This window comes from Melozone crissalis, unplaced genomic scaffold (genome assembly GCF_028551555.1).
Source record: "Melozone crissalis strain CALT ecotype California unplaced genomic scaffold, PUWL_Pcris_2 ptg000013l_1, whole genome shotgun sequence".
Taxonomy (NCBI): domain Eukaryota; kingdom Metazoa; phylum Chordata; class Aves; order Passeriformes; family Passerellidae; genus Melozone; species Melozone crissalis.
Window position 1 is genome coordinate 31395683 of NW_026535791.1, and position 72089 is coordinate 31467771.

At 37.0% G+C, this 72089-nt stretch overlaps 1 protein-coding gene and 1 long non-coding RNA gene across 5 annotated transcripts; one reads left to right on the plus strand and one right to left on the minus strand.

The window, feature by feature from the left end:
- Positions 1–5930: 5930 nt before the first annotated feature.
- On the minus strand, positions 5931–58077 carry LOC128934220 (uncharacterized). Its single transcript, XR_008482832.1, has 4 exons — positions 55918–58077; positions 9285–9391; positions 7490–7534; positions 5931–6017 (listed from the first exon to the last, which is right to left on the minus strand). It is a non-coding gene; the product is annotated as an uncharacterized LOC128934220 (long non-coding RNA).
- A 4634-nt stretch (positions 58078–62711) lies between these two features.
- Positions 62712–69974, plus strand: SLITRK5 (SLIT and NTRK like family member 5). Of its 4 annotated transcripts, none has more exons than XM_054271939.1 (3): positions 62712–62838; positions 64199–64404; positions 65393–69974. In XM_054271939.1, exon 3 carries the CDS (start codon positions 65401–65403, stop codon positions 68272–68274), a length of 2874 nt encoding a protein of 957 aa, XP_054127914.1. In that variant the 5' UTR covers positions 62712–62838; positions 64199–64404; positions 65393–65400; the 3' UTR covers positions 68275–69974. The 4 variants fall into 4 exon arrangements, with proteins under 4 accessions (XP_054127914.1, XP_054127916.1, XP_054127915.1 ...); XM_054271941.1 differs by having other exon boundaries at positions 64291–64404; XM_054271940.1 differs by having other exon boundaries at positions 64310–64404.
- Positions 69975–72089: the final 2115 nt, after the last annotated feature.

Consider the following 72089-nt stretch of genomic DNA (forward strand, 5'->3'; position numbering starts at 1 on the left):
CATTTTCTTGGATAACTAAGTAAGATGAGAAAACTCTTCAAAGAAGAAACTTTTCCAGAAGATCATTTTGAGCTGGACATGGAGAGACAGATCTGTACTTTGTTACTGAAGAGAAGCATGATCCTGCAGATGCATGAGCAGTTACACTGAAATCACTCCTAGAAAAGCTGAAGTGCAGGGAGGAAATCAGAGAACCCTTTGCACACAGTGCGCAGTTACCAAGTTTTAAAGAGTGGGCAGAAATAGCAGTTTAGGAGAAAGGATAAGACTGACCTGTGTTTTTTCAGGAATTCAGTCTTAAAAGAGAAGTTTTCTGTAGCAAAGTGTGGTAAACTAAAAAGTTATTGTGAAATGTTAGCAATTCTTAGGCTAGGTGTGTGGTGATAATAAATTTTTGTGTCTTGCTGTAGTGGCTTCCTTAGAGTAGCAGAATTTTATCCTGAAGTTACTAAGAAATCAAAAGAGACGTTTTTCCAAAACTGTTCTGTTTACTGATGCAAATTTTCTACTGTACTTTTTCTGTAGTAAGATATACAAGGGAATCACATACATAACAGTAATTTATTTTCTTCAAAAGCTTGCTTACCTGTTATCTTTCCTGTGTCACAAGGCTCTTTCTTACTGAACTTATTAACAGTTCTATTTATTCAAAGGATGGGACACTATGTGCATGGATAAAGATTTTAAACATGGGTCCAGATTAACATGTAATGATTCTCTTTTCATTACCACACATGATTCAGAGTGCATGATGCACTGGAGTAGGAAGCACAAAATCCATAAGCTAAAATTGTTTTATTTTATCTTCTCAAGCCTTGCTGCTCATGGTCAGTAGGAATAGACAGGGGCATGAATATTTTTATTCAGTGCTGGCATGGCATCAAAATATGTTCAGAAAGATACTGAGGCTGCCTGCACCTTTTCCTTAGCACCCTCTGAAGTTTTAGATGTCACAGAAAAGTTATGGATTCATTGCCTTTTACTGCCAAGTATAGGCTTTAAAATATCGCCCTGACATATCATGGTACAAATTGATAAAGATACATTGTTGCTCATAAGTAGCAATTATGTTTTATATATTTTCTGCTAAAAAAGAAAACAGTATTCAGACTGCCAAGATTTCTCATTAAAAGTTTAAAAAATTAGAAATACTTGTTACTAATTAGATAATTAGGCAGTAGATTAGAAACCTCTAAAGAGAAATGCACTTAAGCCTAGTAGTATGTTACAGTATATCTGTTTGAATTAATTTCTGTGGTATCATTAGCATTATGTATTAACATCACAGTTTTGATTAAAATGTGTAATCTGAGGTACCATTAAGTCTAACACTTTGCATCTCACTGGATTTTTCATGTGTCTAATTAGCACAAAGTTCACGTTCATGTTTTTTCAATATGAACACAGCATTAAAGAAGCATATCACTGATAATGCTAATATATCTGGTGGAGCACCACAGAGATGAATTTTTTTTCAATTTTCTAAAAGATGAATACAATCACAAATCTAGCAAAGAAAAAAAATCTGTGATTTAGTACATTACCTTTGGACACTTGTTTCAATAAGAGAGAATTTTGATAGTTACACAAAGAAGAGAAACCTGGTTTGATCCAAGAATTAAAATAAAAGTCTCTTTACATGTCATTTATGAATAATTTAAGAAGTTCAGTAATCCGATATTACTCAATATTATTTATTAGTTTTTTTAGTAAACAAGAATAAAGTATGCAGATACTTAGAAGTACAATGTCAAATGAGAGGATACTTTTGTGGGTTTTAACAGATGAAAACCTCCAAATTTGCTAACAGAAGACCTGAAAATTAGTATGAATAAAAACTTTGAGTCTTTTATATTTTCCTCTTCCCTATCTTCTTATGTATGTCACATTTCTTTTAATCCCAGCTTTTCCTGATTCCTAGCTTTCAGAACCTTGTAATATCTTACAATTTATCCCCATCATTTTGCTTTCTCCTATCTTTTATTGCATTCAATTTTCTGTCTATCCACTTAAATGTATATCTGAATATGACTTATTCTACTGATTCCATCTGTTATCTCTTCAAAAGTAGCAAATGAAGGTCATTCTTAACTGAGCAGATTCACGACCATGAGGAAATAATAAAAAGAATTTACCTCCGTTATTCATCTGTTATAGGCACATGATGGTTAGTTAAAAAAAATCACATTTTCCCCTCTAAACCCTATGAAATTCAACTTATACAGTGAAATTGGTTTCCCCAGCAGTTGTTCACACAGCAACCATGTCCTTTTTTGGAGAAAATAAACTGTTTCCTGAGAGCAAACCTGAAAAGTCAATTACAGTTTATGAGTTAAGCACTTAAATGTTTTCTTGACTCATTTAGTTTGAAATGTGGAAGAAAGTTTTTCTTAAACAGCTACTGATTTCAGAAGGAGCTAAGTTTCCTAAATACAAGCTAGACACCCAACAATCATTGTAGAAATGACCACAAGGGCCATTTTCTAAGACAATAATATTTCATATTTTATGTTCTTAATTAGGGAAGCTTGAAAAATTAACTAATTCCCTTTCCCAAACAAAAGGAGACATAATAAAATTATAAAAAGCTGGAAGCTAGAAACATCTTGGGAAGGGATTAATTTATCTGGGACAGACAGTTTGAAAGCAGCATTTGGAACCAATCTCCAGAGGGATGGAGAATTTACTAATGAGCACTAAATATTCATAAATGTGTGATTATGGACATTGTAGTCAATGAGTGTCCATGTATTTTACATATAACTAAGTTCTCATGCAAGCAGAAAATAGGAAAGTATCCCAGATTTAGTGTTTCTCTGCTATCTAGGATGTAAAGAAAAAGAGCTGTTAGAGCTTGCATAGTTAGAAATTCCCATTGTTTAACAGCAGGTCCTATTCCTGGGGCAGGAACTTCAAACCGTGGAGAGACAGGATGATTGTTTTCTTTATGTTTTACATGTGCATTGTTTGCTTCCCTGCCCTTAGGGAAGGCAATCTTCCATCCATCTCAACAGCTATTGTTTGTCAAGATTTAGGATTCCCTCCCTAGCCTGCAAATATGATATGAGAAAGTAACATTCTGAAGGGAACGTCAGTTGGGTTGTTTCCGTTCTTTTTAGTTATATTGTATTAGGGCAGTTTGCTGTCCTGAAATACTCGTATATTTGGGACACTTCTGTTTATTCTTAAAGGGACACTGAAGATGCTCAGCGCTCTTTAGGACATACTAGTGTCTAAATTGCATACTAAATGCAATTAGTATATAAATTTAAATTATAAATGCATTCTGAATTCTGGTTTTTATGACATTGACTGAATCTGTTCCAGTTCTTCTTGGCAACTGCCTGGATTATGTTGTTTAAATGTGGTTTTCTTCCTATCCCTGTATCAAAACCTTGTTCATCCTGGCCCTCGTTTGTGCTTCTTTGTGCCACAGCACCTCTTTCATCATTGCACTTACAAAAAAAGATTAAACTATTCCAGGAAGTGGGAGAGTAATGCAATTGAATGGATATTTAGGAGGCCTGGATGTGCATGAATTGGCTCTCAGTAAATAGTTTGGCCCTATGCCTTTAGTCTTTAAAGCAAATTAAATCCTGAATGGCATTTCTCCAGGAAACATGCTTGATGGATTCCAAATCCCAAATATTAAACATAGGCTGAATCTCTGAAGTAATTTTTTTCCTTCATAAATAATTTTAGGAGGTAAAACCATTCTTTTCAATAGACAACTAAGGTTGCAGTGCTCTCCTAGCCCAGAAATCTAAAATGCTGGACTGAAACTATGCTAAAAATTGATGATTCAGAACTGTAAGGAATTATTTACTGCGCTCACCACTGACTGGTGACACTATTAGGCTTCTGTAGTTGAAACACAAACAAACAGAATAGACAGAAATATATTTTTGTAATTGAATTCATACCTTAAAGTCATCTCAAAACTTGCCACAGGATTTCTCAATATATATGGGTTTAAGTATTCTAAATAATTTTTTAGAGAAGCAAGAGTCAAGAGCTTTTATGCAAGAGACCTACTGTAAGAGACCGGCCCTAAGAACATTTTGTCTTAGAGTTGAAATTACTTGCTAAAGGGATCAAATATTCTATGTCTTTTATGAACTTGAGTGGTGAAAAAAGCCTGTTATTATTTGAGTTTTCTCTATTGAATGTGTGACCTTTTAAATATGACAGAGTTGGTTGGCCCACACCTTAGCTGGAGCCATTTTCAGGAAATTTGTGTAATATTCTTACTCTATAATAATTCTGTGTTTATATAGGTATAACTCATGAGCAGGAGCTCTGGACCAGAAAAAAATCATAAGCAACTGAGGACATATTAAATATCAGAAAATAATTTGACAGCTAATTTCATTTAGTCAGTACATTTGAAAACCATTGAATAAAGGTTAAATTAACATATAATTTCTTAGCAAAGTAGTACTTCCTAATATCACTGACTAGTTTGTAAGTGTAGCCTATTTTTTTTCTGAAATCAAAATACTAAGATTTGAAGACAGAAATGGAATAACAAATATATTTTCAAGTTTATATGTCCAGCACTTCAAAAGAAGTAATGGAATTTACTTTGCCTCCTTTTTTTTCTCTAAAACATTTTTCCTATAAATGTAATTCAGAAGAGCTGCAAAGACTTCTCTTACCTGTTAAAACACTATAGTCTTACACACAATGTACAAGCAAAATGATGATTTGTTTTTTCTGTCATGTAAAATTCAGATGACAGATTTGGTTAGGTTTGGGATAGAAATCTCACTAGAAATCTCTTCCTTATCCCACTGCAGTAGTGGAATAGAAGTCTAGCTGAACAATGAAATAGTTCTTCACCCCTGAACTAAGAGTCGACTGTTGCCAAAAGATGACAGAATCAAAAACTTGGTGATGTGGGAAGTGGAGAATGTGAAACACTCTTTTTGTGGGCACTCACCAGTTACAGCAGGTCAATATGAAGGTATCTGCATCCTGCATGAAAGTGCTAATTAAAGGAGGAAGTGTAAGGAGAGGGCCTGCTTCTCTAAGGGTACCTGGTCAAAGGAGCCACAAAAGAAGAATATACAGAGAGAAACCTGACCAATATGCAGTAATGTAGATGGTGAAGACAGCAAACCCGATCAATCACACAAACTGGGAAGGGTATGTAGGTTGTGAAGGTGTTTATTTTTTTCAGTCGGAAGGATAAGGAAAGGGAGAGAGACAAAACATGGAGATACATAAACCCTGGCAAATGAGCATTAACAAACAATAATCAAGGACAAACCTGGCCAGTCGTTCTAATTGATGGACTACCAAGAAAGAGCAGACAAAGCAGGAACCTGCAAAGAGGCTAAGCCACTAGCCACCATGTGTGAGAAGTTGTGGCAGAAAAGGGGAAACAACCCTTGTTCTTAGAAGAGGGAAAAGGAAGGCCTGAGGAACACTCCAGTCAGTCTCAACTCTGTGACCAGCAAGATCATGGAGCAGATTCTCCAGGAAACTGTGCTAATGAGGAGATGATTTGGAACATGGCTTCACTAAGCACAAACCAGTACTTAAAAGTGGCCTATGAGAAAGCTGGGGAGGGACTTTCTACAAGGACATCTAGCGACAGGACAAGATGTAATGGCTTTAGGCTGAAAGAGGGTAGATTTAGATTAGGTGTTAGGAGAAAATTCTTTGCTGCGAGGGTAATTGGATACTGGAATGGGTTGCCCAGAGAGGTAGTGGGTGCCCTGTCCCTGGAAGTATTTAGGGCCAGTTTGAAGGGGACTTGGAGAAACCTGGTCTCATGGAAAGAATTCTTGCCTGTGGCACTGGAGGTTGGAGCTAGATTATCTTTAAAGGTCCCTTCCAGTGTAGAGCATGCTATGATTTTATGCATCCTATGATTTTATGAAACAAACAACATATCTGGGGCTGGTTTTTTCCTATGTTTCTTCATTTTGTTACCATTGTTGCAGAAAAACAGTGTGAATTTACCCATTGTGCAGGTTCTTGGGTTGGTATTCTGCTTTTTACTTTAATTCCTGAAAAAAAGAACATCTGGAGAGTTACAGATTCGGATGTCTCATCTCAATGCTAGTACAAAATTCATTTAGAGGATAATTAAAGTGAGGTGCAATACAATCTGACTCAGTGCATAGGTACAAATTCATACGTGTGAAATTGATGCCTTTTTAACCCATAAGAGGTTACTAAAAATTAATAAACAATAGATTTATATCACACTAATTGATGTAATTTATGTCTCTTTTTCTGGCAATGGGGTACATAAAAGTTCATTACAGTCAAGGAATAGCTATAAGACAAAATGCTAAGTCTTGTCACAGATTTTTAAACTGGTTAATCAGTAAGAAAGGAATCACAAGGACTGTTCCCAGGGCTATCAGGTACAATATCTGATCAGGCAATAAACCACTGATTTATATTTAACACATTCTTTAAAGTTAGCAAGTGTTGTTATTCATATTTCACAATCAGGAAACTGAAATAGAGTGCTATGTCAAATTCAGCTCTTGATAGCTATGAAAAGTGGGACAAGTCACACTTTTACAGTTTTTTCTCTCTCTGACAACAGACGTAAAGCTGAGACAGCAAAAATTTGCGGAAATTATCCACCTTAAGACTAGTTTGATAATGAAAAGGGAAATATGCATATTTTCACTCCTTGTACTTTGAAACTAAGTAAATCAAATAAAGATTTTTTTTAGGCAATACCAGGACAAAAGCTGAAATATTTCAGAAACAACCTGAAAATTTCAGCACATTTGACATTTAACAATGGTGTGATGTTAATATCTATTTTATTTTATTTGAAAGTATGGTCTGCCCTAAAAAAAAAAAAGCCATAAATATTTTTAGCAATTAGAAGTCAGTAACAAAATGTCTGATTCAGATTCAAACCTCAGCACTTCTCGTCAGAGTTAGAATATTACACAACATGAGCCATACAATCTAAGCCACATCTGCCAGCTTAGAAATTTGCTGTGTCCAATATGCCTGCGGAGTAAAACCTATCAGATTAATTTTGTGTATATTTTAATTTCTCTGTTTCTTGGTAATTTCCAATCATATTTCTGCCACCTAATCTTTATTTGGCAAATAATTATAATTTTTATTAGTGTGAAGCACTAAACTTCAAGCTCACATCTGGCCATATCAGGTCATGCTGGAGCCTTTGCTGATTTGAAATGGTCCTGGAAAGCACTTTGCAGATGAAAAGGCTCAGCTGCTAGCACTTTAGTTATACAACCTTCATCAGATCTGGTATTTGAAAAATAGACAGTTATTATTTTCTTCTTTTTTTATGGTTTGTTTTTTTTTTTTTTTTTTTTTTTTTTTTCTGATGGACTCTGCTATTATCCAGAAATGCTACTAGGATTTTCTGTAGTAGTGTATCTACTGTCAGCTCATGATCTGCTCATGATCTGTTTACAGATTTTATAGGGGATAATAAATTGGCTTCTAAAGGGTTTCTCACTCAACAATAGTTACCCACCTGTTGATCCCAGGTTTCTTTAATAGTTTATTGCCAAACATTCACCTGTAAATAAAAAATTCTTTGGTTAGTTCTCTCAAACCTAAATCCACCAATTCTTCATGATACCAGTATAGAAAGATGCCATAATGTGTTCCTGAAACCAGTGTTTTTCTGTGCTGTGATTTTTCTGATTGTGATTTTATTTCAGCGGGCTGTATCCTAAAAAAGGGCTAGCATAGATAACAAATGCCTCCTTCATCCCTTGTGCTGAGTTATTTGAATTGCATGGATAAAATAGGTCTGAATACTTTTGTATTTGAAAACAGTTCTCACAAATATATTTTGTCTGCTACAAAAAAGGGCTATGGTAATCTTTGACACTTACTGCTTGATTTTACAGGCAGGGAAGTTGTGGAGGCTACTACTCGTTACAACACCTGTTACGGAGCATAAAACAAATAAAAATTATTCACAGTAAATGAGAAAGGTTATGATGGAAAACTCCCACTGAATAAGAATATTATATAACTATCTCTATAGTCAGGATATTTGAGGCAAGATGGGAAGGTCAGCTATTCTGTTGTTACTGGTCTTGAATTTGCTATGTAGTTCCTCATTTGGTGCATGTTTGTTTGGTTCATATATGGTTTATAGTCTTCGGGTCTCCAGTATAATCCTGTGCCCTTTTTGTTATTGTCCCATAACATTACTTACCCTGCATCCCAGGGCTCCATTCTCAAAGCCCTTTCTGTCTTACCAGGCTTTTTTGCATCCAAACTACATATTTAAGTCAACAGTGAATATTTCCATCCACATAAGTCATCAGTGCGTTACTATTACTATAAACATTGGGGTTATGCCACAAAATTTTACAAGGCTGAGCAAAGTGAAATTAATGAGTTAATAAGTACTTGGTCATCAGAAAATTGTCATTACACTTAAACAAATTAAAAGCTATGCTCCAGGCAGGCCAAGGGGAGCTCCGGTGCAGCCTGATGAGCCTTGACCCAGTTGGTGCAGAGCCTTTGGCTTGTAATTAGCAATAGCAGTGCTGTATCTGTGGAGCTAAATGGCTCCAGGGCAAGGTGACACCATCTGGCTTGCTCCTCTCTACTCTAGGACCAGCTTGTTGGCTTTTTCCCAAACCCTTAACGCTTGATTCTGAGCCTAGTCGTGGTGCTCAGTGGTAACATACTCAAAGAACACATTGCCATTGTGTTTGAGTGTGTCTTTCAGCTCAAAGTATTCAAAAGAATTTGAGGTCCAACGGAGACATCCATTCTTTAGTTCAAAATTCAGCATGAATACTGCTCTGTGCCATGGGGTGTGGCCTTACCTTGAGGAAGGACATTTTGAGCAAAGCCTAAGTATTGGAGGAAAGAAAAGAATGAGGGGGGGTCCATTTTCCTCTGCTTTTGAGGGCAACCATGGACTCCCCATTAATGTATTATGCTTTATCCTTAAAAGAGTTATTTCGGAAAGGGGTGGTTAGCTAAGAAATCAGGAAGAAAATTAATGTTCAATCAGTGCCAATGATAAGGGATGAATGCTCAAGCTTGTTTGACTGAGTAGATGTATCCATAAGTATCAATGTAAGTCCAGGTATTTTGATTAGAACTGAAGTTTTGAAAGTGTCTGAGACATATAGTCGACACTTTATTGCTCTTTCCATCATTTAACACCTTTTTCAGACAAGCAGTGCCACATATTCTATATATTTAGCGTATCAAATGGGACAGTGTTATTAAAATTACCCATACATTCCTATTTAGAGGTCCATAAATAATTTCAGTTATTGATTTTAATGGTATACCTGTTCCAACTGCTTCATTTCCATTAATTATTCATTAATATGCTTGGATTTCCTGCTGATACCAGCTGAATGAATGAAGAATATTTCCTATAACATTGCAAAATAATCTGGAAGACAAAAAAAGTGTGTATATATTTTTTTCCATTTTAATAAATGCAGTCTTGTTAAATACATTATATTAGAGGAACTGATAGGACTCTATCAAATGGGTAAGTGTAGATGCATTGTCTTTTATTATTCTATTAATTTTAATAGCGATATGACAATCTGTTTTAAAGGAATGACATTGGTTAGCACTCTGATAAAAAGGCCTTTCTTTTAGAATTGCTTAAGAACATTTGGAAGGCCACAGAAGCTCAGAGATTAAAAAATAAAATTAGATGTGGGAGTGTCCTGAGATGTATATCTTGAAGAATTTGAAAGACAAAAACTTCTTAGCAGTTAAAGATAATTGCACTGCAGGAAATGCTGGGATAAAATCCCCCCAAAAATTAATCTAAGGAAACACTAAGAACTGGGTTGCCTTTTGCAGTATCCTAATTCTTCAATCACTCAGATTTAATCGCTTTTGCCATCTCTCCCACATCTTTTGTAGATATGTAGCTATGCATTTTCCACCAAGAGCAGGAAAGGGTCTCCAGGTGTAGATGTGCAAGATAGCTCTCAGGTAGAGTGCAATAGGCACTGTGAGACACTAGAAAGGAATACATCCCCTCACCTGCCCCTGCTTCTAACAAGGTAGGTGCGATAAAAAGTACACTAGCATATGGGGGTAAAAACAAGATCATGAATCTGTCACCTGCTTGGAAGCCAGCAAAAATCGGAACATTTTAAGCCAAGACAGGGGAACTGAGGGGTTTGGGAATAGACTTGACAGAATCATTTTAATTGGCATGCCTTAAAACCAACATTTCTGAAGTACAGTCAGAATAGCTGTCTAAACTAACATCATAGTTCAGCATTAAATCAAACTACTCACAAATCCCTAATGACACTTGTCATTTTTGTAGTGTGGCCAGTTAGTTATTTTCACAAAGAATGTCAATCTACAAAGAAAACCCAATTTCCTTATTGAAGGAATCAATGATCAAAACTTTTTGGCTTATCTTAAACAGGAATTTTGATTAGGTTAAAGAAATGGTTTGACATATAAGGTTATCAAACCATCTGCCTGAAAATTATTTCAGGGGTTGGTTTTACTCTTTATTGAATCAAATAATATGTACAAACTGGCTGCTTTTCTCTACTCTAGTACACATATTGTTGCTAAAATGATTTTTGCTACATATATTTGTAGCTCTGTAGACTATTGTTGTGCAGTTATACAGTTCCTAGCTAACTCCAGTATTTTTCCTTCCCTGATAGACAGAAAGACAAAACACATACCAAAAGGCTCCTATCCCATCTTGCTGCTTCTGGGAACTAAGGTTAAAACAGCTTCTCAAGACACTTTCTCATAAAGTAAGTACAGCCATTATAGCAAGCAGCAAGAAAGGGGAGTTCCAGAGGAAGACGAGGCAAGGGACTAACTGCCTTATTACTTCTGCTTCTAATTGGAAATTCTTGTCAATTATGCTAACTTGCTAAACTTATAAAACTGTATTTGCCCTATGTGGGGTGGGCATTTTTCCATATCTGCCTTCGGAGGCCTCCAATTGAAGACCATCTTTTATATTGCCTCCTATACTAATCGTCTTGAAAGTGTGTTGTTTTGTTTCTAGATCTTTAAGATATCAATATGGTTGTTATTTTCATGAAGTCAAATTAAAACACAAAGAATTTGTTAAATTTCTTTGTAAATTTCAGAAAACAACATAACATTTTAAATCTGGAATGCATTCTTTTCAATAAATTTTACAGTCTGCTTTTTGGTATAATTATTTACCATATACACCATATGGAACACAACAGCTATCAATCTTTCCCATAATACTTTAGCACATTTACCCAAAAGTCATGCCCAAAATAGTAAGGCTAATATTAGGATACAGGAAATTAATTTGCATAAAATCCGGCAGTGCAAGAAGCACACTGTATTATCCTAACTAACAGAGATCTTACTGATTTACTCTTTTGGTGTATATATTTTATTATAATATATTTTTTAAGATTTAAATTTTGACAATCCTTTCTCTCATATATTTCTTATGAAGTAGTGAGTTTGCCAGGTACATTGCAGTGATGAATGATCTTACAAATATACTTCTCCAATGAGCTGCTGATTCATAAAAGTGAAATATTTTTTTCAGTAATCTCACAGGATTTCTTTTCCTGCTATATGTTGTTATTTAAAACATTGTAACTTCTAGTGATTTTTATTGCAATGCAGTACAGGCAGCTGTATGTGAGGACATTTTAGTAATGAACATCATGATCATCTTTCACTGAAAGAAAGGAGGCTATCAGGAAGCTGCCTCTGACCATCATTAGACTGAATTAAGTTTGCATTTACTGTGAAGAAAGAAAATGTCCTTAATCCACTAATTCATCATAAACATCTCTATTAACTAATCCTCTCAAACTGTAGCAAATGCCATGCTACTTCATAACATCATGCATTTCATGCTCAGGATAATATTTCTGATTTGGAGAAAGCTTTAGCATCTATCTATACCATTCACCGAAGTGTCTTGCAATGCTTTTGGTGGTACTAAAACATACTTGGGTTTTTTGTTGGGATTTGGGAGGGACAGTTGTTGGTGGGTATATTTGAGGTGTTAGGTGCTCCCCTCCCTTTGACTTGGCACAATTTTGCTTGATTTATTTAAATCCTATATCATTGTTTTTCACGTGAGTTAGATCCCGGCAAATTCTAAACATTAAGCAATCTGAACTGGTTTATATATACACAAAACATTTGGAAGTCATTACACTTCTCAGTATTTCCACAGCTCTGTAAATGGCATTATTTAATATATTGCTTTTCATAACGCATGCATTGAAATGATTCACATTGAAATTATTTATCTTATGGTCAGCAAAGGTAGTATTCTATGAAAAATTTGGAAAATATGTGATGTGAGCAACAGTATTTACATAAATGCAGTTGGTGCTTGTGCTGCCGTTCCGAGTCACTGCTGTGCTACTGGGGGGAAGAAATGGTTCTGCTGAGCATGGCATAGATGTGACCCCACGTGAGGTGACCCAAGGCCCCTCCTTTCCTTGAACCAGGGTGAAACCCTCCTGTTTATTTTCCTGGGTTGCTGAGTCTTAAAGAGACACTACAACAGGTTGCAGATGATGTACAGAAAATATTAAATATAATACACACATTTTTGGGTCCCCTAGGTCTCATAGGACAAGCGACAGCTATGTCCTGGGTGCATCAGGTCCATCACAAGCTGGACAAAGATCTGACTCTGCTGATCTACTCGGCACTGGTGTGGCCTCACCTCAAGTCCTGTGTGCAGTTTTGGGCACCACAACACAAGAAGAACATCAAAGTATTAGAGCACGCCCAGAGGAAAATAATCAAGGTGTTGAAAGGCCGCAAGGGAAAGAGTTATGAGCAGCTGGTAATGTCACTTGGCTTGTTCAGCTTTGGGAAGAGAAGGTTGAGAGCTGACCTCATCACACACTACAGTTTCTTGAAGGAGGGCACTGTAGAGTAATGTGCTGATCTACTTTCTTCGGTCATTGGTGATAGGACACAAAGAAATGGAATGAAGCTATCTCAGAGGAAGTTCAGATTTGACATTGAGAAAAGATTCCTCCCTAAAAGGGTGGTCATCACTACAACAGGCTTCCCACAGAAGAGGTTTGTCATGGTAAAGAGAATGTCAGAGCCCAAGAAGCCCTTAGTCAACAATGCCCTTAGCCATATAATTTATTTTTTTAGGTAGTCCTGTGATAAGTCGGGAGCTAGGCTAGAAGACCCTTAATAGTCCTTCCAACTTAAGATCTTCATATGATTTTATGAAACTTATCATAAACTAAGGGCCATTTTCAACAGATATTTTTCATAAACATCCCTATCTTCTGGAAACAGTTTCGTAGTTTGTGTGCAGACCAATCCATGCTGAAAGAAACAAAGATCTGCGCTGAACGAATTTATTTTATTATCAGAGACTCAGCTGATTTCACTTAGCTTGTCTGTTACAGATGTCCTAGCCAAAACAATCCTATCCAAACACAGAATACTATAATAATTAAAGTCTTCTCAGCTAATGTTAGTCAGCTAGGATGGGATTCCTTTGCCTAAAGATAAATATCTACTGCAAATTGAGATGTCCTACCATATTCTGGGTGGTCTTCCACTGTCATGCCAGAAGGATGGAGTTCTATCTGTTTTGTGTCTCATGCGTCCTATGTGGCTGTCTCAGATATTGTAGAACTTCTAAGGGGGAGTAAGTTTAGGCAAGTAAATTACAGACTTACGGTAACTGAGTAGCTTCGTAGAATCCAAATACTCAGACTCAATTAATTGTTCACAGGTAGGAGTCTTGCCCCTTGTGAAATATTCTAACTAATCAAAGCTTTTGAAAAGGACTGAAAGATTTCCCAGAGCATGTCCAAGAGACCTCTTCACACAGTAGATATATAAACTTGAGCAACTGAATGAAGTCCTAATGACTGGAAATCCAGTGACTAAATGAGAATCAAAATGCTGAATGTGCATGTAGATATCTAAAATTAGGAGAAAGTTGAGTCCTATCGATATTCTGAGCCACCTATTTGGGATACCTGTATAATCAGTGGAGACATTCTGGCATCTGGCATTGCACCTCTCTTAGGGATTCGTCTATTTCAGCAACTGTTTGGAAGTGCTTCTGCATGCTGACTAGAATGTGGAAGAAGAAATCTAGCTAAGATTAATGAGCTGGGAGATTGAATCTCACTTCAAGTGCCTAAGGAAGTGTGGGCCTTTCAAAATCTAGGGTTTAATTACCTAAACACAGGGCCCAATTGTATTTGCTATGCCCTAGGACATACATATAATGCACAAGACCTAACTGAATATTTCTGAATGGGCAGGTGGCAAGCAAGATACCCCAGGTTATCCTAAATTTCATTAGATGTCAATATTAAGGCATCTGAACTGATTTTCTACAGTCAATTTAAAATCAGATGTCCTCATGAAACTAGAAAGTTATGGCATAGATATAACTAAATAGTCCTTACCTATTTTAACAAGTTTCAGGGTATGTCACACCAAAAATATTTTTCCTTTTGCATTTAACTAGTTATTCTGATTGATACTTGTGGAGCCTACTTGATCATCTTTCAGGTTTCAGCTTATGAGTGTTTATTCTCATAATGCATAGGAATATTTATTGTCCTTTTAGAAAGTAGTCACTTTTTGTAGTATAGTTTGGGAAGGAATTATGTACAAAATACAATTGGCAGTCTAGGTAATTACTTTTTATGTTCTTTAAATAAACCAAAATCATTTTCATTTTTCAATTTGATTTAATCCTATTTATTAATTTGTAACAGAAAATTCTTTTGTGATTAGTTATAGCATTTCTCATTATTCTACTCATGCTCCCTCCCTTCCTCCCTCCTCATGTTCCCTCCCTTCTTCCTCCTTCCCTTCCTTCCTCCCTCCCTTCTTCAAAGAGCTGTCCTTAAAAGCTCTGGTGACATAAGAACAGAGCTATGACTCCCTTGCCACTTTTCCTTTCTATTTGAAATAAAAGCAAATGGTCTTTTTTCCTTTTTTCTTCTTTTTTTGGTTAACTTAGAGAAAATACTCATTTCAGAAAGTCCCTTCATCTAACATGGGGACATGTATAATACCAAAAACAGCTAATAAAGGATGTCAAGCCAACAGGAATAAAAGCAATAGAAAAATCAATTGAGATTGCTTCTGCATCTTCACACAGAACCCACAGGACAGAACATCCTTTTAAAAAAAGCTTAGTGAAGGTAACTTTCAGGTTTACTTAAAAAGCCTCAAGAATCCTTTCTATAAGAGTTTTAATGTTATTCTTTTTATAGCAGGAAACAAAATATTATATTATATTATATTATATTATATTATATTATATTATATTATATTCTGCACTATGCATTCATTTCACTATACAAATTCTTGTATATCTATATTCTGGTCACACATACACACATGCAAATCAACAGTGAACATGTAAATGCTTCCATTATGGCTTTTTTTCTGTACTCTACTCTATAAACAGTTCAAAAATAGAATGTTACCACATGCTTTATTCTCACAATGGTTCTTTGTAAACACCCTTTTGAAATGTTTTGAAGTGTATAGAACCTGAAACTATCGCTCTATCTACCTACCTACCTACCTACCTACCTACCTACCTACCTACCTACCTAATCTATCTAGAAATACATCCAAGATAAGTGGGAATATTCTATTACTGCTTTGTTCTTTGAATATAAGGTTCCTATTTACTTCCACATATTTCCTTCTCTCTTAATCATAAATTGCTAATGTCCACTGAAGTGCCAGAAGAACAGCTGTCATGAAGATTGAATACAGAAATAGATTTCCAAATTATATTGTTTCAAGATTCAGAATATTGTATTGCATAATAGCAGCCCACAAGTGGTCATTCTTAAGACAATTCAGCCTTTTTAATTACTCACTCATTTCTGGGTAATGCAGTGATAAGAAGCTTTTGCAGTTTACTATTGACATTGTGATCACTTTTAAAGAATTTGGAAATACAGGCTCACTTTTTAAATTTTGGCATGGAGATATAGCATAGCTAGTGATGTCTCTAAGACTAATAGTATAATGTAGCAATTATAGAAATTTCTTAAGGCTTTGGAGTAGTCCAGCTGTGTTCTGTATTTTTATTTTTGCTCTCTCATCAAAGCATCAAAACAAGACTATTTGTAGTTTCTGTGCTACAGAGTAGTCATTTGCTAGAACAGATAATGGCTCATATCATTTTTAGATAATTTTTCTGGTGAAAGTGCTGTAGCAGAAGCACTATGGCAAAAATTTGCATTGGTCTTTCTGTCCTCCTAGAACAGGAAAAAAATGCTTCCTATGCATGAAATTTCAGAAGGGCTAACTTACTAAATTTACTAATAACGAAATATGCAAGTTCTCTTTTCCAGTCATCAGGCCAAAGAAGAGAACTGTGCAGCACAGTGAGGCATAAACACTTTGAATAAGCTCTCTTTTGGCTGTTTTTCAAACTGCTAATTTCCTAAAAACTGGAAACATGTTCTACATTTGACTCATTCATCACACAAGAATGAAGTCTTGTAAAATTGTACCTAACAGACAAGAATACCACAGCTCACCATCAGAAGCCTGCTAGAAGTGAGCAACAGGCTTTTTAAGCAATCTCAAACACTCCCTCACAACAATTCCTTACAGGATTCACTCTGGTTTTAGACATTTCTGTAGGAGGCCATATTGAGAAAAAATAATATTTTTATAATTTGTATCAAAACAGCTACTACAAAGCACTTGTTTTTGAAATTCATTTTCTTCATTAGATTACATAAAGATGAACACTTCCTAGGCCTTTAAGTATTTTCTGGGAGGCTCAGGATAATACTGACCTCTCACAGAGGCTAACTCTAATTGATTATTTCTTGTAAGTAGAAGACACATAATTTTCTAAATTCTGAATACCTTTTATAAACCAAAAGGAGTCAAAAGCTCTGTAAATATATAATTCCTTCATATATTGGCAGTGGGCAGACCCACCACTCTTTTTTTCAAAAAGGCAATTATAGAAATCCGAAGTCCATCATTACATCTTAGTTATTTCCATGGAATATCTATATTACCAGTAAGATTTTGGGAATTCATAGTTCCCTTCTCTCTTTTTCTTTTTTGTTTTTTTGGTTTTTTGTTTGGTTTTTTTTTGTGTTTGTGCAGAGAAAAGTTTATCCATGGGGTTCAGACTTTTATTCAATAAAGATTTTGTCTGTGCTAGTTTCCACTTTTCTAGACAATGACAGAATAAGAACTCACATGTTGCAGTGCACAAATGATGAGGTTGAGTTTTGCCACAAGCTGGTAAGAAGTAATGAAATATAAATTAACAAATTCAGATGATCACAGCTAAACAAGTCTACGTCTAAGGTTGAGCATACACAAGTTTCTCAAGCAAACAAATCCTCACTTTGTGAAGAAAGCAAGCATTGTAAGGTGCATCTGTCAAGATAGGTCAATCAAGGCACAATTAGCTCTAATTAGCAATCCAACAGGCTATTAAAATTGTTTACCTTCTGTCGAGATAAGCACAAAAAAGGTACATAATTTTTCCCACTTGTGAAAACATCAAAGAAAAGTATTTCCGATCTGAACCATGAAACCAATTATAAATGAGGACAAGCACAGCAGTGACATCAACAGAATTTAGGAAACCATTTGTATTGCTAATTGCAGCATTTGAGCTAGCTGAGGGAGTATATAATGTTCTTCATATGGGGCTCAAAATAAAGGGTCCCAAAAAATTGGGACTTTTATTTAAAAAATCTCACAAGGACAGAGGAATTGAATGACAACTCTCAGGCTTTCTTAAAAGTTCTGCATTTATTTCAATTCTTATCTCAATGTCTGAGTAAAGAGGTAGAATGATAATTTTTTGCTGCAATTCAAGTACATAAATTAATAGCCTTGTTTTCAAAAGAATAGATCAATGGCTAGATCTTGTTCATTTTTTAAAAAAGCTAACATACAATAGAAAATTCAAATAGGAAATGAAAGGCTGAGAGAAATCTATAGCTTTCTCATCTCAGTTTTTTGAAATTATATTGTCTATACAGAGGAAAGCAAGTTTCATGAAAAGCAATGTACATGGATTTTACAAGTTAAAAGCCTACATACTACTTTGCATTAGAATTGAATTTAGGGAGCAAAAAAGTTTTAGCTTCTTTAATAAATGAGGAAGAAAGTGTTACACTGAATCCTGTTTTAGGAATCATAGATAATATCCTGCTCTGATAGACATTTTTCAGCTAAGAACCAACAACAATGTAGTTTGGAACAAGGTTTTTGTTCCAAAAATGAAGCAGCATGCCATATACTTTTTTTTTTTTTTTTGCTGGTTTATCTGATCTGCTAAATATGCTTTGGCACAACTGGCAAGAAAATTATTTTTGCAGTTATTTTAAAGATATCCATGAAACCACTTAAACTATAACTTAAACAGTATATCACATAAATAGCACTCCTCTGGATGCATTTAATGCACTTGAATATGTCCAGAGCAGGACAAGAAAGCTGGTGAAAGGGAAGGAAGACAGGTCCAGGGCGGAGCATCTGTAACTCTGGCTTTGTCTAGCTTGGAGAAAAGGACACTGAGTGTAGGAAGTGGAATTGCAGGTGTTAATCTCTTCTCCATGGAATCCACTGATAAGAAATCTAGGAATGGCTCAAAGCTGCATCGGGGGAGGTTCAGACTGAATATTAAAAGCATTCCTTTACCAAGAGGATGGTCAAACTCTGCAACAGGCTGCCTAAAGGGGTGGTAGATGCCCCAAATCTGTCATTGTTTGAGAGGTATTTGGACAATGCCCTTAATAATATGTTCTAAATTCTGGTTACCTCTGAAGTTTTCAGTAGCTGGACAAGATGACAATTGTAGGTTCCTTTCAACTGAAATACTTCTATTCTATTCTATTCTATTCTATTCTATTGAAATCCATTAGATTTTAATATTTTTTCAGGTAAGTGTAGAATCACCTACTCCATATTTCTGATAATAGATTAGATTCATCATAAAGTTTATTACTGTTTAAAATTATTTTAATTCAAATAAATGAAATGAAAACTGTTAGCAGCCCATTAGAGCAGCAATGGGAAACTGTAATTTCAATGAAGTTCATATTTTGGCTTTCAATATTCAAATAATACAAAGGCATATCTTTCATTACACATTGCTTTTGAAGAATGAAAACTGTGAACTTCAAAATTTTTTATGATAACTCTAATTATCATTAAAAAGTTATTTATTTGAATTTTTAATGATTATTATTATTATTTGAGAAATAAATATGCCTAAAAATTAGCCAATATTTAGATTATCCCACTACGCACGTAGGAAACATCATTGAAGCCACTACATTTTATCCTTTGCACAACAAAGCCTTGGCTGGTTGGCACTTGCTAACAGAATTTTTAGGCTTCATCTAACATGATGTGTAGCTGATTATTTCTTTTTACTTAAAATAATACAATCCAAAGGATTCTAATCCCTCACACCCCTGACATAAATGAGATTATCCATACCTTTGCCACATACTGGATTAACCTGCCTCTCTAAATGTGTGCCCACCAGAACAGAGCAATCACGTTAATGCATTTCATCCAGCCACTCTAAAGATGCACAGGAAAAGATGGGGCTTATAATGAGACCATGAGATTTACAGATATGAGCTATAGCAGGCTGAGGAGGTGGTAAAAACAACAGCAGAAAAGAAATCCTGAGTACAGTTTTTCTAAATCAAGTAGCCTGACAGCTGATTACATGGAGGAAACTGTGGATCAGGGATTTCTGGTTATCATAACTCAGGCAATATGGTACAAGGAAAGAAAACAGCCTAGACAGAACAGTTTAGGCTTTTGAAGATGAATTCCTAATCCATTAATTCTGCACAGAAGCTCATGGGAAGTTAATGAAACTCAAAGGCATCCACTGCTGGCATAAAAGTGCAAATCCTGCTGTTTAGACTGCTGACTGAAGTGGAATTCAATGCTGTTATTTCCATCTATATGTAGGTTTTGTGTCGGGGAAAATTTAAAAGATCATAGTAGATCTGACCCCCGAAAATTTTGTTTTCAAAGATATCATCAAAACACTATGTTTAGCTTTCTTTCCTCTGAAGTGAGATTTTTGAGGTATGAACAGTAAGAACATTAAATAAATATCTCCTTCTCTCAAGAAAAAATAATAGTTCTGGAAGGAATTTACTCAATGTTTTATTTAATACGTGATCTGGAACTGCTTCTGTAAAATGCAGTGTGTTTCACATAACCCGATTGAATTGCACAGAATCTCTTCCTGCCTTGTATCAAAGCCCTATATTTAAAGATGCTGTAAAAAGAACTTGCTGAACATGGTCAACATTTCTGTAATACAAGTAGGAAAGTTATCATTATTCTCCTTCTGTGGTTCTGACAGAAATAAAGAAAACATGGCAATTTAAATCTACGGCTATTGTCAGGGTCAAATGATGGTCAAGCTTTGTAAGTATAGAATCTTTCCTTAATTCTGAGTCATGCTAGTTAAAATTGGTCTAAATAAAATCTGTATAATTACCATAAATACAGTAATAAAGGGATTTTTTTTTTTTAATAAATGAAAGATTTGGTCCTCTTTGCAGAAATAAGGACAAGGAAAGACAAAGAAAAAGCTCCAGAATTCCCACCATATTTCTTTTCAAAATTATTTTTTTTTTTCATTTGCCTACCTTCTCCTTCCTTCAGTAGAGACTGTCATGCTGAGGTTGCTTTGGGTACTAATGTACTTTGGAATAGGCTCTTTTAGTATAGTCAATAAATAATTCAGATCTTGTAATCCAATTAGAAAGTATTAATATATACATATATATTAACATTTATATGCCATATAATTATAACATAATTAGAACTATTGCCTGTTCTCTGTAGACTAATACTGAATTTCAAATATAAATCTTAGCCTCATACCATAGAATGAGCTGTTGAGGTAACCTTGATTTATGACTTTCAAAAAGAACTATCAAAATATAATAAAAATCAATTCAATCTGAAATGAGCAGATTTGGGAGCTTCAGCTGAACTTTTTTATACTTTGGTTGAGAAACTTGTTAATCTAATGAGAAATTCCTACTCATTGTAGGAGTAAGGAAATGAGTCTTGCTGGGTGGATAAGACAAAACCTGGGGCAGTTGCAAGTTTTCCATCAAAACTGTCTTGAGGGTAAAGGGCAGGGACAATCTATGTAAGTCATCATGATAATGAAAAAATTTTTCTTAGAAATAGCATTTATTTTGTCATTTTGATACAGAAAGTTGTTTTTTGCATCTTTTTTAAAAGAAGATTTTCCTATCACATGGGATGACTGAGGCATTAAATCACAAAAAAAGGACAAAATATTGAAACACTGAAAGACTTTGGAACTCCAGAATTACTGTTGAGAGTAGTTACTGCATAATTAATCTGAAAATGAGATATTGCCTCTAGCATCATTATTTTTCTTTTTATTTTCAGTTTATCAAGATTTATCTAAAATATGAATGGCATATAATTCCACTACAGAAAATACATGGAAATATTGCAATATAAAAGTATCCAGTAATGTTCGTTAATGTTATCTCTACAGTGAATAAATTATTACTACTCAATGTTTCCAAATATTTATTTCACTTGGATTTATTTTCTTGTCTTATTTTTTTACTATGAGATACCATTTTTTCTACTACAGTAAAAAGAGTATTCATTATTTCTTCCAAATAGGAGATACTGTTTTTATGGAATAGTACCATTTTTTACTTCTCCTGAGTTAAAAAAAAGTAAGCTTCCTTCCACCCACGAGATTCCTTCACTCTTCAGCTGAAGAATGCTGATGCATTTATAATCCTTAATTGCACTTTTATAAGAGGTAAATCCATGGATTATAGCCACAGGTAAGAAAATCTGTTTCTCCTGGTAAAATAATTTGATCTGAACACTTAATGTAATGCAGCTTTCAATTCTCAGAGCAGGAAAATTCCAGTGATGTTACTAAGAAAATGCAAAAATTATGAATTTTTTAACAATTCATTTTTATCAGCTGTTATTCCAAGGAGAAGGCAAACCAAGAAATGCCCTATTCGTCCTTGATTCTATAAACACTCTTGTAATCTTCATTCTTTGGCCAGATATAGCAAAATATTGTGAGGGACACTGAGAAAAGAGGACAAAATTCAAAGACCTGTTATTCAACATCTAGTTTTGGTGCATAAAATTAGACTGCAGCCAAGGAGAAGGTAGATTTGTACTGCTACCCACACTGTCAATGAAGGATTCTCTCTCTGTTGAAGAGGGAAACAAGATCACCACTGCAACATCTTCCCATGTCTTGTTTGAGCATTCAGGTTTTTTCACACATCAGTGACTCATCATACCTATCAGTGACTCATTAATGAACAATTAGCTCCAAAGTTTGTTATCCAGATTTAGCATAAATGTATATTTTGGGGGGGCTTGGGAAGGGAGGAGGGAGCGTTTCAAATTTTGAATGCTACTGTTGAGTTCTGTTGTCACCTGGGTGCGTGGTTTAGTGGCAAACATGGCAGTGGGATGTTAAAGGCTGGACTGCATGATCTTTATATACTGAGTAAGGTTTTTTCCCAACTTTAACCATTCTATGATTTTATCTTTCTGCTCTCAAGTGCTTGTTATAATAGTATTTTTCAAACATTAAACCAGGAAGGGTAAGAACTCCTATGACAGAACATCCTTTTGGATTATGCTCCATGTAGACACAAAAGATCCCATCAAATTTTATTCTAATAATCTGCTTATCCAAAATGAGCAAAACTTCTTAAACCGTCGTCCTAATACTGTGCATAATAAATATTGCTTCAAAATGCATTGAGTGTTTGAGGAAATAAATAATTTATTTGAACATCAGCTATGAACCTAAAAGTAGTTACATAGTTACAATAATCTCCTTAGTCAAATGGTTGTCAAAAATAAGAAAATGTTCCATTTCACAAGATTGATGGAAAATTGAACTATAAAAGTCTGTCTACTGCAATATATTATTTTTGTATTGAAACTAATCTTAAATTACTGAATAATCTCTGGAAACAAAAGACTATTAATCATTTTAATGACAATTAATAAAATAGAGTTTGCAGAAGAATATTTTTAAGTGTTCCATTCAAGTCTAAAGAATCTTGCCTTAAGAAGATATTTAGCTTACAAAAAGGCATGGGTTATACTATCACTAACTGGAGTGTCCAATAACCAAATTTTGTCATTAAAATATCACTATCACTATTCAATAGACATTAAATATTCATTGAGACACATTTATCTTTTTTTTTTTTTATTTCTTTGCAGTTCTCACACCTCAAGAATTGTGGTGGATTACTTATTTTTCCTTAGTTGCTAGCATCCAGTGTTGTTTTCCAGCTATAGGAGTTTATTCTTAAGCATCAGTTTCTTTACAAACTACCTATTTTCAGGCTGTTTCCCCTGCCTTCTCCAAAATGTCAGGTTTTGCAATTGAATGAACTTAAAAGTTTTGACTTTTGCACAGAACGACAAGTCTTCAGTGTCCTTTGAATGTAATTACTGGATGGGTAGGTAGCATAAGATAATACATCCCTTTTACTACCATGAATTGTAGATGATAAAAGAATTCCTCCTCAGAGAATTTCTTTCTAAATTACTTTCAGTTCATTCATTACATAGGATCTTTGTTCAGGAGATGTGTATGACAGCTGATTAAAAAATCCCCTCCCAATTCCTTCTTATTTAATTTCAATAACATTAGATTCAGAAAGGGGCAATAATTAGTTCAGCTGAACCTTAACAGATTTCAAATCTTAATTATAGACCATGCACACCCATGTCTCTCAAACAAGGAAGGAATATGACTATTTTGAAAACTCATTGCCAATCTATTTTTTCCTATTTACTGACATAGAAGATACTGTGACCACCTTTCTGAATATTTAAGTTATGATTTATCCAATGTTTATAATGTAAAGCATGCATGCCATCTGGATGTTTTCATGTCATCCTTGCAGCTGAATCAATATCATTGGCTTAGAACAGTTGCCTCAGCACACAGATCACTTGAAATGTGAATGGTAGAAGTGTAGGAAATGACAGCTTTGCACCATGTAGCTCAGCTGCTCCAGACTTCAAGCACATCCTGATTTTTTTTGTTCAGATTTTTTATTTTTTAAGTAGAAATAAAACGTTTTCTGAATCTAGTGAGAATATTCTTACACAGGTACTGTGTGGAAAGAAAAGACAAAAAAGGTCACATGTCCCACTAGTTTGGGGTGGGGGTAGGCAAAACTCCTGATTGTTGTAATGCAAGTTTGCCTAAGTGAGAAACTCTGAATTTAGCATTAATAATTTCCTTGTTTCCCCATTACAGTTCTTTGCAAAATGAATTAAATGCAGAGCCTTCCTCTTAGCTTTTCCGGTAGAATCCACAAATCAGTGCAGTATTCAAGAACTTAAGGTATTTTACTTGACATACCACTCAGTAGCAAGTGCAATTCTTTGCAAATAATAATTTATCATCACTTCTAACTAATAGGTCCATAAACTAATCAGCTGGTCTGCATCTGTGAATATCATATTACTGGTTTGCCTTTGAGAAGAGTAGAGGATATTTGAAAAATCAATCATCTGGAGTACTGTATTTGTCCATTAATAAGAGTATCACATTTTGATGAGGTTACAGACTTTTTGTACTGACTGAAATTGATGATAAGTGTAGCCATTCAAAGGAGATCATTCTTGAGTTTCATTTAGGGAAGTGGTACTCAACTTTTAACAGCTGAGGAGCATGCAGCTGCTTAGGAAGGTTTCTCTGTGATTTTTCACACTTTTAATTTCCTATGCCAAATTAATTCCTGGGGGTTTTTGTTTCTTCTTCACCCATTAAGTGATAACATTTTTCTCAGCAGATACAACTCTTTCTGAGGTTTAACACCAGAGGTACTGCATGACTACAAATGATTTTTCTAGAGATCTTATGTATCACTAAGAGAGTTGCAACAACCCAAGTCTTCTTTTCATTTTACCTTTTTTTTATTATTATTCTTATCTAGACCTAAAACTCTGTTATAAACACAAAACTTTTTCCTGAAATATCTTATATTTATGAAGCAGATAGCTGAGACCATGCCTAGAGTACTGTCTCCAGGTCTGAGCTCCTCAGATCAAGGCAGACACGGACATACCCAAATGAGTCCAACAAAGGGCCACAAAGATTGTGAAGAAAGTGAAGAAAGGCTGAAAGAGCTGAGACTCTTCAGCCTAGAAAAGGAAAGCTTCAGGGAGATTTTATCAATGAATGTATATAAATACCTAAAGGGAGGTTGCAAAGAAGATCAGGGAATCATAAATTAGTTTTGGTTGAAAGGAATTTTGAAGGTCATCCAGTTCAAATACACTGTAATGAGCAGGGACACCTTCAGGTAGCTCAGAGCCCCACCCAACCTGATGTTTAATGTTTCCAGGGACAGGACATCTACTGTGTCTCTTGTCAGCCTGTTTCAGTGACTCACCACGCTCATTGTAAAGACATTCATCCCCATGTCTATTCCTGTTTAGTTTCAAATCATTATCCTTTGTCTTACTGCTACAGGTGCCATTAAAAATCTGTCCCACTCTTTCCACTTGAAGCCCCCTTTAAGCATTGAAAGGCCACAGCAAGGTCATCGCAGAGCCTTCTCTTCTGGATCCGGGATCCAGTTAAGAATAACCCCAACTCACTCTTTCTTCATAGGAGACATTTTCCATCTCTCTGATTATTTTTGTGTCTCTCCCCTGCCCCGGCTCCAATAGGTTCATGTCTTGCTTGTACTGAGGGCTCCAGAGCTGGATGCAATACTCCAGGTGAGGTCTCAGGGAGAGACACAGAGGGGCAGAATCACCTCCCCTGGCATCTTGGCCAGGCTTCCTCTGCTGCAGTCCACAATATGGTTGGCTTTTTGAGATGAAAGCACACATTACTGGCTCATGTCCAGCTTTTCACCAACAGGACTGCTCTGAATCCCTTCCTCCCCTGCACTCTATTGATGTCAGGGATTGCCCAGACCCAGGTGCAGGACCTTGCACTTGGTGTTGTTGGGCCTCATGAGGTTCACATAAGCCAACTTCACAGGCTTATCCAGATCCCCCTGGATGGCATTCCTTCCCTCAGCTCTGTCAACGACACAAATCAACTTGATGTCATCTGCAAACTTGCTGAGGATGCATAGATCCCAGTGTCTATCCCATCCATACTGTTGATAAAGGTATTAAACTGTACTGATCCCAAAGATGGAGCCAGTGTCTGATGGTTAATAACAGGATCACTGGTAATGGGAATAAACTGAAATGGAAGAGGTTCCCTCTGAACATCAGGAAACACTTTTTCACTTTGAGGGTGACTGAACACTAACTAGCGCAGGTTGTCAGAGAGATTGTGGAGTCTCTATTCTTGGAGATATCCAAAAGCATTATAGACATGGTCCTGGGCAACTGGTTGTAAGTGGCTCTGCTTCAAGGGGTTGGAAATTATTATCTCCAGAGGTCTTTTCCAACATCAACCACTCTATGATTCTGTGATTCTGGAACTCAGGATATTCCATTCTTCCCTCTGAAATGCTGTTAATTATTAATGTTCATGCGTAACATTCCTATTGGCCTTGGGTCCTTTTGAAAACTCTTCCATTCATTTTCAGACCAGACCTGAAAGAAACTCATTCTTCCAACATAATTATTATTTGTCAAAGCTATAGCTGTTCTTAAATTTTCAGAGCACAAATTTTGCCTTTCAATGATACTCAGTGCTTTATTCAATCCATTTTGAAGATAGTACTGCTTCTGCACTTTCATTCCCTGCTCTTTCACCAAGGAAAAGAGCAGTGTTGTCTTTCTCAAAACTGCTTCTGGAATTCTCCTAAAGGCTAGTTGTTTTCAGGCATCATCCCCATGCAGACCTCATGTTGCCTGTACAAGAAGACTTCTCAAGTTAAGTCACGGTCCCACAGAACCAGTAGGCCGGCACTGTAAGTGGAAGTTTTCACAGAAACAGTTATGTAGGATGATTTGTATTTGGAATAATGGTCTAGAGAGGTGCTTTTGTTTGACAGCTGGACCATAAAACTTTATATTGGAAGTCTGACAACAGAGAAGAATTTAAATAAGGTCCTTGTATATCTATTACCTCAGTAACCTTCCTCCTTTCTGTTCCATAGATTATCAGGTACTCAGGAAGATTGTACAGAAATTGACAAATGACTGTCTCATAAATTCTCTCTAAGGCAGCCATACCTACATACTCTGTTCCAAAAAGTTTCTAACAAATCTTCCTCACAGTAACAATTGTTGCTAGAGCTGTCATGGATTGTCATAGACTTTGAGCACAGACTGCATCCCCTTTTTTTCTCATTTCCTGCTTCACAGAAGGAATGAGCATGAGGTCAAGAAGAACATGGGTGGAGACAGAACTGTAGCTATTAGCAGCCATCTCTGTGTTAAAATTGCAGGTTAAGGTATTTACAATGTACTGTCAGTTTTTCCCAGCACTGTTTTTAAGTGTGAATGTGAATATATAGGAAAGAAGTGCTGTCAAATATGTTAAGGTTTCTATGTTACTATTGCCAGATAAATTCTACATAGAGAGTTACATGTAGTGTTCGCACACATACAATATTATATAAATATGTAACATATTTTTGTATTTTATAAACACAGGAGTCAAAACATAAAAGCTATGACTTGTTGTTTAAGAATAAAATAGGTTTAAATGGTCTGAAGGTTTAAAGGGGAAGGTCCCTGTATCTCTAATATTTTGGAATCCACTATTACTTACTGTTATTTGATTATCTGCTGAGGAGTTTAAAATTATGTATTCTGATCCCCTTTCTATTATCAAAAGAATCAATTTTTCTGAGATAACAAAGAAAACAGTCACCTGTTTACAAGTTCCATCATTTGATAGAGAAAAATATTTGAAAAAAATTATTTTAATTTTCTTTTGAATAGTAGACAAAGAAATTTCTTAATGTCCTCTGGGGACCTTCTGGTTACTCTGAGATCTCAATTTTAATACTCTTCCTTTCTTCCTTTTTTTCTACTTTCTTCCTTTCTTTCTTTATCTTTTTCTGTAGTTCTGTACCTGGAATAACCCACAGTGGTATAACAGCTCAGAAGAACGATTCTTAGAGGACAAGGAGTATCCACATTCCATATCGTGGAAAAAAGCATGAAAGCATGTAGGAATATTTAAGGGTGCAAAGTCTGCCAGAGGAGTGGAAGGGAGAGGAGAGGAGTGGAGGGTATAGGAAACTAAAGTTGGTGTAATCACATTAATAACTACCCCTTTGCTGCAGCAAAGAATAGTTAAACCAAACTATTCTTGTAACCATATTAAAACAAACTTGTACTTTCAAAGTCTCAAACAGAGGCAAGGAGAGCAAGAAGAACCCCTATAGATGACTAGGAGCCTAGAATTAAAGGTTTTGTTGATTTTCTAAAAGTAGAGTAAAAATTTCACAAAATCTTTTCTTTATTTTCTTGGTTTAAGACAAGTTAAGAGGTGGACACTTCAAAATGAGTTACTTCCCCTTTAGTTTTAATCAATTCCTTTCCACCAAATATAAGAAAAAAATACCAGTAGATATAAGTGAAAAGACTAACAGTTTACTAAAAATCTCTGCAACAACAACAGGAAAAGAAAGTAACAGTACTAATCACAAGCTAAAAAGAACAAAGAGAAACTCAAAATGGCGGAGAAACTCTTCATCCAAGATGGCACCTGCTGAGAGAGCTGTGTGTGGGGAGATAAAGACGGTGCAAGCCTTCTTCCCTCACACCCCTCCAGCAGCGGTAGCTCGGATGGTGAAGGCAACTGGCACATTCCAGTGGCTGAAATTCACTAAACAGCTGAAATGCATGGGGGGACTTCATCTTGCTGCTAGCAGAAGCAGCAGGCAGCCAGCTGGGATGATTTGGACTTTGTGCCTTTCCTGTGCCACTGGGTGCTGCTGGCGGGATGGGAATACCGGATGGAGTATGGATGGGAATACCGTATGGAGCGGCTGTAAACATGGACTCGCGGAATTTGCTGTGTAGCAGTCCAGGACTGCAAAACGCAACCTCTAGGAAAAACCTGCCCAAGGTAACCAACTAAAAAAGAAAAAAAAAAAAAAAAAAAACACAACAAAAAAGCCCAACCAAAAAACCAAAGACAAAAGGGAGCCTCTTATCAACACTGGTTCAGCATTCTCTCCCTGCAGAATGAAAGGGAAATGGGAAGAGCCAAGAGAAAACACAGACTCTGCCTTGAGTGTCCCAGCCTTAAAAAACATTTGTACTACCCAGTCCCACAGTCATTTTGGGTTACCCAGGATGCTTATAATATTTTGAATTAGAAGATATGATTATTTCCCTTGAAACTAAAATGTTATTCTAAATAGAATTAACCACAGATGGTGCATTACTTTAATTCTTCTACCTTCAGAAAATACAGCAATATCACATATGTCTTTCCTTTATAATCAATGGAAAGGAAAATTCCTGTCATTTTACTTCCTGAGCAATCTTAGAAACCTCTCAATGGAAAAGCTTTTTTTCCTACAGAGTGAACTGTTCATGCAGCATGAACTTTTGAGTTCCTTTTAAAAGCCAAGTTAAGATATAAGCAACTTCATCCTTATGTGATAGGATAGTAGGACTGATCAAAAATGTAGAATAGCTTAGTACCTGTAGAGTAGTAAAGGCAAGGCTACCTTCTGTCTCATAAGGTGGTCTGTGCAGTTAGGTGACAGCTGTAACAGCTAGATCCTTTATTTAAGCTGCTACTAACATGGCATGTATTAATTTATGCCAATTGAATTAAAGAAATTCAAATATCACAGAACAGAATTTTCCAGTTACTAATGCACTTTTGGCTACTATTCCTCTAATAAAGAATATTATTAAATTAAATTATGCATATTCTTTCAAAAATATCACGCTGTTCAATTCATATTACAAGCTTCATCAAAAACAAGGCTTGATTATGAAGCTAATTAAAGTCTCATTAGATACACAGAGAGGCTATCTTTGGCTACAGAACTATATTATAGCAATTGCTTATATTGCTGTCTAGTGTACTTGAAACATCTTGTTATCTTTGCCATAGCATGCACAGCTTTAGCACTTAAACATCTGAATATGGTATCTTTAAATGTTGTATTTGATAAATTAAAAAAAATCTTAACAATTATGTGATGAAATGACTGCAAAATACTGTTGTTTTATATTAAATATTTTTTAGGATATCTAGGCTTTCTCATTTTTTGAGGGGGGTGTAGTTCAGGATGGATGAAAGAAAGGAGATAGCTAATTTGATAAGACAGAGCCCAGTAATTCTAAGAATTAAATACCTTATTGGAGTTCAAACCTGCTCTCATTTTCACAGGTAACATTCCAATATAATTGTATTTTATGCACTCTCTTATCGATGAATGCACAGAAGAGAGGAGATATATAAAATAGGCAGATCCAATCTCTCAGTGACATTAACAGAGAATAGGTCAGATAGTTACATCTAAAAATCTGGTTCACGGTTTAGTCCATTCAAAGTGACTTTTTGCAAACAAATTATGTTAAAAGATATGTGTCCAATTTTTTAAACTAATCGACGTTAGAAATTTCAATTTATGATGACTTCAAGTTAGAAAAGTATAGCTGGCTAACTGGTGAATGTACTCTTTAGATATTAATATATCTCTGTTGCAAATAATCAATGGATTGACAGGGTTTACAGTGAGTAGTGCAGGTGCAAAGCTGAGCTATGTCAGCTTAGGCTCATGCAACTTCCATGACTCTCTTGCTTGAAAAGAGCACGATGGGCCCTTGATGGATTTTTTACCAACAGAGCTATGGTGAGTTAGACAATTTTTAAGTGACTTCTCTTTCAAGGCAATTCCACCATAAACTAACATTACTGAATGTTTAGCTGCTATTAAAATGAGATTGTGAATTCAAACAGTTGTTTCCTACCCAGCAAGGATTTCAATAAAATGTGGTACGTGATCTGAACCACTCCACAACCCTAGGGAATCAGTGACATTTGTACAGGCACAGGAGCCATGGAGAGACACAATAAATACCATCCAATAGCAAAGGTGAGTTTGACTGAACTTTGTAAATTAGATCTTATTGCCTTTGTTAAGTGCAGTAGGTGAAGGGAAGGAAGAACAATAATATTTTTATGAAATTTTATTTATCCTGTCCCTGACATAGGGTAATACATTTGAATTAATCTTTCTGAACAGAAGACTGATAGGACATTATATCCCTTTGAGGAAACATGAATCCCTTCCAAACTTTAGATCTTTGCTCTTTCTAAAATCATGGTTATTCTTTGTTTATTTGTTTGATTTTATTGCTCAGAACACCAATTAATTTAAAATCTATTGTTTTCTTATAGCTCTGCTAAATTTTAATATGGCTGGATATACTCTGTGGATCTAGATTACATCATAACAAATGAACAAGAACATCATGAGAGAAGCCTTTTAAATACAACTGCAAATTCATAAAATTCATAAATAGCTGTGTTCAAACATCTTTTCTCTCTCTTTTTCTTATTATTATTTCTTATCAATTTCTGAAGATCCAAGAGGTCAAACAGATGTGCTGTTTTCCTAGTCTCTGTTTCTTCACTGCTGACTATCTGGGATTCATTAATCAATAGCAAGTCCTTTTTTCCCTGTTTCTTTTAATTTCTGTCATTATAATCCAGTATCATTGCACATTTAATGCTGGATAAATTATGGTACATATCTAAATTAGTAAATTACATTTACCATATACTAAATTACATAATGGAATTATATTTACAATCATGAAATTATGTTTGCAAACTCACCACATCACTAAATTGTAATAACAATATATATCAGAATGAATGTCTATAGCCTGATTTGTAATATGTGATATTATTCCAGGATTTGCACTAAAATTTTCTTATTCTCCTTTTATTTAAACTTTTTTTCTAGGATTTGTTTGAGACAGAAGTTTTATATTGTAAATTTTAAATTATATGACAAGTTGAAATATTTAAAAATGGATGTCTTATGAAAGATCTATTTATTTGTTCCCTTTGCCATCATCTGTTATTCTCTTTCTTGGGCTCCAAGTCTTTGCGCTTACCTTTAATCTCTATAGATACTGTGGTGATATAACACTTATTTAGGGTTTTTTAATAGACTTGCACTATTGGAATTCTACAGAAAATATAATTTGAAACTCTGGTAAGTTCTGGTTAGGCAGCTGCTAATAGAACAGCTGCAAAGTAGCCAAGAGACTGAGAAAAAAATGGTTCAAAATACAACTTGGAAATGAAGTCTTCATGCAGAGTAGTTTCTGTAAAACTCCTCTGAGATTTGCATAATGGAAAGAGAGAACCTCTGAGTTCTTCCATGAGAGCAGCCCAATAGTCTGACTAATGACGGATTTGTAAAGGGACTTTACACAGAATTTTTCTCTCCACAAACCACAACTACAGCACTCTTCAGTGGAAGGAAGGTATAATTTATAGATCAATGAGCAATGTCTCGCAACTCTGGTAGATACTCTTGCCACGGAATATTGCAAATCTAATTTTGCGTGACTACTTCCACCAAAACTGCAAAATGGCGTCATGGAAAAAAAAAAAAAGCTTATGCATTTTCAGTAGCTGGTGCAACTAAACTGAACAGTAATACAGTAATTTGTTTGTAGCCATATATTTAATTCTCTGTTTCATTACTAAAAAAAGGTGGTTTACGCTTCAACTTACAAGTCAAGGAAAAGATGTCTGTGATGTAAATAGGGAGTGGCAGGACAGCTGAAACTCCTTTTCTTCGTAACACTTCACCCATCTATGTGCCTCCTCTTTTCTGTGAAAATTTTGTAAAAACAGGAGGACAACAACCCAGGATTCTTCAATGGTTGGTTGGTGGTTTTTTTGTTTTTAAATAGGGAAACAAGTTTCCTCTCCATTTCTTTCTTGTCCCTGACTTTCAGACACATGAAGCATCTTTGACACAAACTGTATTTCATTTGCCTTACAAAGGTATCTGCACTTGAGGAATAGCTCTTCCTGTCTAGCAGATCTCACACATGCAAGTGCCATGTAGTTGTCTCAGATAACATAGAGCCTTTCAAACATTTAATTAATTGAACTGCACTCACAGAATCAAGGCATGAGTTAGCAGCTGAGCTGCTGCTCAGAGAGCATGAGTAGCATCAGTGCTGCAGCAGGAAAGTTGAATGTGAGGGGATAATGTGAAGGCTAAAATTTCCTCCATCAATCTCACACACAGCTCTTCATTCTACTATTTCTAAATTATACACAATTCTAAGAACATATATATTTAATTTTAATGCTAAACATCTTAAAATACTATGAAATGCTACAAACCCAGTAAGCTGAATGACATGGATATGTCTTAGTTTCAGAGATGACAGTGAAATGTGGATCCTTTTCTAAAATCTGAGAGGAAATGAAAGACAGACACAAGTGACTATGAAGCAATCAGTGTTTGGCACATGCTAATTCTGAAAAGGGACCATAAAGAGCTCAGATTAGGCATTAGGCCAAAAATGTAGGATGTAATTAAAAAATAGAGAAATTATTTGGCATCCTATCTGGTATGTGAAAATCTCTGATAGGCTCTATTAAAACAAAAGGATTTTTGAGAATACCTATTTATAATTAGATGGAGATTTTATTTCAGAGAAGGTCCATTATGTTGCCTGAAGACAGCTGAATGCCTTCACATTTATTATACATGATCCTATGAAATAAAATACATTCAGCAAAAAGAAGTACAATGAGAAAGAGGGAAACTGTGCATGTAAAAAGTAATTAATTAATTCTAACCATATTTTCAATGTATTTGTTTCACTTGCTTTGAATATTTTAACACAGCAGCTTCACTGGCAATACAGAGCACAAAAAGGAATAGAAAATGTTGATGCTGGGTAAATGAAGACTGATAGGAAGAGTTTGTAGAACCGCATACAAACCCAGTGAATAGGATTTTGAGATCACAATACATCTGTTGCCAACTTGTTAACTTAGTTGAAAAATGAAGGAACACAGTCCACACTACCTAATATACTTGGCAGATTGCAATTTTTAAATATAAATTAGTTGTTCAGAAGTAATTTCAGGCTATCCCATTAATTTGATCAGTTTCTGCAGATTAAAATGTCTACAGGGTAAATTCTTTAAATTTTGTGAAAGACTTGATTAACAAAGTATTAGGAATTATTCTCTTGGTTCAGATTTCTGTGTACTTTGACGTACTTTAATTAGGTCATATAACTATTGGAGGTATTGATCAATTGCCTTTTGACTGTCTTGAATTCTTTGCATACTATAAATCACATTGAAAATTAAGAGGATATATGGGTGGTCATGGAGTGCCACAGCTAGGAGAAATTTTCATCTTTTGCTGCATCATTTTATTGATTATTTCAATAGGACTCATAAATCCAGTGGGTAACTTTCCTAAAATAGGAAAAAAAGAGGGGGGAACCTCACAAGTTCTTGTCATATATAATAATTTATTTTAGCCTACATCTTCACAATTTCACTACAAGATGGAACTATCCAAGAAGACAAATTGGGAAGTCTGGTGGTTTGACCTTGGCTTGATGCTAGGTGCCCACCAAAACTGTCCTATCACTTCTATACTGAGCTGGACAGGGAAGAGAGAAGATACTGAAAAGTTTGTGGGTTAAGATAAAAACAGGAAAAGATCACTCATTAAATACTGTAATGGGCAAAACTGACTCAGCTTGGGAAAATTAGTTTAATTTATTGCCAACAAAATCAGAGTATGCTAATGAAATAAACTCAAATCTGAAAACACCCTCGTTCCTGTTCTTAGGCTTAATTTTATTATCAATTGTCTATTTCTTACCCCCAATGGCACAGGTAAAAATGGAGTCGGAGCTGCAGTCAATTCTTCACCTGGTGCTGATCCTTCCTGCATGCTTATATAACAAAACCAGCTACATCTTCCCATCAGAGTGCCACATGTCAATAAAATTAATGTGAATCATGCAAGCTCCTCAACACATAAGCCATTCCTCTGTCAGTGAGGTATAGAGTACAAAATTATTGTCGGTACTAAGAAAAGCTGCCTACATTATCTTATTTTTTTTTCTGATTTGTATCTTACTCATGATCATAAGTTTCATGTAGAATTATTTTTCAAACATAGTTTCTAAATAAGATAATTGTGAAGAAAAAAGATGCAATACTATATAGCCTTGATCATATGTGCTTCACATTTAAACTACTGAAATTAAATATAAATTGTTTTGAGGTACTAGATGCTTCATTTTAATCTTGTAACTCAGGAAAAAAAGAAAAAAAAAAACATAATAGAAAGAAACAAATTCAGAGTAATTAGATATTACTGTGAAGTTCCTGAGCTTAATTGAGGAAAAATTAAATTTCTTCAGAAAGCACAGAGGGAGATAAGAATCAGTGGTTAATATATACCTTGAAAATCTTTATTTTATAAAGAATGTAATAGACATTACTATACACATAAAATTTATAATGGTTATAGATAGGGGTATAGAGGTTAAAACACAGCTTTCAGTGGCTTAAAAATAGTCTCACATCTGTGAGATTTCAATTTACTAGGATATACTTCAATCTACAAGAAGCACTGGTGATGCTGGATCAAAATTTCAGAACCCTATCACTATGAAAGCAGGATGGATGGTTGCCAAATAGGACCAAACACATGTACTGGAGCAGTTGGCACCGATTTTTTGTGAAATAAATAATTACCTAAAGTACAGAATCATAAAGGAATTTCCCAATTATTCTTTAGCTAATCTAGAAAAGATATAATCATTTTTAAATTTTATTTTCCCTCAGGCTCAACCCACATTTAATTCTTAATTAAAACTTCTGTTTACTGAGCAGCACTGTTGACACAGTAGGATCAGAAAAAAAAAGTCTACTTCCAATAGCATGTTTTAGAGCCCTTTATGTACAAACTGAACAATGTTAGCAGAATTTTTTCCTAGACTGCAGTGATTTATTTTTCATATGGGTATACATGTTTGTGTACATTGTTTTTCATACATGGTAAAAAAGATTCTTTGAACATTCAGGTTGAAATCAGACTAGGCAACATTTTGTCTTGGCCCTGTAAAAGGCAAAGCCTGTGGCCCTGTAAAAGCCACAGAGTTCTGGTCACTTCATAAAATGTTATTTTGTGCAGTTTCCCTGTGAGGCTAAATGAAAGACAAAAAAAACATTTCCGAAGACAAGAATCTGAGACTCTCTTGTCCTAATATAGCACTAAACTACAGATAAATCTGACTTGCTTTTTCTCAGCTAAACCAATTCCTGGCTAAGCACTTTTTCAGCTAGGGAAAGGAAATCATTCTGTCCTGGTTTCAGCCTTTATCAGCTGTATCTCTTGCAATGGCACTATCCAATGTACAAGGCAGCAGACTCCATCAAAAAAAGTCTCAGATGCAGGTCCTGAAAGGAGCACTCCAGTTAGAGGGTGATAATACAGAAGGGTATAATGGTGAGTGCCAGTGTTTGCCATGGCAACAAAGAGGGACTGTTATCTTACTTAGCAAAGAATATTGTTTTCTATGATCCTGACATTTTTGCAGTTTGCCATTAATCAAAAATTTTGATTCTACAGATATACAAGATCAATTAGAACTCCAAAATATTTGCAATTCTATTTCAGGTATTTGATTTTCCTTATTCTCAGAATCTTCTGTAATTACAGCAGCAATCTTTTTAATAGTCTTCTCATGTGCACTGTTCTTAAATGTTTTATTTTATTCTTCAAAAATGGTTGTATGAAAACATGTCATCATTGTCTAGTGATATCTAGAAAAACACAAATGTATTGCTTTCTTCTTATATATTACATAAAATGTCACAAAATATCACAAAAATATTTTTATTCATGGAGATATTTACTTTTGAACCAAAATTGCTGTATCAACTTTGCTGTTTTATTTGGCTTGGCTTTGGTGTCAGGGCTTTTTTCATTACTTGTTTGTTTGTTCTCAATATGCAGCTGGATTTCACCTAGGCTACATATTACATGTTACCACCCATTGCTGTTGTTCTTCTTACAATTACTATCATCATTATTTAAAACTCTTTACATTGTGAACTACTTTATTCTCCATTTTAAAGACATAAACAGTGAAGGAACTTTGCTTACACTCTGCACTTCAAGATCTGTCCCTACTGCCAAATACCAGCAAAAAACAGTCCATGTTACATTATCCACAACCATCATTTTAACCCTTCCAGTTCTTGCCCAGTCCTACTGTGGTGCAGTGGGTAAGCAGCATTAGCTGTCTATTGGTGTTAACTCACTACAACTTTCCAGCGCTTAAGAAATTTTGGCAACTGCTTCTACAGATTTTCTTATGTCTATAAAGTTTTGACCTCCAATAATTCATGTGCTTTTAATGGAATAACTGTATGGTTGAGCTAATTTTTTTGGATGACCTATTTGATTATGAACACAGCAATTTTTGTTCAAAGTACTTCTGCTACTATAACTTATGCCAATTCTCTGATTGAAATTATATATGACTACAAATGAGAGCAAATATTCCTACAGTACTCTACACACAGATATGCCTTTTAAGACTATCAAGGTTTTGTTTGTATTTTATTTAAATAGCCCTTCAAATGGGGAAAAGCTTCAGTATTGGCACTAGAATGAATTCAGTAGATGTTAGCAATGCTAAATTTGTTGCAGGATGTTCCTTACTAACACAGCTTAAGAATAATAAAAGTGCTACCAACACACCAAATGTTAAAGAAGGTAGATCAGAATGATGTTATATAAGGATTTCAGAATTAAAAGAAAGAACAGCCTAGATATTTTACAGTGTTCCTGAAATAAACAAACCATGCAATATCGTGTCAAGATAAGACACACCAAGGCAAATAACATTGGCAAACCATACACAACACTTTCTATATATACATGGTAAAATAAATCTCAGGACACGCTTTAAATATAAGGCCAAATGCTGATATATATATAGTAGGCATTTTCCCTTCCTACATGAAACAATTTCAAAGCAATAGAACCAAGTAAAGAACTACTAAGGCTGAAGAATGGAATAAAAATTGTTCAGTGTTTCAATTTTACTATTTCATTATTTATAAAATAGTTACAATTTAATTATATTACGTTATTTTTAAAAAAAAAATTGTTAACTATACTGCTAGTTTATATTGTCTTAGTCCAAATAGGTTACTCATTGTAGTGGTTCATTTTACAGCCTGTAACTTCTGAAAGAATGAGATTCCATCATTAAGATGGAGGTCATGTTTTTTCTATCTCATAAATCAAGACAATTTTATAAGTCAGTAGGCCAAAAGACATAATTTTGTTCTTTTTCAAGTATGGGTCACTTAGAAATAAAGTATTGTAGAAAACTAGGGACATAAAAACTTTGGGTTTTTCTTCTTTAACAAAGACAATTTTTAAACTAGTATCTATTAGATAGATTTTATATTATATTATCAGATAATATCAGACCTGACAAATACCCTTCACAAAAGAATAAACACATAAAGCAGTTAAATAAAGAGTAGAATCCAAAATGTAAGCAATATAAGCAATTTCCTAAAGCTTTTCATATTCACAAGCAAAGGAAAACATTTACTTATATTGTTACAACAGAGAAAAAGGATTTACACAGTAAAAAATAAAGAAGAAATAGCACATGCAACTTTTACCCCTTTTTTCAGAACTCATTGCAGAACAGAGAACTTGGAATAGCTTGATATTGCCCTTTAAACTGATTTTATAAGAAGTGAAAATATGTGGCTAAAGCATGATGTACTAAACCTATTGTCAACAAGAAGACAAAGAGACTGAAAGAGAAGAGTCAATATCACTGCTACAACATGGAGAATTCAAAGAACCTGGAGGTGTTACAAGGCAGCAGTGTCCTTCACCACAAACCTGACATTCTTCAGAAAAATAAATAGACAGGAAAATGAGGACTTCATTCTTTGGATAAGAATCATCTCAGTGAAATGTATGTGTCTTCAGTATATATGTAGGCTTTGTGATATGGTCCACCTTGGTTACATTTCTTGTTAATACAAAGAGGAATGTTTTCTTTTCATTGGAAAATAGGGTGTTAACACCTTATCTAATGTATTTTACGATAAAGTGAACAACATTTAAGAACTGTCTGTTCTTCTCTATCACCTTCTCTATCAGTAAGTGAATTCACACAATTGGAGATTGGAGAATCGGAGAATTATTGCAGGAACTTCATGAGACAGGAAAAGCAATTTTCTGTTGTCTAAACAAACCCTAAAACAAATGACATTTTTGTCACAGAGCAGAAAGGGGAGTGCTGGAAATAAAAGCCTCTTTCATTCAACTTAATTACAGTTCTGGTACAGGTATTTCCAGAGAAGATAGAACTGGGACTTACAGAAGTGGTGCATTACAGGCTAAGAAATATATTTGTCCCAAAGCCCCTCTGCATATTGTACTTAGAATGGATTATGTATTGTATGAGATTGTATGTCAAGGTTTTGAGAATAAAGAGGGGGAAGATGCCAGAAGCTTACCTGATGTCAGATAAAGCAAGTGCCAGCCAGCTCCAAGATAGACTTGTCACTGTCCAAAGCCAAGCCAGTCAGCAATGATGGTAGCACCTCTGTGATAACGTGGTTATGAAGGGAAAAAGAAAAACAACCCAAACCTGCTGTTTAACAGATGCCAGAGAAAGGAGTGAGAATATATGAGACAAGCAACTCTGCAGACACCAAATCAGCAAAGAAGGAGGTGGGGGAGATGCTGGAGCAGGGATTCCCCAGCAGCCTGCGGTGAAGACCCTGATAAAGCACTGGTCCCTCTGTAACCCATGGAGTTTCCATGGAACCTGCAGGGCCTGAAGGACCCCATGCAGAAGCAGGTGTATGCCTGAAGGAGGCTGTGATCCTATGGGAGCCCATAGAGGACCAGGCTCCTGGTGGGACATGTGACACTGTGGGGAGCCCATGCTGGAGCAGTCTGGTCCTGAAGAACCGCACCTTATGGAAAGGAGCCATGCTAGAGTCATTCCTGAGGAGCTGTAGCTTAGGGGAAGGATACGTGTGGGAGACATGTGTGAATGTCTCCTGTGAGTGGGACTACACAATGCAGCAGCAGAAGACATTGACGAGGAAGGAGCAGCAGAGACAACACAGGATGAGCAAACTGCAATCCTCTGCTCCCCATCCCCCTGAGCTGCAGCTGGAGAGGACGTAGGGAATTTAAAGGTGAAATTGAACCCAATAAGAAGGGGAAGGTGGAAGGAATACATTTTAAGGTTTGGTTTTCTTTCTCATTCCCCTAATCTGATTTGATTGATAAGCAATTAAATGAATTTTCCCTAAGCAAGTCTCTTTTGCCCATGTTGGGAGTGATGAGAGAAGTCTCCCTGTCCCTAACTCAACCCATTAGCCTTTTGTTATATTTTTTCTTCCCTTGTCCTGATGAGGATGAGGACTGATAGAGCAGCTCTGGTTTGCACCTGGTGTCCAGCCAATTCAGCCCACTCATATAAAATTCTCAATTATTCAAAACTAGTACAAGCTGCTTTTTAAAGGAACTCAAAAGACATTTCTTATCAATGACTCCAGGCTAATTGCAAGTCGAGTCAACAGAAATTCCTTCATAGATATAAATAAACTCTCAGTTACTCCCTTGATAATTGTGTTGAGAGCAACATTTACAAAAATACTGATAAGATCTGATAGAAGCTGGCCCTGTGTTTTGAGTGGTGAGATGAAAGAAATGACCTCCAAAGGTCCCTTTTAACTTAACCTATTTTATAAGTCTATGTTTCTGTGATTTTAACATCATCAGTAACTCAACAAAGTCTTTCCAAATGCCATGTAAAAACTAAAATTGGAATGAGAATAGTAGACTCTGATAAAATATTTCTGAAAAGTACTTTCATTGAATAAACACCTAACCTCTAAAATCAACCTAAATTTCACAATGGAAAAATACCATTTATTCATTTTAGTCTTTAGTCCCATCCTAACAGATGACCTGAAAATTAGATCAGTAGGAGGATAAGTAAATGTCCTCATAAATGCTTTTCAAGATCATAACCAATAAACTTACAAAAATTTTTAATTAAACAGTATCCTTGTATTATTACAAAAGAAAAGGTGTAAATCAGTCTGAATATTTATCTTCAGAAAGAGAAAAGGGATATAAAAGTTGCTTTGTGACTGGTTAAAAAAAAAGATTAGTGGAAATATCACACAATATTATAGGTAGCCCTGAAAAGGCAAGACATTGTCAATACATAAAGATATTCAAACATTAGGTGACTAAAAATATTCCCAATTTTGTATGAGTTTTACTGTCTCAAAATTATTTAAATAGCATTTGAAGAAACAACCCCCTACTGACATAAAAAATTGAAGACATAATATATGTATATTACACTTTATCCAGTGGAGATAATCAGGTATTTTATACCTAAAAACAATTCATAATCTTTTGTTTGGCTGTTTTCCAGAGCTCCCAGTTTTTATTTGTTTCAAATTTGTAGCAGAATTATAGATGCATACTATAGGCAAAGGTATGCTGCCCAGAGAGGTTGTGGAGTCTCCACTCGTGGACATTTTCAAAAGCCATCTGAACATGTTCTTGGGCTATCTATTCTAGGTACCCTGCTTGAGCAGAGGGGCTAGACAAGGTGACCTCTTGAGGCTCCTGCCATACTGTGATTTTGTGATATACTGGTGCTCAAGTATGTGTGATTATATATAGATATTAATATATTCATACATGTTTTTTTCATCTGTTTAGGGACATACTTGCTAAAACATACTGTATAAATTAAGTCACCATCTTCCAGTTTCCAAAGGAGCATACTGAAATAAAGACAAAACTTTCTGAGTATATGTTTTGATTATTATTTTCTAATTTCAGTCCTTGATTATGATTCTCTGAATGCATTTATTATGCCTGCACTTTGGTAAATCTTATGCAAATTTTGGTGAAACTCTTTATGACTCCCTGCTCTCAAAAGAAGACAACTTAAAACATTTTACAACTGATTTTTAACAAATCTGATTTTTACTCTTTCCCTGGCATTTTATTTTCTTAAAAGTTTACAACTTAACATCCAGACCGCTTTCCCACAATAAGTTCTGTGGAACTGCGAGTTAGGAAATGAACAATTGTCATACAGTATCAACTCAGGAGAATACACCTAATATAGTGTCATGTCCTTGACAGTAGTTACAATAAGCTCTTTTACAAAAATAGTTCAAGAAGTTAAACTTTGATGTTTAAAAAAATGGATGTATTGTAATGAGTCTGACTGGGATGGAGTTAATCTTTTTCACAACAGCCCACACGGTGCCATTTCAGATTAGTGATCTAAATGGTGAGATAGCACACCTGTGTTTTAGCTGCTGAACAGTGCCTGCACAGCACTAAGATCTTCTCTGTTTCTTACTCTCTGTATCTCTCCAGGTAGTTGGCTAGGGGTGGGCAACAGAGCCATGAGGTTTATTCAAATGGATGAAAGGGATACTCAATACCATATAACACCATGCTAGGCAAAGAAAAGTAGAAAGGAGGAAAGATCTAAAGCAGGGATAGTTTTCCGAAGACAGGCATTACACTGGAAATTGGCTGGACATCAGTCTGGTAGGAGGAGGTGGTGATCAATTGCCTCTGTGTTATTTGTTTTGCTTTGTTTTGTTTCCCTTCACTTATTAAATTGTTTTTGTTTTGGCCGATGAGTTTTTGTCACTTTTTGTCCTTCTAATTCTCTCCCTCATCCCAGTTATCATATCCATTCTAGAAGTCTTGGCTGTATTAACAGTTCAACTCCAAATTTTTGCTTTATGCATATAAAATTTAACTCTTGAAACTTAATAAAAATATTGTTCAAAGACTAAAAAATTATAACATGTTCCCTACACTAATCAGACATTAATAAAAAATGTTTCCACTATCAAGTTATCTGCTACTAACCATAACTGAATGACAGTTTATTATTGTGCTAGAAAATAGATTACAAGGGTGTGTTTCACAGAGAAACAGCAATAACATGTAAAGATTTATGGTTTTTTCCTTGGCATTTCACTTTTATTGCATAAACAGTGGTCAAAGTGAAATACAAAATCCAAACAACTAAAAATATCTGCTTTTTCATAACCCCCTTGGAAGCCAAGTCTTTTGACAACTTGCATGTCCTGAGATGATGAAAGGTGACTCCATTTGAGTATTTTCTATCCAAAATGGGCATGTCAAAATCATGAGATAAAGAGCTCCCAATGGCTTAGGAACTGAATGCCTCAAGGCTGCTTAGAAACCTGTGGCAACATGATGGCAATACAATAATAATGTGCTATTTAGTTTAAAGATTGTCTTGGGCTCCGCAGGGTAGAGCTACGAACACATCTGTCAACAGATTTTCTCTCCATCTTTCAGGGATGTGAAGAAAATATACTTACTAAGATACCTTTTGAAATGAAATAAAAAATCTTTTTTATTTTCTTTGCATGCTTATTTTCATAGCCTTTTTTAACAGTGCTTTTTGAATATTTCTTTAAACATCATGGAGGTTGTTTCATCAATTTTTGTATATATATATATATATATATATATATATGTATGTATGTATATGTTACAAAGTTTACAGAGACTTTATAATGGTGAGCAATTAAAATATGCCAATCTGGATCTGGCTTCAAAAAATATTGAAGAGGAAAAAACATAGTCAAAGTATAAACTAACCAAACCTATTTTATAGGATATGAACAAGGAATGGCAACACAGAAGGAAAGTAACTTTCACTGAGTGGCATCCTGATGCATACATAGTTAAATACAGCAAGGCAGCACTACTCAAAATATGGCAACATATTCAAATCCAAAAGATTCTCTTCCTGAGGAAATCTTGCGCATCAGACTCACAGAGACATTTGAAATCACTGGCCTGTGACATCTGCTGATTACTCCAGAAGAAAAATGATCTCAAAAAAAATGTTTCTTTAAGATAAAATCTAATGACAGCATGCATTTACAGGTCATTTCATTTTCCATGAATATAGTTGGTTTTTCTTTTTTTTTTTTTTTTTTTCCTGGAAATTAAAAGAAAGATTTAGGAGATTTTAAAGATAAAATCAATGTATTCAGAGAAACTGGATCTATAAAAATGCTTCCAGTGAAAAACAGTCAGTTTCTGTGCAGCATACAGGACAGCAGCTTGACAGACTGATACACCCAGCCCTGATTTCAGAGAGATTTTCACTGCAGCTCCTCAGGAGTCTTTTACATTCCTACACTACATGGTCAGCCTCAATAAGGTAATAAAGATAGAAGTGATACAGAACACCCAAGAGAGGTGGATGAGGGTCAGGAATAACACAAAAAAAAAAAAAAAAAAAAGCCATGATTCTTAAAATGCCATTCCCCCTTTTTACTCCCCTTCTTCCTTTTAACAGTGATTCCCTGGATTAATTGGCAAACACTTTCAGCTATTTCCAAGTAACACAAAGTAAAAAAAAAAAGAGTTGGAGCAAGGTTCCTTGACTAGGTTTATAAGCCCCCTCTGCATAGACATCTAAAATTTTCAGATATAAAATGAAAGCTTGAGAACAATGAGATTTACTCATAGGGAAAAGAAAATAATTTAAAAAAAAACCAACTTAGCAAAAATAGAATGTTGAAGCTGTTTTAGATGTAAAATACATGCCATAATTTCTATCCTGATTTTAATTCTTGACCCAGGTCAAATCTGTGATTGAATCTCTGGCTTTGTTGTAGGCTATTTCCTCTGTGTTTTCTACTTACAATATTCTTTAAGATTAAATTCTGTTATATAATTTAAGAAAATGTTAGTGTTTGCTCTATACTGTTTTATCTTACTCTAATGTGTACTATGTACTTCATGGAAGAAATAAGAATGTATGGTTTCTGTTCACAATTGCTTTTCATTTCCTAGCTATAATTTTGCAAACTTTTTAAGGAGGCAAAAAGAGAAGGGGAGTAGAAAAAGGTTTCAGAAAATGTTGTATGACTCAAACATTTTGTTTCTGGTTATTGCATTTCTGAGAAATGCACTTGCACTTTATACTACATTATATCACAATATGTTTGTTTCTCTGAATGTTCAATATGAACTAAAAATGAAGAACACTTAAGGGTCTCTGCAGGAGAAATGGAGCTGTAGATAGCATCCTTACAGAAATAAAAAGAGGAAGATATACTTCTGACTCTAGCAAAATTGGGAGGATACATTCCCATGACTCCTATTTAGTTTAAATATTGCTGCTGTCACTTCATAAAGGCTACAAATACAATTGTACATGTTTCAGAAAAACAAAAATAAAGACTTTAATGCTTTCTGTTCATTCCGGAAGCTTAAAACTCTAAACCCCTGCAGATAATAAGCACATAATTTCAAAAGTTCATATCTTATAATTCCCTAACTTCAGAAAAATAATTCAGTAAGTTGTGGAATACAAAAGAATAAAAGCAAAAAAACCTCACAGAAATGGAATATGCAAGCACAGGGCATTGACAATTTCACTGATAAAGCTTCAGAAATCCCAGTGCTAGTGAAAGACTCTGGTTGCCACAGAAGTTGTCAGTATTCTGGAAAAACTGCAGCTGTACTTTGAGTCCCACAGACAGCTAACTTCTGACAGCTGTGAATGGCTCTTTGTAAATGTAGACTTCTCTCTTTGACTCAAAGCTGAGCTTCTGGAAAATCTCCAAAACAGCTACTCTTGTGTGGCTGAAAAATGCTCCAATTGCATGCTAGGAGACGGCATGGCAGACTAGACACATCTAAACGTGTGTAAAATCTGCTGACGCTTTATTTTTTCTTTCCCCATATCAGGATTGCAAGTTGTCTGTTTTGCACTTCCTGTATACTTAGACCTAGGGAACATCAGTAGGCAGAAGGAGTGCCATAGAAATGCAGAGTCAAAGCACGTGACAACAGACTGCTATTGAGTTAATGTAAACGGTAGCCTAGGTTTCAAGGACTTGAGCACTCCATCAGAAAAATAACTCGAAATGTTGAAAGATGGTAGAAAGAAAAATTAATTTTTTAACAGCATGATCAATACAGATGAAACAGGATTTGTTTCAACAGTATCTTTTCAATCATTGTTAACGCCATTAAAATTTGTGAGATTCTTGATAAGGAATGTAATTTTTAAAATTGTCTTTTATCATGAATTTTCCTGTTTTAACCCCACAGCCTTTCAGTTTAGGAAGCCTATTGATCATATTCTTGATTTATTTTTTCCTGTCATGGGAATTACATACTTCAAGCATGTGCAAAAATCTCATCTAGAAGAACAGGTTCTTTACTGTTTTGGGGTCAAATTAGTAATAGGGAATGCCACTCTTGCATTGAGAATGACACAGGAACAGGCAAGAGGCAGTATTGTAGAAAGAGTAAAGAAGGTTTTATTCAAGAGAACTGCATGGTTTTTATAGAGTGATACGATACATTCTATTTGATTAGTTATTTAACAAAAACCCCTTCCTCATACACTGTCCTTGAGAAGAACAGAAAGACAAAGTAGAAAACCACTACCTGCAGATTGTTTATACTTAACAAGTTATCATATTCCCACAACTCCCTAAAAATTCTCACAAGCCACTGTGAGAAACGCTTGCCATTTCTCTCTCTCTGTCCCATGGCATCCACAAGGGGGTGTAGAGAAATTCCCCTTGTATTCACATACCCCGCTTTTAGGCAAAGAAAAAATGCAGCAACTGTGTCTTGGCAGCTGTATGATCATTTTTCCTCTCTACTTGTGCAGTATCTTAAAGAAGGCAGATGAATGAGGAATGATGCATTAGTACTGTGCAGCAGGGCTTGTCCCACCCCCAGAAGTTATGCTTACAGATACAATCCAAGAGAGACATACTTAGAAGATATATATTTATATGTTCTCCTATACATACCCATGCACACATACAAATATATCCATATAGACGAGTTACACCTCTAGGACTTTCCTTCACACTCTGCCATCTGCAGAGACACCCTCTTGATGTGTGTCTTGAGCTGATGGTGCAAGCACCTTCTTCTCTTATCACAAGGCTATCCATTTTCTGTAGAGAAGAACCTTATTCAAGGGTCAGGCTGACCCCAAAAATCTTTGAGAGGAACAGACGCAATACTGTCTTTGAAATATGATGTGACCATAGGCTATATAAAGCAAAGGCAAGTGTATGTGTTTGCCCTTGTATTGGTACAACCTCATATCTGCAACACAGACAAAATTGAAATATAATAGAAGGGTATACCCCAGGAAAAAAAAAATGCATTTAAGAATGAAAATTGTCCTGTTTTAGTAAAATTTATTAAGGAAATACCATTTTTTAGCATTTTTCACTGTGCAGAAGGTATTTTAGAATGTATTCAGATTTTTTTCAGTACATATTTACTGGGTGATTTTAAAAATCTAAATTATCCTCATCACAAAGTTAATTCCAGAGAAGTAGCAAATTCCATGCTGTGAAACAGAATCTTAAAGTCTTATTCAGTTAAAAGTTTTGGCAATTATAGTCTGGTACATTTACAAATCCTGACATTTTAATGGTGAGCAGCTTGCATAATGAGTGATCAGCTGGAAATATATAATGCTACACAGCAGAATTCATCTGGATCTCAAAGTTCATCTCACATTAATCTTCAGAGTCTCTGGAACTGGTTCTTATTTACATGAGAATATTCAAGAGTCTGATGATTATGATCACTTATTCTCAACTGAAAATGTAAGATAGGCATGTGGAGTGGAAAGAAAGGAAATAATATCTACCCTCTCTATTCTGATAGAACCAAAGAGGGTTTTCCTCTTGATTGCAAAACTGTCTTTTCAAGATCTTTGAAAACTCTGTGTTCTTTAAAAATGTATTTTTTAACCTGAAGATATAACTGCAAGCTTTACCTTCACTTACTGGGTAATTTCACATCTTTGGCAACAAGGTCACCAAAGGAAACTACAACCTTGTTGATCGGTGTTGTCAGTCTGTGAAGAATCTGTCCAACATTTGTAACACTATGGCAAGCTTCACAACTGCATACAGCTCTTTTTATATTGTTAATTCATATAACTGAAAAAGTAGCCCTGCTCTCATTTAAGGTTTGAAAAGGATTGAATGCTGTAAACATTCAGAGTAAAAAGGCTTTCCTGGAGTGGAATTCTGGGTTAAGGCTGCTCATATCATTTGAAAGATTGTTAACTGACTACTATAAATGGAAAAAAAGCCAAACAAAAGAGAGGAAAACTTTTAAATGTTTAGATCCATAATTGGCTTTACAGAATATAAAAGCCTAGCCTGCTACACATAGTACTTTCCCTAAGTAAGAATAAGTGTGATTTTGAAACCTGTCAATTTGAAGGGACAGTTAAAGTCATGTTATCAAGTTCCTCGGTCATAATTTCTTAACACTGAACTTCTGTATGAAAGGAGTAGTCTCACCACATTTTACAACAAACTAGAATAGTGTGAGTAGCATACCTTTCCTAGAACATTCCTTGAATGAGATATATGTGACAGATGAGCCAAATACTCTGTTGTAAACCCAGTAATTTAGTATCTAATTACAGAGGAACTCAGAAGCACAGAGTTGGAGAAAAACAAAAATAAAACAAACAAAAAAAAAACAACACTCCAAGATATTAACTTAAGCATAGAAATTATGTTTTATTCAATAAAATAAATATATGATTTATGACAGAAAAAAATCTTATTGGATGCTTTACGAAGAAAACAGAAAATTGCCACAATCTACTAAGGAGCAACAACAGAATAACAAGAAGAAACAAAGTAAAATTCCTGTCAGCAGTTTTCAGAATACTTTAAGAATTAAAAAAAAAAAAAAAAAAAAAAAAAAAAAAGAAAAAACTACAATGCTCTAGGCCAAAGTTCCTTGATATTAATTTAAAGCATTTTGACTGAATATGCTTTGGGCCATTATTAAAGTCAGTGCCTTTTTATAGCAGTTTTTTTCAATCGCTTTTCAATAATCAGCTTTATAGCTGATAAAAGCACAGGGCTAACCTTACATTAGGTGTTTCCACCCTCCTCAAGATTAGTGTTAAGTGCCATTATCTGGTTAAGATGTAAAGGAATGAGATCAGGACAAGTTAGGTGTAATGAATCATAATGTTAAGGCTGTCAAGGCTACCAATTCCTCACTCTCTGAATTGGTATAAGTATCACAATGTCAATTACTTTCTGGTTGGACCATATATGTTGAAGAACATGACAAGAAAAGATCTCCTAAGAGATTTTTCTGTGGTATATATTAGGCTGTAGATAATACATGAATGTATGGCACGTCACCCATGCTAGAGTTAAATATTTGACATGGTACTGTTTCTGATTCTCCATGCTCCAAAAAGAAATTGACTGCAGAGAAGTTAGTAGGTCAAAAACAGCACTGGGAAAAATCTCAGCAGAATAATGAAGAGATTGGAAGTCAAGAGCTGCTTTTAAGACATACAACTTCTCAGCAACAAAATGTGAATTTCTCACATGCATTGTACTTTCTTGGGGAGATGTGAAGGAGCAATGTAAGCCTAATTTACTCTTAAACAGGCTTGTTCTGAATTATAATATATCATGGAATACATTTATATGGGTTAAGAAAAAAAATTCTTTTAGCAGATTGACTCAGTCAAACATAATTTTTGTCTGTGTCAGAATCTTTTGTCCCTCAGAGTTGTTAATTCATCTGGTTTATGATTAAAGACTTCCCACAAACATAGTCTCAAACTCTATTTTTTTTTTTTTATTACTAACCTTTAAAGAATATAACATAATAGTGCAGAACTTTCATGTAAGCTGCTTCTTTTAATTTCCAGAACTGAGGTTAGCAGCATGGAAGCTTACTCATTTTTAGTGAGTTCTGGCATAGCCAAAAATAGATTCCTGAACCTGACTCTTTCCCATCTAGCTTTCAGCCCCTAAATGAGCCTGTACATTATTTTAGAGACTTACTTTCCCTGAGGGATAAAGGGACATAGCCAACTGAAAGAAATAGCTTTCTTGAGAGGATGATTCAGATCTTAAGGAGGCTTTTAACACCTGTTTACCATTAAGCACAGGGACAGCCTCGAGCAGAAAAGCCTCCTTTAAATTATGCTCCAGTACCTATTTGCTGTGCTTGAATCTTTCCAGTAAGAACAGCTCATCTCCCACTGGAACAGTTTCTTGCCTCTTCAGGATTAGGTGTCACAGAAGGATCTTCTGAGTCGAATTGTCTTCATTCACCTTCCCAGATATCCTAAGTCCACTTCAGCCCCCTTTAAGCATGCAAGCCCCTAAACTTATCCACAAGTTTATCTCAGGATATTATTTAATATATGAGTTCACTGAAGCTCTAACTTTTGAATCTCTTGTTATCAACAAACTTCTGCTGGAAGTTATGTAAAAAAAAGCGGAAATAAATGACAATGACAACAATAAACAACACAAGATGCATTTTCTTAGGTGCTAATTTATCTAACATACATGTTGGATCTTCAAGCAAACTCTTTAAAGCTTTGGCAGTCTGTAAGCTAGCAGCTTTAATTAACAGCTTCATTAATGAAAACAATTGAAAGAATCCTATCCTTAGTGGAAGAGTATTCAAGGCAAGTATTCAAGGCAATAAATAAGTTTTTCAGGTGTGCAAAGGATGAAGAAAAATTGTATGGCATTATCAGAGCTATTTCTTATATAGTATAATATATATATTATATATACATTATACTATATAAGAATATATAAGGGTATAATATATATTATATATATAAGGGTATTTTTCTGGCATGCAAATCTTATTTCTACTTGCAAAAAAGAAAGATAAAATTATATATTAAATAATGATAAAGTAATTTGGATAATAGGTGGGGTTTTTCTGCAAAGTGAGAAGATTTGTTACTTTTTACTCTACATAAGTAATACATTTGATATTCAGAAATATAGTCTTTATTTGGGAAAGTATGCTGAAAGCAGAAGTATATGTTAAATGGCTAGAGATTCTATACTTGTCATATTTAGAAGGGTCAGAAAGTTTTTCACAATTGTACTATATTTTTCCAGCAAGGAATTTGGAATAAAGATAACACATGCGACACACTAGTCAATTAAATCAGTTTTTGTCAAAGAGAGGAATGCAAAACAAAAGGTTTATGTTTTACAGTAGCATTTTGGGTGTTAGTGTAGCAAATTAAACTGTGGCAGTCAGCAGTCAGTACTGATAAATCACATGCAGTTATTGTTCTGAATATCCTGTCACATCTGCAAATTTAATAGGCAAGGGATGACAACATTTTCTTGTATGTTTTTTATACTTTGCCTTCAGCATAACAAAGACACTTATTCCATTTCATCTTGGGTGTGAAGGTCAACCACTGAGCTCTATAAAGTGTATGCAAACAAAAAAAATGATGGCTAAAAATATTATTAAGAACAAAGGAATATGTAATGAAAGGAAATAAAATACAAATTTAATCTGCTCATTTAATTAAATGTAATTTGTTGAATAAACAGGAATTTATTTTATAAGAAAATGTAAGCAAAAAGCAAGGAAATTGATTTCTTATTACAGCATCTACATGAGATTTTAATCAATGTATAACAGCAAAAAAAGAAACAGAGAAAAACCCCTTTCTGATACAAAGGTCTGCTATCACATCAATCCTGAAAGCTGTTCCATGAACCACGTATTCAGTCATGTAAATCTAACAGAAAAACAAACAGGAAATATATATTATTACAGATATAACTGGATAAACTAAACTTGGTTGTACAGAAACTTTCATGAGCACTTGCTAGCAACAATACAAAATAGTTTTTGAAAGATAACTTAAGGGTTTTTTTCTGTAATATAAAGTTTTTAAAAGAAATTTGCTAATGCAAGTCTGAATTTTGAAATATTATCCGGTTCATGATTAGCAGGACTGTATTTCCCATAAAGCCCTACCTATGTCAGTAAGACTACAGATGACTCAAAGTTTAAATACATTTTTATCTCTTTACAATTATATTCTGGTATCTCCAGCTTTATAGATTGACTGAACATTCACCAAGTATGTATTAAGCCCACTCGACTTTGGGCAGCAGGAACTAAGCTAAATGCATTACATCCCCTCAACTGGTAGAGAGGGACATGTATTTTAGAGAAGACTTCAGGTAGTGAGAATAATCCTTGAGAGATGCCCATCTCACATCACTATCCATAGAACAGTATTTAAGATGAATTTACTCTGATTTAGACACCATGCATGGTTGCCTAGTAAGACTATTTCAAAACATGGTGCTCATCTGCCTTTAAAAAGTAAGTTTCATTTTATAAAACTATGAAAATATTTCTTGCTTCTCCTACAATAGTTGGGAAATTGTTCAATTGGAAGGAATTATTAAATTTATTTAATTTAGAACTCCATAGATGCATTTCAGAAGTAGATAACATTGTGTAAATGTAGACAGCTTCTTAACAAATCTTGAAGCTTTCAGAAGAACTTATATAGACTTCAAATGCTAAAGCTCATCCTAGGCAAGGCAGATTTCATAATTTAGGCATGATACTCTTATTTACTAAAATTCTTTGTTGCCACAATTTTCAGCAATAAATTTGCATTAAAACAAAACAAAAAAAAAAGACTGAAGGAAGACGTAAAAGGACACAAAATATTTCCAACATTTTATTATATTAGGAGCCTGATTCATATTCTGGATGAGATATACGAAAGGGAGCTCTGAGAAATTAATAAATTTAATAAGGTATTCGACATTCCATATGCAACATTTCAGGTAACAGATGTAATTTTCCTTCCATTCCTGAAATAAAGACTGGGGATAATATTCCCTTTCAACTCTCTTTGATCTGCTTTTTCTACCGTGACCTCAAATTTACAGGCAGCCAAGTACAGTTAAGTAATTTCCCACTATTCAGTTACCACTGGATGTCAATAAGACTGACATTCTCACTCCAAATTATTTTCTCTAAGTCACAGGTTATAGAACAGCACCGTGGATTGATGCTACCTGATCAGATATGTCTAGTGGAGAATGCCATTTGCAGCTGCTGGGTACCACCGTAAGAGAAATAAACATAGCAAAACCCCATGTGGCTTTCTACTTAAGCTTTGTAGGATGTTTACATTCCACAGGGATATGTATAGAAATCTAGAGCTGAAATTACATTAAGACATAACTTTCACACCTTCTCTATGCAGAGATAAACTGCTCTTCAAAATTTTTTTCCTCTGAAGATTCTAACTCTACACTGATCTTTACCAAAAGGTGTGAGAAGGTTCTTGGTGTATTATAACTTGTATATCTTGCATCATATAAACAATGCTTGCAGGGCATTTTGATATTCTTAACTAAGGTATATCATACAGTTATGACAACTTTGTTTTCTTTTTATTCAATAGAATGTATCTTTAGTGTCTTGGAAGATATCTTTATGCTTTATATAGGGACTATGCACAATATAGAAGTTTTATGACATATATCACTACCATTTTTCAGTGAAACCCATAGCTTCACTGGGAAACTAATGAAACACTTGTATTACTCAGTTATTTTAGTGATTATAAAACACAGACTCTTATTTGTGTTTTCCACTTGCCCACAATAATGTTTAATATCCCTTGCTAACAAATCTCATGTATTTCTTCACATTGAATGATAAAGCACCAGTTCTTCTCCTTCCATTGCCTACAGTAAAAACATTGTAAGCAATAGATACTCATAGTAGCCTAATCCCAGTCTGTGGTATGAAGACTATGGGAACCCACCACAGTATCTTTAAACACAGCTTTTAATTTTTTTAATAAATTTGTCTCATAGCTTTTTTGGTCTGTGAAAACTCAGTCTTGTGAACTGAGGAGATATGCTTAAATTTAACTTAATTTAAAATAGACAAGTGGAAATCCAAAACAAATACCAGATTACTGTATTGGTGCTGAAGTACACAAGGTTAATGAGGAATAATGATTAATTAATGAATTCACCAAGGCACAAGTTTTCAGTGAAATGGACTTGCAACACTCTCACTCTTGCATTAGAAGACTATGAGCTCAAACCATCACTCCCTTAAAATCAGTAGAGACATTCAAACAAAATTATGCTGCCAGTAAATACCTTTAGAATAAAACCTCTTTCCATAATTCCAAATTCTTAGACTATGTGTGATACAGAAGTCCAGAAGTAAAGTGTTTAACAGTGCTGACGTCCCCAAAAAAGAGCTATTGTTCTCTACAAGTTCAAGAGAAGTAAACTCGGAATTATGGGTTCAGAAAAGTAGCTTTTCTCTAGTAATGTTTTGAATGGTATTGAGAAGGATGAAAGCTTGTTTGTTTGCTTGCTTGTCTTTTAAGTAAAGGTCTGTATTTTGAAAAAGAGAACACACTACTCAACAACCCTGTTTTCTGGACAATATCAGTATAATCCTGCTCTCATTGTACATTTTGATGTCAGAGAAAATGATTATTTAATACTCTGAGGTGTCTGTTCAAGTATCCTATTTATTATTACTGAAAGAAAACATCTACTTTAATTCTTACTTTTATTGGGGTTTTTGTTATTATTATCATCAGGTAATAATAATAATAATTTTAAAAGCTTTCATGTCATAATAGTTTCTGACTTTGATTAAACAATGGTCCCACTGGAAGAATGTTTGCATAACATTTAATAGTCACTTGATTATGAAAAGAATTGGGGTCTAAACCACATTATTTTCCATTACTAGTGATCTATTTAAACATTAATTGTAAGGGTTAGAGGGTTGTACAATCCATCAAAGGCTCTTAATTCTTGAAACATCCCATTTATCAAGATGTTCTAGAGAAGCTAATCACAGCACACGTTTTTTCATCACTCTTGACATACATAATTAATTGTGTTTACTACATGAAAATCCTTTTTTTATACCAAATGGTATGAATAATTTTTAAATTATAATAAATTTACCAAACATAAACCAGACTGAAATGTTTTTAGAAGACTTTTTCTGATTTATATATATATATATAATATCAATATAAATACATAGTATCAAAAAGGCTACATAATATCAAAAAGACTATATAATATCTAAGAGCCTTATCTATTATTTTCCATTTTTCTTTTTAAAAAAAGTTTGTTCTGAAGTATAATTGCACAATCATGAATCCACTCATATTTTCTCTTCAGTAACATGAAGGACAGTTGTCAAACAGAACTCGAAATCATGAAGGAAGTTTACTATCATCTTTTCTACTCCTCCCGCTCAATTTCTACTCCTCCTTCAATTAATGTCTCCATCAGGATTTTCCTGCACACATATAGGGACACCTAGTGGCAGAAACTGATGAAAACTCCCCTCTAGGAAGACCTGGAGGAGCCACCAGTGGCATGAAATCCAGGTCACGCCGAGCAGCCAAAACATGCAAATTCAGTTCACTCTAAGGCTTTTGCACCTTTTTTTCATGCTCCAGTGAGTGAGTCTACTTATTGAAAAATAAAAAAAAAAACCAAAAAAACATTCTTCATTTTCCTTTAATAAATCATAACACAGTTATAGTGCCTCTTGGGTAGAATCATAAAATAAAAGATTGATTTTTGTATATCACTTCTAAAATAAATTTTCATATTTATTTTAAGTAAGGACAAAGCTGGTAAAATCTGTCTGTGAACGTATGTACATAAATATGTTAAACTGACACATGTTCTACGTTTATATTTTGTAAATATGTGTCAAAACATATTATGTAGAAATGCATAGGAGTAGCAATGTTTTCCTGAAAAAGATTAGGGATTTATCTTTTTATTGCATTAATTAGTGTAGGTTCAAATAGGTGCAAAAAATTATTTAAATGGCAAAACATAAAGCGAAGCACCTGTATCCCCTAAAGTTATGCAGGATGAACTTTACACACACATATATATAGATATATGTACATACATCTATATATATGTAGTCTTACCTATCATTTACAGAGCCTAGATAAAGTATTCAGAAACCATTAAGACTGATGAAGTTCTTGCTGGGCACATTCATGTGCCTCAAGGATCAACATTTCTTGCTGTATGTCTTGCAGCAATCTTTTTCAAAGACATCAGGAATGATATTAATATTACTGAATCACTTGGAAGCCTAATTTCCACATAATCCCCAATTTTCAATTTCTGACTTTCCCTGGTTTTGTCACTTGTGAGGAACAGATCATTAGAAATTCTCATGGGATGCTCAACTTCTCCAAAGTGAACAAGGGTGGGACAGGTCAGGTTCTGTGTTTGAGGGAGAGTACACTAATCATGTTTGAATTTTTGCTAACTAATGTGGTGTAGAAATTTTAAGCCTGCTCCTTCTCTTGAGTGTTTTAAGCATTAAGGCAGAAAACATCTGATATTTCTCCGAGTTCCTCCTGGTAAATATGTTTTTCTTAGTGTAACAAAATCAAAGCATAAAGAAAATAACAGCCTAATAGATTTATATCTTAAGGTTACCCCTCTATGCAAGGATATAAATAAACCTCTTTTCCTACTCTACAACTTCCACCAGAAAAACTAAGAAGCTATCCCAGAGGAAGTGCTCATATACAGAAGAAAACAAAATCCTTTATTTCAGTTATTATGGATAGATTAGGTACCTTACATTAGACATATTTGACATGAAATAAGTTTAATTATTTGATAATCCTAAGCATAGCAAGGAGATAAGAGAAACTGAAAAGTCAGAGCAATTGTATAATGACAGAATAGTTTAGGAAATTTCAGAGATTTTTTTTGCAGTATGCCACTTAATCCATGCCATGTCCTACTGAAAATGCTGGAAATTTAGCTAGTATTTTTGAGGTAATGGAACTGAGATGAATTTGATTTTCATAAGTAGTAACAGAAGCATATTGCTGAAAAGGACTATCTACATTTCTACATTCTCACAATTGAGAGTTACAATACACTTAATATTTAGTTGAAAAAAAACCAGATCTACAGAACTTTTGGTCCAGATGGTACTACCCACTGATTCAAAACCTTTAATTCTTTAATTTGCAGTAAAGAACAAAAGCCAAACCTCAAATCTTCCTCGGGAAAAAAGAAAAAAGGGAGGAAGAAGAGAATAAAGGGCACTGCCAATGGTCTGTGGAGACCCCCTCAACAGGAGGAAATATGTGAGAACTTCTCTGCAGAATGTTCTAGGAGATACATGTCCCCTATACAAAGCAGAACAAAAGAAAGAAAGAAATTAACATAACTCAGAACCTAAATTATACAATAAAGGGAGAAAACATCCTACCTGACCTGAGAGCCTGCAGTAAGCCCTCAGGCAGAGAAGAGATACAGTGTAAGTGTAGAAAAAACATATTCCAACTTCTTCAAAAAGCCCTTTCCTTTCCAACTTGCCACAAATGTACCTTTTCTAACACGAACTGTCCCATTCAATTACAAAGGTTTTTTTTTTCAAGTTCTATTTAAAAAAAAAACTTTGTTGGCCTGATTACCTATTTGGAAGACCTTTCCAGTCCCAGACAGACTGTAAACTTCTTCCCTTTCCTAGGTTTTAAAACCAACACATATGCATTTGATGGCATGTCAACATCCCTCTTCAGTTCAAATACATTCTGTTTTGTTTAGGTTTTTGAGGTTTTCTTTTAGCATTTAACTGAAAATGAATTTGTAAGGACTCATATGTCCTTTCAATATCTATTTGGCTATGTATTCTTTTTTTTTTTTTAATCTCTCTTCTGTAGACACATTTTCCATGCCCCAATTACCATAGTTTCTTCCTGATCTTTAGACTTCATTTTAGTATCTTCTTTGAATATATGACTAGAACCACACATAATACACCAGGAACTCATGAAAAAGCACATCCTTTACAATACTAATAATGCCTTACCTATTATGACATCCTGCCTAATACATCATAAAATTACATTTTCCTTTTCCCTTTATGAAAGTACTTAATTTATAATAGCAACCTCTAACCCCTTCCTGATTGACTACTAGCTTTAAATTTCTGAAATTTTTTATAGACTTGGATTTTCCCAGTTTATAGTAAAAGTTCTAATTCAGGAGTTTGTAGAATGCATTATTCAATTTCACACTATTTCTATCAGCCTAGACCAAAAGAAAAGCAATATACAGACAGACATGAATTGAATTTAGAAATACTGACATGTTAGAATATAGACAATAACACTAAAATTGTAAAATATTTACATAGTATGTATGTATATATATATATAGGGAGAGAGAGAGAGAGAATTTGCACGTATATGTATGTATCTCAACACATCTGTTTCTCAGAAAGACCTCTAATTTTGTCTAAAATTTCTGTCCAGACACACTTACCTTACACCCTTAAATCAGTGCTATGTGTATTACAAAACAGCTGATCCTATTCTAGGACATAAAACTGCTGGACCAAATGCTTGTGCCACAATACACTGAGGATTTCTCTTACCCTATTCCTACTTACACTAGACAACAAAATTTACATCTCTTCTTACCAGAAACTGAGGCAACTTTTCTGGCACCTATTTGGTCTGGGCCTACTTTATTGTTAATGTCCACCCCATCCTTTAAAAACCCTTTCCTTTCCAACTTGCCCACGTCTTAAGTTCTCATTTTATTTACATTGCTTAACATGTTCTTACTCTATTTCTATGCAAGTTTTGGTTTAACAAGGTTTCTGACCATTCTCAGTTTGGTTTTATGCCTTCTAATTATTGATGCAGAATTCTTCTTGCTAATCAGTATCTCTTTTTCATTCTTTTTAGGTTTTGTGCTTACTCTTAATAACTTGCTTAAGGCTTCTACCTTTTGGGAATTCTTTTACATTCCAGTTTAGGTGGACTATTTTGTTTCTCCCCTTCTTCTCCACTGTAAAAAATTCAATAATATCTGCTCTCTTTTTTACATAAAGTAGCATTTTTCTTATCTGAATTCTTCTTCCAGTACTCACTAAAGTTTTTTATTTCTGAGTTTGCCTTTCTGAAACACTGGACTATAGCAACAGATCCTTCACATTCTTCGGTCTTGAAATTTCACATGAAGTAGAAAAGCTCAAAACCATTATTTTTTTTTTTCTATCATTAGTTTGTCCTGCAGATCCTATAATTTACTACAATTTAATCTAATTTATCCTTGTCTCTTGCTTGCCCAATATCTGTTCCATAAAAGAAGCTATCCTCTATCATGATAAATTCATGTCATCCCCAGCAACACTGCTTGAACTTTCTGCTGATGCTTGCCCATAAGAAATAACACAAATCTGCATGATCACACAATCCCAGCCTTAGCTTTATTTCCCCCCTCCCCATATTTGTAGGCATTGTTTTCCAGCTCCAATCTGGACCAGCAGATTCATAATAGAGAGCATCCCTAGTATTTTTCCTACCCTTTGCTCAATAATTTTTTTTCAAGTGGACACTATCTCATCTTCACCCTCAAATTTAACATTTTTATTGCACTTTTTATTTTCTAACATTTTTATTTTCACTCCTTAACGTGTTTTAGTGCATGACCATGAAATTATTTCAACACTTTGTCTTTCATAAAGAGTGTCTATTCTTCTGTTCCAATAGATTTCATTCAACAAGTTTGGAACCTCCAAATTCCTGTTTTCCCATGTCTGATTCCACATGCTTGATCAGCTGTTCCTGCCAATGTTATAAATTGAAGCACTATAGAAAGAAGGTAGACCTGAACACTTGCAAGTTGTATATTTAATGCATGTATGCCTCATACGCCTTCGTTGAACTATCTTTACTCTGGCTCCATTCTCACTCAGGTCTCTCTACTTGTATTCCATATGAAGATTTATTAGTTATTTCCAACTTTCTTTCTGAGTATTTCAGTTAAAAGGAGTTTAGGATTTCTCTGTTTAATGAAAGATAGATTAAAAATAAATTAGCAAGAGGCAACACTACAATTAAAAAAAAATCACAAATTTAGTATTATTTACTGTTTGATGTTTTTGCTTTGGTTTAAAATGACAGTTCTAGTTCAAATACTCAGATATAACTTTTCACTGCCAGAAATACTTTTGGACTAAGAATAAGAATGAATGGAACAACAGCATGATAGTTCTACACTAATAACTATTTAAATCTCCCACATGCTACTAAAACCATCTAGCAGTGTAACAACTTGAAAGTAAGATTTTATTAAGTCAGACTTTCTACTGATTATGCTTTTTAATATCTCACTAGTACAGGATCAGAAAAATTAAACTGAAATATATCTACAATGTTGACTTTAACATGATAGCTTTTAACATGATTTCAGAGTTATGAAATGTCAACTTCTCCAAAACAATTTCAAGAAGGAGTTAGACTCAGCCTAGCTGACAAGGTTATGTAAAATATCTTTCTCTGTTATGAATAAAAAAGTTTTTATGTGTGTCTAATTTTGTGTGTCAGAGAGAAAAATAGCTTAGAGAATCACAGATAGATGCTATAAATATGACAGGGCTAAAAAATGCAAGCATATTTGCATAGAATCCCATATATTCAAAATGCAAAATTATTAATTCAAAAGAAAGATATTTTTCAAAAATATTGAGGCTATAAGAAACTCCTGTAGGACATCTCATGATCTGTTCAGTATCTGTGATTTTTTTTGTTCCACTATCATCAATTCCATGTTGCATATTAGAAAGCTTAAAAGAGCCTATAGGTGGAAAAAAAACACCTACACACCTGTATGGGGTGTGGTTTGGTATTTTTTCCTGACTGAAACTAGCACCTTGGAACACAATCTAAAACCATTTAAAACCTTCCACTGCATTGACTGGGTTTGCATCAAAACAGTAAACTCAGTGATACTTCAAGAATATAAGTATTTTGTCCCACTGAGATTTCCAAGAGCTTCTACAAGGCCAGGAAAATTACCTGGTTCATCTAAGAAATCTGTCTTCCATCCAAAAAACAGATCTTGCTTGTTTCAGACCTAGGGAAACAAGATTTGAGTCACACTCCTTTTATGTTTGCAGAGATGAATATGCCTTTTAGGGATGGCTGGGCATTACAAAAAAGACAATTTTTTAGCAATCATTTTTGGGTTTAGCATGTTGGGATGTTAAGACATGAGTTAACAGAGGTCTGCTGAAGATACAGATGTGCAGAAATCACATACCACAGACAGAGTATTGCTCAATGCTTACACTCGAACAGGAAAAACAGAGGGACACACACATCTAGCATTACCTTTGAGTTAAAGCTGGATTCCAACCTCTGTGCTGTACACATGGGGTGAACTCCATGTGTCCCTGTGTGCATAACACCATTTGAATTACTACATTTATGTGGTATGTACTACTAGATTTATGTACTACAATCCAGACAGCACACAGCAGCAATTAATACGCAAATGTAAACACATGCACATCTTTGCACGTACGCAATTATACCGCCTTCTAATTATTATCTTTTTCTTTTTAACAAACACGCAATTTTTTTTTTTTTTAGCCAAACACGCAATTTTGCCAAATTAATAAAACCCGAAGTTTAACCGGAAAAAGAAGCATTCCCAGAGCTACAGCCAGCCTCAGCCCCAAAAAACCGGCTGCGGCCCCGCATGCACACCCAACAACGGCGGTCATCCCCCGGGAACGAAGGGAACGCGCTCCCCGCGGCGCCGCCTCCCGCTCCCCGCCGCGGCCGCTCCCGCCGCGCTGCGCCCGCGGGCCCATCCGCCGCCCTGCGCTGCCACCTGGCGGCGGCGGGAGGCGCCGCACCGCGCCCGGAGCGCCCGGCAGCGCGGCCGGCTCCGCGGGCCCCGGCGCTGCCGCGGGAGCGGCCCGGCGGGCAGGGGGGGTGGCCGGAGTCCTTTAGATGCCGCTGGTGCATCTGTGCCCCGGCTCCCTCCGCGACCCGCCTCTGGGGTGGGCAGAGGAGAAAAGTGAAGCTGAACGGCTCCGACACATGCCCGCGTCCCCGATGTCGGAGAATGGGCGTAGCGAAACCCGACACTTTGTTTCCTCGCCACTGCCCAATTCCCCGCGGTCCCCGGGAATGCTGCACAGGCTCCGCGCAGCGAGCAGCGGCGGTGGCGACCGCCGCGCCAGCGGCTCCCGCCGCCCCCCTCCCCGCGGCTCCTCTCCGCGCCGCCCGGCCGCGGCCAGCGAGCGCTACGGGAGAGGACGGGACGACCGCGGACCTCCGCCCGAGGGGTGCGGGCAGCGGGAGCGGCGTCCAGAGCGGTGCAGGAGCGGGGGAAAGTTGGCCCGTGCTGGCGAAAGTGCGAGCGCAGCCCCGGCGTGCGTGGGGCGGAGGAGTGGCGGGGCGGGCGCGCCGCGCTCGTATCGGCATGTGTGTGCCTGCGTGTGCCCGTGCGCTGGGTGCCGGTGCGGGCCGGCTGCGCGACGCCCCACGGGGCCGGCTGCTGCCGCCGCTGCCGCCGCCGCCGCCGCGCCGTCACCCGGGGCCACCCGCCCGGCAGCGCGGCCCCCGCCGCGGCCCCTGCGCTCCCGCCCCCCCCGCGCCCGCTCGGCGCCGCCGCCCCGCCCTCGCTGCCCTCCCTCCGCCTCCCCGCTGCGCTCGGCGGCGCGGGCACAGCGCGGCGCTCCGCCGGCCGCCCCCGCCCCCGCCGTGCGGGCGCGCGCCGCCGAGCCGCGCGTGCGCGGCGGGCGCGCCCCCGCGGCTCCCCGGGCGCGCGCGCGCGCGCGCGTGTGTGAGGGTGAGTGTGCGGCGCGTGTGGCCGCGTGTGCGCGCCCCTGAGCGCGCGCTGTGCCTCGGCGCCGCCTGCGTGCGGGGGGTGCCCGTGCGCGCTCCGCACCGAGCTCCCCGGCGCTGCCATCCTCGCCTCCGCCGCCCCGGCGGCTCCGCGCAGCGCCCGCGCAGCGGGTCGGCATCTTCATGGGCTGCCACCATGCTTGGGCCCTGGAGATTTCGGGCGAAGTAAGTACCGGGCTTGACTTTTCTCTCGCTCTCTTTCCCTCCTTTCTTCCTCCCTTCCTTTCCTCGTCGATTCCCTCCCCCCCCCCCCCCCCGCCCCTTCCCCGCCGGGTCTTCCCTTGCTGTTGCTTTCCACCCCCAGCTCCCCGCCGCTCGCCCCCCTTCCGCCAAAGCCATTTCTCCCAACTCGGGGTGCTGCTCAGTTGGGCGGCAGTGTCCGGCTGGAGCTGCTCTCTCGCTCGCTGCTGCTGTCGGCGGTACTGAAAGCTGCTTCCAGCCGGATATGCAGTGCGGTAATCTAAGGGTTGAACTCTTCGGGGAGAAAAAAAAAAAAAACCACACACACACACACGCAAGAAAAATCCCGATGCAACCCCTTTCCTCTTCTCCCCTCCCCCCCGTCGCCCCCACCCCCTGCCTGCCCCCCCTCAATCTGAACCTCTGTAGGGAGCTGGCGAACAGCAGCACACAGTCATCACAGAGGGGTTTCCAGGGCGGGATTGCAACCTTGCATATAGCCAGCTACAACTTTATTTTCTTTACCTCCCATCCCCCGCCTTTTTTCTTTTTTTTTTTTTTTTTTTTTTTTTGTCAGAGAAAGGGGAAAGGGAGAGGGAGGGAAAATTGTATTTGCCTCTTTTGCTAACCATAATTGAATTAAAGTTGTAAAATGCCTGGGAGTTTAACACTGACCGGGCAGGTTTTCAATAGGTTGTCATTGTGGGTTTTTTTTTTTCTTCTTCTCCGAAGAACTGTTGGCTAATGGATGAATGGATCTGATCGAGCTGAGAAAAAATATGCTAGATACATGCCTTTGAGTAAGATTTCTGCTGCCTCTATGCAGTGAAGCCTTTTTGCTTTGAGTAATTCCAATCCAGTTGACGTCTGGTCAGAATTAGAGAGATTCACGGAGACTTCCGATTTCTTGCTGCATGATTGCCTTTGCTGCAAGTGCTAGTTTTGCAGCCTTGAACCTGATGCCACAGGAGATGTCTTGCAGCACTGAGACTTCTCGTTTTTTAGGATGCGTTCCTCCAAACCAGAGTTGTGTCATGAGGATTGGAGCTCTGAGGTGGACGATAGAAAATGCAAGCCTGGTCCAAGATCCCAGCATTTAAACCTGATGATTTCTTAGTCTTCCCCTACCGACACACAAAATGCATTTATTTTCCCTATTCATATTGCTTTTAGACTAGTAGAAGTAGAAGAAAGCCACGAGGAGTCAGAAAGACAGCAAAAAAGGAAAGGATTTGTTTCCAGCTAGGTGGAATTCGGACATTAAATTACTGACGTAGGGCAATGGTAGGGTTTCCCTTCTACCCTCCTTGGCTTTTAATCAGCCTGGGTGTCTTCTTCCCTAAAGGATGAAGAGCACTGACAGCCATCGCTGCTTATAATCAGTAACTCTGATGTTTGGAGTGTTGGCAATGAGATATTTTCATGAGACCTATTTAGATCTCTCCACTTCTACCAGGCTAGTTTTGCAGAACATTGGGAATAAGCGCTATGTCAGATATGGATGAGACTCCGAAGATGACCTGCATGTTTTACATTTTTCACAAATTTTGGGTGAGTGGTTAAAACATTTCTTTTGAGAGTATGTATGTGTGTGTGTGTGAGAGAGAAAACAGGAGACTTCTGCTTGAAATGAGCTCTGTTACATTGTGTATAACTTGGGAGGGGGTCACATATCAATTAATATTACTTGCTTTTGTAAAGATGCACAATTTCCGTAATTGAAGAGAGCTGTTAAGTGCACTGAAGTAGGAGGTTAATGTATTTAATCTCATCACAGAAGAATTCCTGCACAGAAGTCATCTGGGGGTGCGAGCGTGTGTGCATGTGTGTGTGTGTGCGCGCGTGTGTGCATGTCTGTGTGGGTGGGTGTGTGCTTTGTAAATGTATAGCTGGGGAAAAAACCACCAGCATAAAAGAGTTTTAAAAAATGTGTGATGTGGAGAATGTGTCAGTGTTCCCTCTGTTGAATTAAGATGCCATTTTCAGCACTGAGCATTTTTTCTTTGGATTCCTACCATGGTATTTCCATCACCAGTTTAAAATCAAGGTAAAAGGAGGGGAAGACCTTGGTGCACTGGTTCAGCAGGGAGGTTCTGAAGGGAAGAGGGAGCTGGGTAATAGGGGAGGTGGGAAACCTCGTAAAATGGTGTTTCTTTTCTCTTAAATTAGAAACGTGAAACTGAACTGACAGCCATTTTATGTATATTTATGGGTCTGGTTGTGAACAGGAAATCCAAAGAAGCATTGAAATTCACCCCACACTAACAGAACCAGAGCAATTCCTACTGTGACCTCACCTTTTTAGACACCGCAGGCATTTGACTCAGAAGGAGTTGCCTATCAACCCTTTAATCAAGGCATGTCATCCAGTTTCCAAAAGTGTGTGAATTAGAAGTGACAGGAGGGGGGTTTTTTGGTTGGTGAACAGCAGTCCATTCTCTACCCTACTGAAGACACATATAAACTTTGTTTCCATTTCAAATGTTATGGGGCTACCCTATTATGCTACTTTTTTTTTTTTTTCTCCTTATCCCTACAGGAAATAAAATGCATGCTTGCTGCTCTACAGTAACTTTGGAACAGGACCTCAACAAAAAAATGCATATCTGGATGCTGCAGACGATCGCATTTGCTTTAACATCACTAGTCCTTTCCTGGGCAGAAAGCATCGAGTATTATGGGGAAATCTGTGATAATGCGTGTCCTTGTGAGGAGAAGGACAGCATCTTAACAGTGAGCTGTGAAAACAGAGGGATCATCAGCCTTTTTGAGATCAGTCCACCGAGGTTCCCTGTTTACCACCTCTTGTTGTCTGGGAACCTGCTGAACAGGCTGTACCCAAACCAGTTTGTCAATTACACGGGGGCTTCGATTTTACATCTGGGGAGCAATGACATACAAGACATCGAAACTGGGGCCTTTCATGGTCTGAGAGGCTTAAGGAGGCTGCACTTGAACAATAACAAGTTGGAACTTTTACGGGATGACACTTTCCTTGGGCTAGAGAGTTTGGAATACCTACAGGTCGATTATAATTACATTAGTGTCATTGAACCCAATGCCTTCAGCAAACTGCATCTGTTGCAGGTGCTGATTCTCAATGATAACCTCCTCTCCAGTTTGCCCAACAACCTTTTCCGTTTTGTGCCCTTAACTCACCTGGACCTGAGGGGTAACCGGCTGAAGCTGCTGCCCTATGTGGGCCTCCTGCAGCACATGGATAAAGTGGTGGAGCTGCAGCTGGAGGAAAACCCCTGGAATTGCTCTTGTGAGTTGATTGCTCTAAAGGATTGGCTGGACAGCATCTCATACTCCGCGCTGGTGGGAGACGTGGTTTGCGAGACCCCTTTCCGCTTACATGGTCGAGACTTGGATGAAGTCTCTAAGCAGGAGCTTTGCCCCAGGAGGCTCATCTCTGATTATGAAATGAGACCTCAGACACCACTGAGCACTACAGGGTATTTCCACACTACCCCGGCCTCGGTCAACTCTGTGGCCACTTCTTCTTCAGCTGTTTACAAATCTCCCCTGAAGCCCCCCAAAGGGACCCGCCAACCCAACAAGACAAGGGTGCGCCCCACCTCCCGCCTGCCCTCGAAAGACCTGGGATACAGCAACTATGGCCCCAGCATTGCCTACCAGACCAAATCCCCGGTGCCTTTGGAGTGCCCCACTGCCTGCACTTGCAACTTGCAGATTTCTGACCTGGGCCTCAATGTCAATTGTCAGGAGAGGAAGATTGAGAGCATTTCTGAACTGCAGCCCAAACCCTATAATCCCAAGAAGATGTATTTGACGGAAAACTACATTGCGCTGGTACGCAGGGCAGATTTTGTGGATGCCACTGGGCTGGATTTGCTGCATCTGGGCAATAATCGGATCTCGGTCATTCAGGACCGGGCTTTTGGGGATTTAACTAATTTGCGAAGGCTGTACCTGAACGGGAACCGGATCGAGCGGCTGAGCCCAGAGTTGTTCTATGGGCTGCAAAGCCTGCAGTACCTCTTCCTGCAGTACAATGTCATCCGGGAGATAGAGGCAGGCACCTTTGAATCCGTCCCCAACCTTCAGCTCTTGTTTTTGAACAACAATCTGCTGAGGTCTTTGCCAGGGAACATTTTTTCTGGTCTGTCTCTCTACAGGCTGAGCCTGCGGAGCAACCACTTCTCCTACCTGCCGGTGAGCGGGGTGCTGGACCAGCTGAAATCCCTGCTGCAGATCGACCTGCACGAGAACCCCTGGGACTGCACCTGCGACGTGGTGGGCATGAAGCTGTGGCTGGAACAGCTCAACACCGGTGTCCTGGTGGACCAGGTGATCTGCGAGTCCCCTAAGAAGTTTGCCCAGAGCGACATGCGGGCCGTCCGGGCGGAGCTGCTGTGCCCCGACTACTCGGACATCGTCGTCTCCACGCCCACGCCGTCCCCGGGCCAGCTGCCGGCCAGGACCACCCCCTCCTCCTCCACCGTGCGCCTCAATGGCACGGCGGCGGCGGCGGGCGGCTCCGCGCCCGCGGGCGGCGCCGGCGGCGGCAGCTCCTCGGTGCCGCTCTCGGTGCTGATCCTCAGCCTGCTGCTCGTCTTCATCATGTCCGTCTTCGTGGCGGCGGGGCTCTTCGTCCTGGTCATGAAGCGGCGCAAGAAGGGCCAGGGCGACCACGCCAGCGCCAACAACTCCGACGTGAGCTCCTTCAACATGCAGTACAGCGTCTACAGCGGCGGCGGCCACCACCACCACCCGCACCTCCAGCAGCACCCGCCCCACCGCGGCGGCGGCGGCGGCGGCGGCGGCGGCGGCGCGGCGCTGCCCAAGGTGAAGACCCCCGCCGGCCACGTCTACGAGTACATCCCGCACCCGCTGGGCCACATGTGCAAGAACCCCATCTACCGCTCCCGGGAGGGCAACTCGGGCGAGGATTACAAAGACCTTCACGAGCTCAAGGTCACCTACAGCAGCCACCCGCTGCCGCCCGGGGGGGGCGCGCCGCCGCCCCCGCCGCCCGCGGCGCCCGGCGGGGAGGATGCGCCGGCGCGCAGCCCCGCGTACAGCGTGAGCACCATCGAGCCGCGGGAGGAGCTGCTCTCGCCGGTGCAAGACGCCGACCGCTTTTACAGGGGCATTTTGGAGCCCGACAAACACTCCCCATCCACGCTGGGCACCCCCGGCTCCACCCTCCCCGACTACCCCAAGCTCCCCGCCGCCTACACGTACTCGCCCAACTATGACCTTAGGCGTGCCCACCAGTACTTGCACCCGGGGCCGGGGGACGCCAGGCTCCGGGAGACGGTGCTCTACAGCCCCCCGAGTACTGTCTTTGTAGAGCCCAACAGGAACGAGTATCTGGAGCTAAAAGCAAAACTAAACGCAGAGCCGGACTACCTCGAAGTGCTGGAAAAACAGACCACATTCAGCCAGTTCTGAGAAACAGCCCCCCCGCCCCCCGTCCCCTCGCCAGTCTCAGCAGCTCCTTCTCTAGAGTATTTGTATTTAACAACCACACGCAAAACAAAGAAACGTAAATGCTGACCTCCCTACACACACACACCTCGCCCCCCCCCCCCCCCCCCTTTTTCCCCCTTTAATTCATTTTATTGTAGGGTGAAGTGCCTTGGCACAGGACTTTTCAGCTTCGGGGAATGATTCTGAAAGGGTGTGCTGTTCAGTTTGGTTTGGTTTTGGTTTTTCTTTTCTGTTACTGCATTTGGAAGTCGGAGACCACCTATTGTGTGAAATGGGCACAGCACTGGCACTGTGCGGGTGTCCATGTGTGTTTGGGGAAGGTGGCAGGAGGTTTCATGGTTTCTTGTCAGGTCACATTCAGGATTCAGGTCGTGCTTTTATTTTCTTTTTTTTTCTTTTTTTTTTACAGACATTCTTTAGTTTAATTTTCTCTCTGGTTGAAGAGTACAGCGCACATTTTCCCCTTTTAGCCATGGGTGAGTCTAAATGGCTTTTATGGAGAGATTAGCACACCCCGACTTTAATACAAGGTTTCCTTTTTTTAAGGATGTGTTTGTATACTTTCTGGACTTTTGAATTAAAAAAAAAATATATATTATGATCTTTAAAGGGATCACTGTAGATGTGGACAAATCATTAAAGAGTGCAGAGATATATGATCCATAACTGGTTAGTGAAAATAACTTATTGATGAAATATAAAAAAAATATTTTATTGTAGCACCTATTTTTATATGCACATTAGCATTTCTCTTTCCTTCACTATTTTAGGGCCTAATCTTGCAAATTTTTAACTCACTTGAGTATCTCTATTTGTGAAAGAAGTCCCAGCTTAGGCCTTCATCCTGCAGGCACTTAAGCACATGGACAACTTTACCAATGCGTGTAGTTCTGGAGACTCACTCATTGGGCAAAGTTTGTCAAAAGCCCAAAAAATTAGGAAAGAGGATGCAGAATTCTTCTTACAAGTAAAAATACTGGAATGTTTGAGTGTTTCTTTCTTTCTTTTTTTTTTTTTTTTTTTAGGATGGGGTCCAATGGTTGTGGATTGCTTTAAAGTATTGCACTACAGTGAGAGCTTTTTTCCCAAATCTGATATAGTATCAGAGGACCTTTTAAATCTCTATAGATAATGCCAGTAATGACCAAATCTTAACAGACAATCGGAGACATAAAATCTGATCACAATAGGAAAAAAATCATGTTTCTCTATTGAAAAAATGTGTCTTTTAGCAACCTCCTGCTCAGGAGTGTGGTTGGGCAAACTAGTGAGGGACATGTAGAAGGCATTCATTTTATCAGTTAAAAAAGGTTCATTTTTGATTTGTCGGTTTCTTTTTTTTTCTTTTTTTAAAAAAATTTTGTATTAGTTAACCAAAATATAATGATTTTGCAACTGTTGTAGCCAGTTTATGATTGTTTAGTCGAGTACAATTGCACTTGTACAGATCCACATGTTTACTGGCATCCTGAAAGACCAAATGATGGACTGTACACATCTCTATAAAATGTCTTTACCCCTTTGGGCAGCAGGCAATGGCAAGGATATTCATAAACACAGCATCACTGTAAGATGGGACAACTGATGTCTCATATGTATCCCAGCACATGTGATTTTTTAATAGTTTCTGAATAAACACTTGGTAAATATTTCAAATGTAAGATCCTGAAGTAATGAGTATCTGAACTTTAAAATTTCTGGCCAAAATAATCTGTTTGTACATTGGATTCTCTTTACTAGCAATTAAGGCTCATCAGAAAGATCTAATGTTCTAGGCAAAACATAATGTGTTCTCTGTTTTCGAAACATGACATGTGGTGATTACCAGCATATATAACATGGGTCAGAAAGCAACACAGGGGTATATGTTTCAACAACATATTGAACAGGATAGTTTTATATTTGTGTTTTGTTTCCTTACTGAGGTGTTCTTTAATATATGGAACAGGGTAAGTGGTATTTCACATGTCTTTTCTTTCTTCATTGGTTATTATATTTAATATTGTTTCCAGAGTTGCTCACTAGTACATCTTTTATTGCTAAAGGGCTCTGTTCTATTCTGAATTTCCTACCCATGTACAATCTGTCACTTTCTACAAAAACAAAGCTGTATAACTGGTCTGTTGGAATTCAAGAAAAATGTTTTCTTGGCGTGTGTTCTTCCCTCTGTGCCACCCACACCGAGCAAAAGCAAAAAAAAAATCAAAAAACAAGCATGACTGTATTTAGCTTGGACGGTTTAGTAAGTGGAGTGTTATTTCAGTTTGAAATGCAGAGCTGAGGAGTGTTCTTTTGTCACAAGAGACATAACAAATGGCTATTCTGTTCACTGCTCTCCATCCTGCAGACTTCCCATTGACACCAGTGAGAGATGTGTGTGTGGCTGCCTGAGGTGCAGTTTTGGAGCCCTAACTTTGAATTGCTGTCTTTATAACTATTGCTGAAACCAGTGGCCTGGTTCTTCTTCCATTTAAGCTCAGTAGAGGCATGCTGTCGTTAAATGGGTATAAGTAAGAAAATTTTCAGCCTCGCTGAGTTTGCCAGAGAAAGGCTAGTTCAGAGAGGATTGAAGGAGAAGCTCCTGCAAACTTTGTGTCTGTTCATGTGTGTATATATATCTTTCCTGTGTGGTTCTAAACTCATGTTTATGAGTTTGCATAGGTGTCAGTACCAGCATGGGATGAGGTCCTTAGTGTGAAAGGTACGTTTTGCATGGCATTCTGCCACAAAGAGGCAGCATCCGCAAATGAGTAAATGAGCAGGAATTGCTTGGATTTGTAAGAAATAGCTGAAAGAAATCCCTTGACGTTCTGTTTGTGTTTGCATTCTGATGCTGCCATTTCTGAGGTCGGTACTACTGCTGCTTCATGTGTTCTACGTGCATTTGATAACTGCTAATGAAGGATTTTTCTAATGGCCTACTCTACAACCAGAACAATTAATCTAAATCTTTTTGACAACTCACCTTCAGTAGAAAAAAAACATGTTATCACTTGTGTTACTGGAGAAAAAGATTAAATTACATCAATTGCCTACATAAAGTGCATTCCTGAAGATAAATCCTTGAAAAAATAATACAGAATGAAAAATAATATTCTTTAGTTAGTAATCATCCTGAGACATATCTGAAAGGGCTATTTGTGAATGAGGACTTCAATGGAAGTAGGAGTTCCCACTCAATGGCTAAAATGATATATCATCTGTGGATAATTATTGTAAGACAAAGCAGATGGGAATAGAAACTGGCAAAGGGAGATGTCCCTCTGATTCAAAAAGAGGATAAGAGATAAAATAATTTGTTTGAAGAAAAATCCACCCTATTTTGAGAATTCTGAATATTATTTTAGGTTCGTTATAACACTGATTTAGGTCAGTTGCTAAAGTGATATTCCCCTCTTTTTTTTTTCTTTTTTTTTTTTTTTTTTTTTTGTGTTTTGACAAGTAATGTTGAGCTTACTGAATCACTCATGTGGTCTCACATTTTACTTCAAAAGTTCCTAAATGCATGAAATTCTGTGATGAACAGCAACAGCAGCAAAAAAAAAAAAAAAAAGGAAAAGAATCCTGGTTTCTTAATGTTATTACTGGAAGCAAAACATGAGTGAGACCTGCTCTTCCCTTCCCTTCCCTTCCCTTCCCTTCCCTTCCCTTCCCTTCCCTTCCCTTCCCTATTTCATATTTTACTCTCGTCTTTAACAAAATGAGCTGAATTTCAAGTGGTTAATCCCAGAAGATATAGCCTGTAATTTCTAGACATTCCTACACACTGTTTGAAA

Coding starts and splice junctions, on each gene's coding strand:
- SLITRK5 (XM_054271939.1), top strand. CDS start 65,401: ATGCATGCTTGCTGCTCTACAGTAACTTTGGAACAGGACCTCAACAAA.